At 43.6% G+C, this 72,089-nt stretch overlaps 4 protein-coding genes and 1 long non-coding RNA gene across 5 annotated transcripts; 2 read left to right on the top strand and 3 right to left on the bottom strand.

Moving 5' to 3' along the window:
* Positions 1–4,218: 4,218 nt before the first annotated feature.
* Positions 4,219–6,390, bottom strand: LOC138349572 (uncharacterized). Its single transcript, XM_069336989.1, has 4 exons — positions 6,085–6,390; positions 5,253–5,348; positions 4,906–5,013; positions 4,219–4,602 (listed from the first exon to the last, which is right to left on the bottom strand). Exons 1-4 carry the CDS (start codon positions 6,354–6,356, stop codon positions 4,533–4,535), a joined length of 546 nt encoding a protein of 181 aa, XP_069193090.1. The 5' UTR covers positions 6,357–6,390; the 3' UTR covers positions 4,219–4,532.
* Positions 6,391–14,629: 8,239 nt separating this feature from the next.
* On the bottom strand, positions 14,630–16,370 carry LOC138371946 (uncharacterized). Its single transcript, XM_069336988.1, has 4 exons — positions 16,060–16,370; positions 15,697–15,792; positions 15,343–15,450; positions 14,630–15,012 (listed from the first exon to the last, which is right to left on the bottom strand). The coding sequence occupies exons 1-4, from the start codon at positions 16,329–16,331 to the stop codon at positions 14,943–14,945; spliced, it is 546 nt and encodes a 181-aa protein (XP_069193089.1). The 5' UTR covers positions 16,332–16,370; the 3' UTR covers positions 14,630–14,942.
* A 199-nt stretch (positions 16,371–16,569) lies between these two features.
* Positions 16,570–17,586, bottom strand: LOC138372122 (voltage-dependent calcium channel type A subunit alpha-1-like). Its single transcript, XM_069337435.1, has one exon. The coding sequence runs from the start codon at positions 17,584–17,586 to the stop codon at positions 16,570–16,572; it is 1,017 nt and encodes a 338-aa protein (XP_069193536.1).
* Positions 17,587–25,011: 7,425 nt separating this feature from the next.
* Positions 25,012–26,692, top strand: LOC138371945 (uncharacterized). The gene is made up of 4 exons (XM_069336986.1): positions 25,012–25,324; positions 25,557–25,652; positions 25,897–26,004; positions 26,306–26,692. The coding sequence occupies exons 1-4, from the start codon at positions 25,053–25,055 to the stop codon at positions 26,373–26,375; spliced, it is 546 nt and encodes a 181-aa protein (XP_069193087.1). The 5' UTR covers positions 25,012–25,052; the 3' UTR covers positions 26,376–26,692.
* An 18,749-nt stretch (positions 26,693–45,441) lies between these two features.
* Positions 45,442–66,256, top strand: LOC138371944 (uncharacterized). The gene is made up of 2 exons (XR_011230582.1): positions 45,442–45,522; positions 66,179–66,256. It is a non-coding gene; the product is annotated as an uncharacterized lncRNA (long non-coding RNA).
* Positions 66,257–72,089: the final 5,833 nt, after the last annotated feature.

Here is a 72,089-nt window from a genome sequence, read left to right as displayed (position 1 = left end):
TAGGTGGCAGTTTGCTAAGGCGGACTGGACCCTATTTTCCCTCAGTGCTACTCTCTCTGACCTCTCCCTTCTGCCCCTCTCTCGCGCTCTCCTCCTTTTTCATGACACTGTCTTCGACGCTGCCCTCCGCTCTATTCCTCGCTCTTCCTCTCGGGGTCCACGGAAGTGCATTCCCTGTGGAATGCGGACTGTGCTCGGGCTGTCCGCTGTAAGCGTGCAGCCTGGAAGAAGCACCGCCGTAGGCAGGACGACCGATTCTTTTCTTTTCTTTCGGAAAGCGAGTGCGGTGGCCCGTAGGGCCATCCGTACGGCTAAACGTGAATGTTGGGCATCTTATGTCTCGACAATTACGTCCGAAACCCCTCTGGCCCAGATCTGGAAGCGTATCCGCAAGATAGCGGGTAAGTTCGTTCCCGATGTTTCACCGGTCCTTCACCTCCATGATACTCTTGTGGCGGACCCGTTGCAGGTCGCTTCCGAACTGGGTTCCCACTTTTCTTCTGTTAGCTCTGGTCTTCATCTTCCCCAATCTTTCCTTCTTCGTAAACCTGTCCTTGAGTCTCGTCCTTTAGATTTCTGCACTCATCTTCAGCTTCCCTATAATGATCCCTTCTCTCTCTGAACTTCGTTCTGCCCTGGCCCTCTGCGGTTCTACGGCGGCGGGCTCCGATGGTATTCATTATGAGATGCTTCGCCATCTCCCTCCGAGCACGTCTCAGTATTTACTGAGTCTGTATAATCGGATCTGGGAGTCGTCGTCAGTCCCTGAGGACTGGCTCGATGCCGTTGTCCTCCCTGTTCGCAAACCGGGGTCTCTGGGTACTTCCCCTAAGGACTTTCGCCCTATTGCTCTCACAAGTTGTGTCTGCAAACTCTTTGAACGTATGGTTAACGTTCGTCTGATGTGGTTCCTGGAACACCATCACCTCCTCTCCCCTTCTCAATTTGGTTTCCGCAAGTGCCGCAGCACGACAGATGTCCTGGTGAACTTGGAGGTCTATGTACGTACTGCTTTTGCTGCGAAGACCTCCGTTGTTGCCGTCCTTTTTGACCTAGAAAAGGCTTACGACACCACTTGGCGTTATCATATCCTATCTCAACTTCATTCTTTTGGCCTTCGTGGTCATCTCCCTCTCTTTCTCCGCAGCTTCCTCTCTCGTCGTTCCTTTCGGGTGCGCCTTGGTACCGCTCCTCTCTCCCTCTTTTCAGCAATACGAAGGTGTGCCCCAGGGTAGTGTTCTGAGCACTACTCTTTTTCTGGTTGCCCTCAATGGTCTTCTTTCCTCTCTTCCTTCTGGTGTCTTCTCCGCTCTCTATGTCGATGATCTTACCCTTTGTTGTCAGGGTGATGATTCGCCTCTCCTTCAACGCCGGCTTCAACTTGCGATTGATGCCGTGTCGTCTTGGGCCACAGGTCATGGCTTCAAGTTCTCTACTTCTAAGACTTGTGCCATGACTTTTACGCGGAAACGGGTTGTTCTTCGTCCCTCTTTGTCACTTTATGGTCATCCCCTTGAATACAAAGATTCCGCGAAGCTTTTGGGGTTATTCCTTGACACTCGTTTGTCTTGGTCTCCCCATATCTCTTACCTCCGTGTTGAGTGCTCGAAGTCCCTTACCCTCCTTCGGGTCTTGTCCCATACTTCTTGGGGGGCAGATAGGCGCACTCTCCTTGCTTTACATTCCTCTCTCGTCCTGTCTAAGCTCGATTATGGTTGCCCTGCTTACTCGTCTGCTTCTCCTTCTACTCTTCGCCGTCTTGATGCTTTGCACCATACTGGGTTGCGCCTCAGTTCTGGTGCCTTTCGTTCGACTCCCGTCCTTAGCTTGTATGTTGACACTGGCTTCCTGTCTCTCCAGGACCGCCGTGATCGCTACTGTCTTCGCTATCTTGCGCGGTCCTTGCAACATCCTTCCTCTCGTCTCTGTCGTGCTTTAACTTTTACCCCTCCTGCGGTTCCTGTTCCTCTTCACCACCTCCCTCTTTCTGTCCGGTTATCTCGCCTGCAGGATTCTCTTTCCGTTCGTATTTCTGATGTTTCTCCTCGTGTTGTTCCTTCTTTGCCCCCGTGGAGGGTCCCTCTTCCGCGGTTTTGTACATCCTTGACTCGTATCACTAAAGCTTTTACCCCTCCTACAGTTCTAAAACGCCTTTTCCTCGAGCACTTTTCTTCTCACTCCCGCTCCGTTTCTGTCTTCACCGATGGGTCTAAGTCAGCGGACGGTGTTGGCTACTCTGTTGTTTTTCCTGATCGCACTTATATGTGTCGCTTGCCTCCGGAGACTAGCATCTTTACAGCGGAACTTTATGCTATTCTCTATGCTCTTCGTCTCCTGCTTTCTCGTTGTCAGTCTTCCTTTGTGGTTGTTGTTGACTCTCGTAGTGCCCTCATGGCTCTCGGGTGCTTTAATCCAGTTCATCCGGTAGTTGTCGAGATCCAGCATTGGCTGTTTCTCGTTCACAGTAAATTTAAGTCGGTTGAGTTTTGTTGGGTTCCCAGCCATATTGGCGTGTCTTTAAATGAGCGTGCGGATGCTGCCGCTAAGGAAGCTGTCCGCTCTTGTCCCATCTCTCGTAAAGGCATTCCGTATTCCGACTTTTACCCGGTTATCCATTCCTCAGTCCTTACCCGTTGGCAGGCTTCTTGGTTGTCTGTTACTGGTAACAAGCTACGTACTCTTAAATGTTGTTTCCTCGTGGCCGTCCTCCTTCCAGTGTAACCGGCGGTGGGAAACAGCTCTAGCGAGGTTGCGTATTGGCCATACTCGCTTAACCCATGGTCACTTGATGGAGCGCCGCCCTGCTCCTTATTGTCCTAGTTGCATTGTCCCTCTTACGGTCGTGCATGTCCTTCTTGAATGTCCTGACTTCCAGGACGAGCGTGTGTCTTGCTTTCCGACCGCCCCTCGCGGTCACCTGTCCCTCGATAGAATTCTTGGTGACTCGGATACTTTTGATATCGTTCGCCTTATGCGTTTTTGTTCTCGTATTGGCATCCTTGGTGATATTTAGCGCCCTCTGATTATTTTGCGTATTTGATGGTGCTACATAGCCTTCCCGGTTTGGTGCCTTCTTTTGATAATTACTTACTTCTGTGTTGGCATCGTTATATTCCGGTCTTGTCCTTAATAATTATTGATATATTCATTAATGTGTGTATCAACCATCATCGACAATCCAGCGGGTTGACCGCTGGATGTAATGAACTTGAGTCGAGGACGGGTTGTTTACAGAGTTGTAATTCGAACAGAGGTTGTCAACGAAGCACTGTTCGAGAAATATTCGAAAGTCCTCACTTGTGTGAGTCGTGTGTAAGACATTTTTCTATTAATAAACAGGGGGTTTGGCGACTGGATTAACAAGCTTTTGGCCTTTGTTGATGAGGGCAGGCTGTGATGAGGGCAGGCTGTGATGAGGGCAGGCTGTGATGAGGGCAGGCTGTGATGAGGGCAGGCTGTGATGAGGGCAGGCTGTGATGAGGGCAGGCTGTGATGAGGGCAGGCTGTGATGAGGGCAGGCTGTGATGAGGGCAGGCTGTGATGAGGGCAGGCTGTGATGAGGGCAGGCTGTGATGAGGGCAGGCTGTGATGAGGGCAGGCTGTGATGAGGGCAGGCTGTGATGAGGGCAGGCTGTGATGAGGGCAGGCTGTGATGTGGGCAGGCTGTGATGTGGGCAGGCTGTGATGTGGGCAGGCTGTGATGTGGGCAGGCTGTGATGTGGGCAGGCTGTGATGTGGGCAGGCTGTGATGATTCAGGCAAGCATCTCGGCACTATAGTGTGTAAAGATTAATGTAAATGTATACAGGAATCCATCGTTGACTTGCTTTATTAATTGTGTATTGTGTATAGACGCTGCGAAGTCCGGAGTACACTTAAGATATCAACGAATTAAAGTTGGTATTAAGTTATATTAAGTTATAATGTATTATAGTTATATCAACGGTGTTGAGCTTAAGGCCTACCAACGGTGGGAGGGTTACTAAGGTAAATTCATTAATATACCGAACAACCAAGAAGTATACTTTATAACCGAGAGTAATTCAGGTTTGCATCTGTTTAGTGTCGTCATAAAGTGTAAGTTTGAGCATTATTATAAATAGTTTACCTCCGTAGTCATCAGCAAATGTTTCTCTAAAAAGATTTAATCAAAACATGTTGTGGTCTTTTGCTAATTATAATAAATATTAAAGTTATTTGTGAGAAATAAATAAGAAGCTTTTGCCTTCATTGATAAACTTTATTCAACAGAAATATAATACATGTAAATATCAATATCTAAAGCATAATAAAATTGAAGTTCATAATGGCTTAGTATAACAAATCAAAATTAATTTTGTACAGTAGGATTCAACTTGTATTAAAACTTCATCGCTAACTAACCTAACCAGTTGTGGCTCCGGACAAAGACGCTCTATAAGAGGCGTTGACAGGACTAGTTAGACACGGGTCTCTGGAGGCCCTCTAGTAATACTGGAGAGGAACGCTGGCATCTTAAGAACACTCAACTTTCACTTCTTCACAAGACGTTATTTACAAGTTCTCTGTGGCTCTCCTCTTCCGGTCGAACGTGTGACTGAAACCAAGTCCAAAACTGTTGGACCTGTTGGAAATAGTTTTGCTTTAACATTTAAATGAGAAATAATAATTAATGAAGGTTCTTCACGAGACAAACTCTGAGCTGCGATGAAAATATCAAATATAATCTTACGAGGAAATGCAGACTTTATAACACTTATAAACTGTATATGAATACATGACAGAATCTATAGTAATGACACTGGCGGATGTTGTAATGGGGCATTTGCACATGTTTACAGTGAAGGGTGTAGCAGGTGTTTAGACTGAAGGGTGTAACAGGTGTTAACAGCGAAGTGTGACGAGAACAGCTGGAAGAGAGGCCTACCTGCCGCCTCCACCCCGGGAGTGTTGAACACCGGCGGTGAAGGAGGTCTGTTTGTTGGGCTTATACACGTAACTCAAACTGGCTCCCACGTTCCTCTCGCTCCCAAGTCTGCGTCATGGTATACAAATTACATTATCTGTGCTACTGTATAATTTATTGTACTGAATCTTTGTTTATATGATCTATATATAGATAAATATTTATAAAAAATATACTGTACTAAATTAACGAAGATGAATTTGTCCATTTTACTGTTTATATATTTCAACTTTGAGTTAAAATACTGAGCCAAAGTGTACCAACAGTTTACAATAACAATGATAAACAGTGGAATATGGTTGTCTTACCCGGGAACTTTGGTGCGGTCAACACTGAGGCCGCCTTGGATTGTGTGTGTGTCGAAGGTGTGACCCAAGTTGATGCTAGCGCTGTCTCGCCGAGCCCTGCAACATATCATAAGTTATAGTCCCCTGACCCTTGAAATACACTGAACACACCCCATGTTCCGTGGAACATGAGATATAGTTCGTGGAACACATCCCATGTTCCACGACCCCTTCAACATACAGAACAATTCCCTTACATATCTTGTCCCTTATACTAGTAGGAGGTACCCAGTTGCATCATTTAAGTATAGGGTGCTCGTGGAATGCAAATCTGCTATAAGAACATTCATTTTGCATATCAATATCTGATTTTTTATAATTATGTACACATAATGTAACTGTATGGACTCCAAGGCCACTATTTCATTTACGCAGATTTCAGTGGGTTCCCCATCTGAGCCCTGATCCCGTAAAGGGGAGCAATAGGGCCAACCCTGACCCCTCTGTGTTGGCCAATCCCTTCCACTTAACCATGTAACTGAGTTACTTGGTAACTGGTAGGGTTACATGGTAACTGATAGGGGTTACATGGTAACTGGTAGGGTTACATGGTAACTGATAGGGGTTACATGGTAACTGGTAGGGTTACATAGTAAGCTACCAGGTGAGTTTAGCACCAAGTGACTGGCCTCCAACCTAGGACAGACTGTCAAAAAGAAATCTTTTATTGATGTAGATATAAAAGACTTCTCTCCAAAACCCTTATTGTTTCTATATAAGCAGTGAGCCGGTGTGTGATCTCCAATTCGTTACACAAGTATAATATATTAAGCTGTGAGGAGAGTCCACTTACCCACCACCCAGGCGTTCAGTGTTGGCGGATCCGGATACTGTGGTCTGTCGCTTTCTTCGTTCATGACTCAAACCATCTTCACCAGAGTTTAGGGACGGTTCTCGTCCCTCGTCTTGCACCAAATATGAATCAAGCTCCTCGTCCGACGTGTAAATTGGCGCCAGATTGGTATCTTGTGTTGGTGTGTTGGTGAGCTGCAGTGACGAGCCCGGGAGGGGGCTGCCTGTCACTACTGCTAGGAGCAGGGCGCTCACTGTGAGTGTTGTCTGCATGTTATACTCTTGCTGAGGACAGTGGTGATGGACTCTCGGCTCCAGCAGGTTATATACTCCTGGACAAATTGTGGGAAATACCCTCAACCAACAACAGCAAAATGATTTGTTGTCATTGTCTGATCGTGTCCTTGACTGTGAAACGTAACAATCTGTCCTGCTTGGAGTTCCCGTCACTATTTTCCCAGAATTATTGAAACGTTCCCTCTGCTGAAGGAAAAAAAATATTTTAAGATTTTTTGGAAGGCAATCATAGACTTGTATATATTTATTCATTTCATAGTATATTATCATTATACATGTTTATGTAAAATGTTAAGTTAAAGAGTGTATGGAAGCATTACAACTTAGACTACGATAATGCGTATATTTCTGGATATTTTGAGAGGCAATCATCAGCTTATATCTCTCTATTCATGTCGAAGTACATTGCAAGTAATATGTTTGTAGACAATTTTGAATATAAATAAGGGGAGAAGGAAGTAATTAAGGAATCTACATGACAGCATTTTAACTTAGACTAATAATGGCGAAGGAAACAGGCTGGCAATAGTAAGTTATTTAACAAATAATACAATTCAAGTCAAATAACTCCTCAGATCCAGATGAAGTATTTGACAGTATTAGGGTATTTGAAGTATTAGGGTTCTCTAAAAATGGAAAAAAAAGACCCGAGAGAGCCCTTGTCTTGCATATTCATTAGACTCGGGCAAGTTATCAGAGTTGTGGAAGGATGTAAGGGTGATTCATTCTCGATTTTTGACAAGGATGAGAGATCAATTTCATCTAATTTGTCGTCCAATTAACTTAATGTTTATTCTGAAGAAATTTGCTTGAAGCGATAACTGCAAAAGCCAATTGTTTACATCTTGAGAAACAAAGATCATTGGAGGATTCACAACACGGCTTTCCAAAGAGTCGTTCATGTTTAACCAACTATGACTCGTCTCTCGTAGATTTCAAGCACTTGAGATGGAAAGATATGTGATTACTACCATCTCCACCCACTATTACCACCCACGGGACCAGAGAGCCAGAGCTCAACCCCCGCAAACACACCTAGATGAGTACGTATACAGAGACAGACAGAGAGAACCAACACACACACACACACACACACACACACACACACACACACACACACACACACACACACACACACACACACACACACACACACACAGAACCAACACACACACACACACACACACACACACACACACACACACACACACACACACAGAACCAACACACACACACACACACACACACACATAAACACAGTACTAACACACACACACACACACTATACCTACACACATACACACAACACACACACACACACACACACACACACAGAACCAACACACACACAGAACCAACACACACACAGAACCAACACAGAACCAACACACACACACAACACACAACACACCACACACACACACACACACACACACACACACACACACACACACACACACACACACACACACACACACACACACAGAACAAAAACACACACACACACACACACACCTTTTGTTCAGCAAAGGAGCTGAACAAAAGGGCATGGAGGAACTTCCGTAATAACAGAACACCAGAAAGTAGAGTGAGATACCAGAGAACCAGGAACGAGTACGTCAGTGTGAGAAGAGCAGTTGCGAAAAGGTATGAAAATGATATAGCCAATAAAGCCAAGACCGAACCAAAGCTACTACACAGTCACATCAGGAGGAAGACAACAGTGAAGGAAACAGGTGATGAAACTTAGGGTGGGCGAGGACAGGTACACAGAGAATGACAGAGGTGTGTGAAGAACTCAACAAAAGGTTCCAGGAGGTCTTTACAATAGAACAGGGAGATGTTGCGGCGCTAGGAGAGGTGGCAGCAAACCAGGTGACCTTGGATAGGTTCGAAATTACAAGAGATGTGGTCAAGATGCTCCTATTGGAGCTGGATGTGAGAAAAGCTGTTGGGCCGGATGGAATCTCGCCATGGGTATTGAAAGAGTGTGCAGGAGCACTTTGCCTACCACTCTCCATAGTGTATAGTAGGTCACTGGAAACGGGGGACCTACCAGAAATGTGGAAGACTGCTAATGTAGTACCAATATACAAAAAGGGTGACAGACAAGAGGCACTGAACTACAGGCCAGTGTCCTTGTATACTATGCAAGGTGAGGGAGAAGATTGTGAGAAAAAACCTAGTAACACATCTGGAGAGAAGAGACTTCGTGACAGCCCATCAACATGGGTTCAGGGAGGGTAAATCTTGCCTTACAGGATTGATAGAATTCTACGATCAGGTGACAAAGATTAAACAAGAAAGAGAAGGGTGGGCGGACTGCATTTTTTTGGACTGTCGGAAAGCCTTTGACACAGTACCCCATAAAAGGTTGATGCATAAGCTGGAGAAACAGGCAGGAGTAACTGGTAGGGCGCTCCAGTGGATAAGGGAGTACCTAAACAATAGGAAGCAGAGAGTTACAGTGAGGGGTGAGACCTCAGACTGGCGTGAAGTCACCAGTGGAGTCCCACAGGGCTCTGTACTTGGACCTATCCTGTTTCTGATATACGTAAATGATCTCCCAGAGGGTATAGACTCATTCCTCTCAATGTTTGCTGACGACGCCAAAATTATGAGAAGGATTAAGACAGAGGAGGACAGCTTGAGGCTTCAAGAAGACCTGGACAAGCTGCAGGAATGGTCGAACAAATGGCTGTTAGAGTTTAATCCAAGCAAATGTAATGTAATGAAGATAGGGGTAGGAAGCAGGAGACCAGATACAAGGTATCACTTGGGAGATGAAATACTTCAAGAGTCCGAGAGAGAGAGAAAGACCTGGGGGTTGATAACACGCCAGACCTGTCCCCTGAAGCTCATATCAAGAGGATAACAGCAGCAGCATATGCCAGGTTGGCTAACATAAGAACGGCCTTTAGAAAATTGTGTAAGGAATCTTTCAGAACATTATATACCACATATGTCAGGCCAATCCTGGAGTATGCGGCACCAGCATGGAGTCCATATCTAGTCAAGCATAAGACTAAAATGGAAAAGGTTCAAAGGTTTGCCACCAGACTAGTACCCGAGCTGAGAGGTATGAGCTACGAGGAGAGACTACGGGAATTAAACCTCACTTCGTTGGAAGACAGAAGACTTAGGGGGGACATGATCACCACATTCAAAATCCTCAAGGGAATCGACAGGGTTGATAAAGACAGGCTGTTTAACACAAGGGCACACACACTAGGGGACACAGGTGGAAACTGAGTGCCCAAATGAGCCACAGAGATATTAGAAAGAACTTTTTTAGTGTCAAAGTGGTTGACAAATGGAATGCATTAGGAAGGGATGTGGTGGAGGCTGACTCCATACACAGTTTCAAGTGTAGATATGATAGAGCCCAATAGGCTCAGGAACCTGTACACCTGTTGATTGACAGTTGAGAGGCGGGACCAAAGAGCCAGAGCTCAACCCCCGCAAGCACAACTAGGTGAGTACAACTAGGTGAGTACACACACACACACACACGCAGAACCAAAACACACACACACACTATACCTACACAGACCCTACACACACACACACACACACACACACACACACACACACACACTATACCTACACAGACCCTACACACACACACTATACCTACACAGACCCTACACACACACACTATACCTACACAGACCCTACACACACACTATACCTACACAGACCCTACACACACACACACACACTATACCTACACAGACCCTACACACACACACACACACACACACTATACCTACACAGACCCTACACACACACACACTATACCTACACAGACCCTACACACACACTATACCTACACAGACCCTACACACACACTATACCTACACAGACCCTACACACACACACACACACACACACACACACACACACACACACACACACACACACACACACACACACTATACCTACACAGACCCTACACACACACACTATACCTACACACACACACTATACCTACACAGACCCTACACACACACTATACCTACACAGACCCTACACACACACACACACACACACACACACACACACACACACACACACACACACACACACACACACACACACACACACACACACACACACACACGCACACACACACTATACCTACACAGACCCTACACACACACACACACACACTATACCTACACAGACCCTACACACACACACACACACACTATACCTACACAGACCCTACACACACACACTATACCTACACAGACCCCTACACACACACACACACACTATACCTACACAGACCCTACACACACACACTATACCTACACAGACCCTACACACACACACTATACCTACACAGACCCTACACACACACTATACCTGCACAGACCCTACACACACACACACAGAGAACCAAAACACATACACACACTATACCTACACAGACCCTACACACACACACACTATACCTACACAGACCCTACACACACACACACACACACACACACACACACACACTATACCTACACAGACCCTACACACACACACACACTATACCTACACAGACCCTACACACACACACACACTATACCTTCACAGACCCTACACACACACACACGCACTATACCTACACAGACCCTACACACACACTATACCTACACACACACACACACTATTCCTACACAGACCCTACACACACACACACACACACACACACACACACACACACACACACACACACACACACACACACACACACACACACGCACTATACCTACACAGACCCTACACACACTATACCTACACAGACCCTACACACACACACACACACACTATACCTACACAGACCCTACACACACACACACTATACCTACACAGACCCTACACACACACTATACCTACACAGACCCTACACAGACACTATACCTACACAGACCCTACACACACACACACACACTATACCTACACAGACCCTACACACACACTATACCTTACACAGACCCTACACACACACTATACCTACACAGACCCTACACACACACTATACCTACACAGACCCTACACACACACACTATACCTACACAGATCCTACACACACACGCACTATACCTACACAGACCCTACACACACACACTATACCTACACAGACCCTACACACACACACACTATACCTACACAGACCCTACACACACACACACTATACCTACACAGACCCTACACACACACACACACACACTACCTACACAGACCCTACACACACACACACTATACCTACACAGACCCTACACACACACACTATACCTACACAGACCCTACACACACACACTATACCTACACAGACCCCTACACACACACACTATACCTACACAGACCCCACACACACACACACACACTATACCTACACAGACCCTACACACACACACACACACTATACCTACACAGACCCTACACACACACACACACACTATACCTACACAGACCCTACACACACACACACACACTATACCTACACAGACCCTACACACACACACACTATACCTACACAGACCCTACACACACACACTATACCTACACAGACCCTACACACACACACTATACCTACACAGACCCTACACACACACACTATACCTACACAGACCCTACACACACACACTGCCGACACACTCACACAAGTGTACATAAATGAGTTCCAATACTCACCAACACTTGCAATATCTGCTGTTGCGTGTCACGTCAAACATTACTTCCGATACACTCAGTAACTATTTGATTGTTCCTTGTTGCACACTTCAGCTTACTGTGGCATCATTATCCATAGATCTTCTTGATAAATATGTAAATAATTGCTACTAAGTGATTGTATGCACTTTATGCTTTACCCCAGAAACTGTTGTGTTGTCACTGTCATGTCACTGTCATGTCACAGTGACTACATCTCTGCGTCTATGACAGAACTTGTCCTGAAGGTGCAGCTGGCTTGTCATTCTCAGTGCCAGTGTGAACACGTTCTCCTCAACCAACTGCTTAAGCGTTCACTTCCCTGCGCGTTCTCGGTGTGAAGATGTCAGGAAAATATGTATACGATGAACATGAATATTTCTTGAGAGCGAGTAATCCCTCCAGGCATTGGTTCGTTAAATTTGTTTTATCAAGAATTGAAGATGAATAATTTACATTTACAATCTCGGGTCTGGTGAGAATGTGAAGATGGTGCATGTCCTCGTGAATGTGGAGATGCTGCATGTCCTCGTGAATGTGGAGATGCTGCATGTCCTCTGTTGTGTGAGTTGCTTCAGACAGTAACTTGGTGTGGGACTGTCAGCTTCAGACAGTAACTTGGTGTGGGACTGTCAGCTTGAGACAGTGATCTGGCGAGAGACTGTCAGCTTGAGACAGTGACCTGGTGTTAGACTGTCAGCTTGAGACAGTGATCTGGCGAGAGACTGTCAGTTTGACTCACTGACCTTGAAGACCTAGCCAAGTGTGACTCAGTTATCAGGCAATATATTACAAGATTTTTGTTTCCCACTTTGGCTTCCTGGGCTGTTATTAGGGAAGACGTTGACCTACATGAGGGACCTTGACCTACATGAGGGACCTTGACCTACATGGGGGACCTTGACCTACATGGGGGACCTTGACCTACATGGGGGACCTTGACCTACATGGGGGATCCTGACCTACATGGGGGACCTTGACCTACATTGGGGACCTTGACCTACATGGGGGACCTTGACCTACATGGGGGACCTTGACCTACATGGGGGACCTTGACCTAAATGGGAGACCTTGACCTACATGGGGGACCTTGACCTACATGGGGGACCTTGACCTACATGGGGGACCTTGACCTACATGGGGGATCCTGACCTACATGGGGGACCTTGACCTACATGGGGGACCTTGACCTACATGAGGGACCTTGACCTACATGGGAGACCTTGACCTACATGGGGGATCCTGACCTACATGGGGGACCTTGACCTACATGGGGGACCTTGACCTATATGGGGGACCTTGACCTACATGGGAGACCTTGACCTAAATGGGAGACCTTGACCTACATGGGGGACCTTGACCTACATGGGGGACCTTGACCTACATGGGGGACCTTGACCTAAATGGGAGACCTTGACCTACATGGGGGACCTTGACCTACATGGGGGACCTTGACCTACATGGGAGACCTTGACCTACATGGGGGATCCTGACCTACATGGGGGACCTTGACCTACATGGGGGACCTTGACCTATATGGGGGACCTTGACCTACATGGGGGACCTTGACCTACATGGGGGACCTTGACCTACATGGGAGACCTTGACACGGGTCAATGCTATTTCGAGGGACCGAGACGTCGTCGTGTCTTCATCTTGTGGTGTATGGTCTGGTCATCATATCTTCAGCCACGTTATTGTGACTCACAGTCTGCTATTTCTACTTTCCTGATAATTTATTGTGTTAATGTTTAAGTATTGTTAGGTTTGTTTCTCTGAATACTTTAAAAGGTGGTAAAATGTTTTAATGGGTTGTTGTGTTAATGTTTGAGAATGTTTTATTAATATAAATATCAGCATATTCACGGCTGTGTGAATACTGTATAAATAATATCTACGACACACGAAGCGAGACAAGTGATTTTACCCAACCACTTGAGCTGGACGGTAGAGCGATGGACTGGCTTCATGCAGGTCGGCGTTCAATCCTGGACAGTCCACAAGTGGTTGGGCACCATTCCTTCCTTCCCGTCCCATCCCAAATCCTTATCCTGACCCCTTCCCAGTGCTATATAGTCGTAATGGTTTGGCGCTTTCTCCTCATAGTTCATTAATTCATTCATTGATAGATGATTGAGGTGTGTGTGTGTGTGTGTGTGTGTGTGTGTGTGTGTGTGTGTGTGTGTGTGTGTGTGTGTGTGTGTGTGTGTGTGTGTGTGTGTGTGCGCTCCGTGCTCCGTGCTCCAGCATCTGCGTCACGTCACATTGGCTCTTGACGTTTCCGATATTCCTGCTGGTAATTTGCTCCTTCGTCGAAGCGTCAAGATGCTCATCCATCAAGACGGTACACGAGTAAGGAACAGCAACAACAAGAGGGGAAGATATGGCAGTACTTGTAACATGCTTGTAACATACTTGTAACATGCTTGTAACATGGCTTGTAACGTCACCCTCACCAGACTTTGGTCAGCATGTGAGCATAACAAAGTAACACAAGAGACCAACATACTAAAGATTATCCAGATAATAATAAAAAGCCGTTCTATTTATTGTTAAATTTATTTAAATACGTCTATAATATTGTTCAATGATAACATAATGGGCCCTATTGAACTAATGTTCATAATGAAATGATGAAAGAAATAACAATGTATTGTAGAATTCGAACCTCTAGACTAAGAATTCCTTGTGACTCCACACTCCCAGTTGCTTCCAGGCCAAGGTAGGCCTATTAGTATGAGGCGTTGACAGGACTAGTTAGACGCGGGTCTCTGGAGGCCCTCTAGTAACACTGGAGAGGAACGCTGGCATCTTAAGAACACACTCAACTTTCACTTCTTCACAAGACGTTATTTACAAGTTCTCTGTGGCTCTCCTCTTCCGGCCGAACGTGTGACTGAAACCAAGTCCAAAACTGTTGGACCTGATGGAAATAAAGTTTTGTTGTAACATATAAATGAGAAATAATAATTAATGAAGGTTCCTCGCAAGACAAACTCTGAGCTGCGATGAAAATATCAAATATAATCTTACGAGGAAACGCAGACTTTATAACACTTATAAACTGTATATGAATACATGACAGAATCTATAGTAATGACACTGGCGGATGTTGTAATGGATCATTTGCTCATGTTTATAGAAAAGCGTGTAGCAGGTGTTTAGACTGAAGCGTGTAGCAGGTGTTTAGACTGAAGGGTGTAACAGGTGTTAACAGCGAAGTGTGACGAGAACAGCTGGAAGAGAAGCCTACCTGCCGCCTCCACCCCGGGAGTGTTGAACACCGGCGGTGATGGAGGTCTGTTTGTTGGGCTTGAACTCGTAACCCAAATTGGCTCCCACGTTCCTCTCGCTCCCAAGGCTGCATCATGGTATACAGATTACTACATTATCTGTGCTACTGTATAATTTATTGTACTGAATCTTTGTTTATATGATCTATATATAGATAAATATTTATCAACAAAACAAAAACTGTACTAAATTAACAAAGCTTTACTTGTCCATTTTACTGTTTATATATTTCAACTTTGAGTTAAAATACTGAGCCAAAGTGTACCAACAGTTTACAATAACAATGATAAACAGTGGAATATGGTTGTATTACCCGGGAACTTTGGTGCGGTCAACACTGAGGCCGCCTTGGATTGTGTGTTTGTTGAAGGTGTGACCCAAGTTGATGCTAGCGCTGTCTCGCCGAGCCCTGCAACACATGCAACACTTCATATGTTATAGTTTCCCAGACCCTTTCAACACACTACATGTCATAGTCCCTAGACCTTTACAATACAGTCAACACACTACATATTATAGTCCCCCGAGCCTTGCAACTCATAGAACACTACACATGTTAGTCCTATTACACCTCTCTGCCTTTCTTATAACATTTACAGAACTCTTCCTCCAATGATTTTATTAGCAATTCGTTACACAAGTATAATATATTAAGCTGTGAGGAGAGTCCACTTACCCACCACCCAGGCGTTCAGTGTTGGCGGATCCGGATACTGTGGTCTGTCGCTTTCTTCGTTCATGATTCAAACCATCTTCACCAGAGTTTAGGGACGGTTCTCGTCCCTCGTCTTGCACCAAATATGGATCAAGCTCCTCGTCCGACGTGTAAATTGGCGCCAGATTGGTATCTTGTGTTGGTGTGTTGGTGAGCTGCAGTGACGAGCCCGGGAGGGGGCTGCCTGTCACCACTGCTAGGAGCAGGGCGCTCACTGTGAGTGTTGTCTGCATGTTAGACTCTTGCTGAGGACAGTGGTGACGGACTCTCGGCTCCAGCAGGTTATATAGATCAGGATAACCAATGGGAATCTCCCGCACCCACCGACAGCGTAAATAACCATTTCAGAATTACGGGAACTTGCCGTTGATCTCACACAATGATTCATCGGGCACTCCGGAACCAGTTTTCCGAGAACTCTGAGTTCATGCCGCTAGTAAAATATATTTACACAATAATTGGATCCCTTGCTTATGCGTCAGCATTTTTTCTTTTTCTTTTTTGTAGATAAGAATATATTTGATCCTTTTTTATTTTATTTTGAACATTTTCATGGCTCGTTGAGATTCCTGCTCTAGACTGATGATATTCTGAAGGCGGGAGAAGGGCGGAGTGCTGGAGGATGATGACGGTGAAGGTGAGTGCTGGAGGATGATGACGGTGAAGGTGAGTGCTGGAGGATGATGACGGTGAAGGTGAAGGCGAGTGCTGGAGGATGATGACGGTGAAGGTGAGTGCTGGAGGATGATGACGGTGAAGGTGAGTACTGGAGGATGATGACGGTGAAGGTGAGTGCTGGAGGATGATGACGGTGAAGGTGAGTGCTGGAGGATGATGACGGTGAAGGTGAAGGTGAGTGCTGGAGGATGATGACGGTGAAGGTGAAGGTGAGTGCTGGAGGATGATGACGGTGAAGGTGAAGCTGAGTGCTGGAGGATGATGACGGTGAAGGTGAGTGCTGGAGGATGATGACGGTGAAGGTGAAGCTGAGTGCTGGAGGATGATGACGGTGAAGGTGAGTGCTGGAGGATGATGACGGTGAAGGTGAGTGTTGGAGGATGATGACGGTGAAGGTGAGTGCTGGAGGATGATGACGGTGAAGGTGAAGGTGAGAGCTGGAGGATGATGACGGTGAAGGTGAAGCTGAGGGCTGGAGGATGATGACGGTGAAGGTGAGTGCTGGAGGATGATGACGGTGAAGGTGAAGCTGAGTGCTGGAGGATGATGACGGTGAAGGTGAGTGCTGGAGGATGATGACGGTGAAGGTGAGTGCTGGAGGATGATGACGGTGAAGGTGAGTACTTGAGGATGATGACGGTGAAGGTGAAGGTGAGTGCTGAAGGATGATGACGGTGAAGGTGAAGGTGAGTGCTGGAGGATGATGACGGTGAAGGTGAAGGTGAGTGCTGGAGGATGATGACGGTGAAGGTGAGTGCTGGAGGATGATGATGTAACGGGGGGTGGGGGGGATAGCTCTATCTTGTCCATTATTCCACCCCCCCAGTTAACTAACGAGGCCGGGGGAAACAGCTCTCTCTAGTCCGTTATTCCGTCCTCAGTTAGCTAACTATTCTAGAGCACCCTCCAGAGTTCCTAAGGCAACCTCTCTCGTTCAACACCTTGTAACCTAGGTATTCGACTACCTAGGTGCTAAGACTACAAGGCGCCGTCACTTGATCAGTTACCCGAAACTCTAGAAAGAACTCTAGAATACAGAATCATTGCCACAAACGTATACGAGAAAACGAAAGGAAAGAAATGAATAGTGAAGTAATTAGTGAGGGTTTGGGGTGAGAGGTAGAGAGGTGGGAGGAGCGAGGAGGGTCATTAGCTGAAAGTGAGAGTTTAGAGAGGGGGTGGAGGGAGAGGTGTAGATAGGTAGAAGTAGAAGAGTAGATAGTAGAAGTAGAAGAGTAGATAGTAGAAGACGAAATGCTGCCACCATCCATTCTAAACCATTACATACAAGACAAGGAATGGAACTTGTCTGTATCACAAAATTCTCAAAAGATGTTATCATGAGTTCATTATTAGTATGTTCCCTCTGTATCATGTATCAACTCCAAACATGTATTCATTAATATCATGAAACCAGTAACCACAGAGGCTTTCTCACCTCAACTCAAAATCTCTAGGGAACAAAGTTAAACACAATTTAAATAATAAATTCATAATTATATTTCACATGAAGTATCATAATTTAGCAATTCAATTAAAATGTTCCAGTTTAATATGCAAAGTGAGTCATCATCCAAGAATTCGAGAACCCTACAACTTGACTGCCCCTGATCATCACACAACATATGTAAACACGACCAAGTCACCTTAATGTTCACTCACCGAGGACTGAGTCTAAGTTGAATAGAGAGGGGGGGGGGGGGGTCTGTAGCTTGACAGAGACTGTCTCGCCCCTGCCGGCCGACAGCCTCCCTGGTAGGGACGTCGTCTCTGCTCTCGTCTGCTGTTCTGTCTCTTAATGCTGTATGCTCGATAGTTCTTCGAGTATTTATTGGGGAACCTAGTAGCTAACTCCGCCCACAAGTAGATAGCCTCCGGCACTACCAAGCCACTCCTTAAACGTCGGCATGTTTGAAGGCTACCCGGCTCCAATTATACGCTTAGCGGAGGCAAGGTGAAATTATCATGATCTGACCTCAGGTCACTTGGGGTCATTAACGGTTAGAGGTGTGAGATCTCAGGCAGACAACTGGCGCCTCTCAGATCCTTGTCTGTGACTCGTGTACTCTATATATATTTTAAATAAACTAACCCAAACACTTTTACAGTGTTACATCTCCCCTTCTCCCCGAAAATAAAGTTTTTGCAACACTGCTAAAGCAAGCTAGCTGTGTGCGACAACTTTATTAACGAAAAGAATACATCCTAGCTAAACAAATATACATCATCCTACTCTAAAAAATGAAATATGTAGACAGACGTCCATTGTCTCTGGCTGGGCGACGTCACTGCTTGGTCTTGTAGATAATCCTGTACCACATTTCTTCAACACAACTGCCTCCGTCGCATCTCCGTCGTTAACGCACAACAACCCTTGGTCAACCAGAAAGCCGTTACTTCTTGAACTGTGCACAGGACCGTGGAATTCGGTTGTCCCAGCTGATCTGTAATTGGCCCTACGTCAGTCACCATGAGAGACGTATATTGGGGTTCTTCACAGCTATAGGGACTACAAGTTTCGAGACCTTCGTATAGTTGCCAACAGTAGAAATCCCATCCTACTCTTCTTCCTCCCTGTTGCTCCAGCACGCCTCCTTCAGAGAGCTACTTCTGACAGCCACATCAAGTCTGCATGACACAGGAAGAATCACTCAACAGAGCTACCTGCTTGCAGGAGGGGCGACCAGTTAAGGCAAACGATCCTGTCTTGCAATTACGCTCCATGCAATGATGCTGATACCAGCAAGGGACACGAGGCATCGTGTCTCACTCAGCTTGTCTTATCTTCTTCTTCTTCTTTCTTCTTTCTTTCTTCTTCTCTCTTCCTTCTTCTCTCTTCTTTCTTCTCTCTTCTTTCTTCTCTCTTCCTCCTCCCATGGGTCTTTGACAAGCGACCTGGGGTCCATTGGGGTCCGTCCGTCCTGGGGTCCATCCTGGGTAGACCGATGTTGGTGGGACAGACTGGAGTCGTTGTTGCTCCTCTTCCATCTTTACTGGGTCGTCTGGGGTCGTCTGCAGAACGACCTGGGGTCCACTGGGGGTCCGTAAGTCTTGGGGTCCACTGGGGTCCGACCGTCCTGGGGTCCACTGGGTAGACCAATGTTGACCGACCGAGAGGGCTGCATCTTGGGGTCCCCTGGGGTGGTGATGGTGGTGGAGCCATGACCTCCAGGTAGTGGGCTGGTCGTGGTGGTGGTGATAAACGCCCGTGAGTGTGGTACACAGCAGCCGTCTCCCTCTTTTGTATGTGCGTCTCTCCTCTCTTCTGGCTCCCACCTGTGGGTGAACAGAAAGGCGACAATATCGTGCTCCCAAGATATGTTATGTGACCCTGTAGTTTGTATAGGGTTACACAGTCCAGTCATACCGCTCTCCTTCTGGCAACAACTACACTTAAATTTTTAAAATAATCCAATTAACTCTGAATGATATTGACTTGGTGGAACATAAAACAGTAACAGAGTAAAGTTAGAGAAGAGAGAATAAGGTCGTCACTCCTTTTAACTTGTCACAAAAAAAATCAACACTAATAGACAAAACACTAGCCTAAACTTAACTGTACCGTTCTTAATCTTAAGTACTTAATTAACCATTACTCCCACCCTTAACCTACAGCCACCTACGTGACCCAGAGTGTCTCCCTAGCTTCTCCGCCGGTCAACAACCCCAAACTGTTGCCACCCCTGTGACCAGACTATCTAACGTCGAGCGTCCCCAACGTGAAGTCTACTGACATACTAAGGCTCCCCCTAGCATGCTGTACAAGACCAGTACACCTCGGGTTATTGCGTTCAAATGGAGTAAAACAGTCGATCGCAATAATCTGAGCAGAACCACTAACTAAATTCTACTTAAGAACTACACCTGCCACTCCCCAACTGACCTGGAGACCAGCGGTGGCTGGGTGTCCTCCTGGGACATGCGAGGTCACCTGTCACACTCAGCTGACCTGCACTACCAACACCGCTAAGTTCCCAAATCGCCAAATCTTATCACTAACATAAATCACTACACACGCAAGTTCTGGTGAACATTCCCTGAACTACACAAAACTCACAAAATCACTAAACACAACACCAGAGAATCACTATCTCCTAACCTGAAAAAAAAAAGTTCGCTAACTCGCGAATATTAAACACCTGTCAATCTCCCTGATAGCGCCTGAGCGGCAAAAAGACACGTGGGACTGAACAATGTTCAAAAGAACACCAATACCTTAAACATTGTTCAACACCGCTGCCATCATTGTAACGGGGGGTGGGGGGGATAGCTCTATCTTGTCCATTATTCCACCCCCCCAGTTAACTAACGAGGCCGGGGGAAACAGCTCTCTCTAGTCCGTTATTCCGTCCTCAGTTAGCTAACTATTCTAGAGCACCCTCCAGAGTTCCTAAGGCAACCTCTCTCGTTCAACACCTTGTAACCTAGGTATTCGACTACCTAGGTGCTAAGACTACAAGGCGCCGTCACTTGATCAGTTACCCGAAACTCTAGAAAGAACTCTAGAATACAGAATCATTGCCACAAACGTATACGAGAAAACGAAAGGAAAGAAATGAATAGTGAAGTAATTAGTGAGGGTTTGGGGTGAGAGGTAGAGAGGTGGGAGGAGCGAGGAGGGTCATTAGCTGAAAGTGAGAGTTTAGAGAGGGGGTGGAGGGAGAGGTGTAGATAGGTAGAAGTAGAAGAGTAGATAGTAGAAGTAGAAGAGTAGATAGTAGAAGACGAAATGCTGCCACCATCCATTCTAAACCATTACATACAAGACAAGGAATGGAACTTGTCTGTATCACAAAATTCTCAAAAGATGTTATCATGAGTTCATTATTAGTATGTTCCCTCTGTATCATGTATCAACTCCAAACATGTATTCATTAATATCATGAAACCAGTAACCACAGAGGCTTTCTCACCTCAACTCAAAATCTCTAGGGAACAAAGTTAAACACAATTTAAATAATAAATTCATAATTATATTTCACATGAAGTATCATAATTTAGCAATTCAATTAAAATGTTCCAGTTTAATATGCAAAGTGAGTCATCATCCAAGAATTCGAGAACCCTACAACTTGACTGCCCCTGATCATCACACAACATATGTAAACACGACCAAGTCACCTTAATGTTCACTCACCGAGGACTGAGTCTAAGTTGAATAGAGAGGGGGGGGGGGGGGTCTGTAGCTTGACAGAGACTGTCTCGCCCCTGCCGGCCGACAGCCTCCCTGGTAGGGACGTCGTCTCTGCTCTCGTCTGCTGTTCTGTCTCTTAATGCTGTATGCTCGATAGTTCTCCGAGTATTTATTGGGGAACCTAGTAGCTAACTCCGCCCACAAGTAGATAGCCTCCGGCACTACCAAGCCACTCCTTAAACGTCGGCATGTTTGAAGGCTACCCGGCTCCAATTATACGCTTAGCGGAGGCAAGGTGAAATTATCATGATCTGACCTCAGGTCACTTGGGGTCATTAACGGTTAGAGGTGTGAGATCTCAGGCAGACAACTGGCGCCTCTCAGATCCTTGTCTGTGACTCGTGTACTCTATATATATTTTAAATAAACTAACCCAAACACTTTTACAGTGTTACAATGACGGTGAAGGTGAGTGCTGAAGGATGATGACGGTGAAGGTTATCTTGAGGTTATCTTGAGATGATTTCGGGGCTTTAGTGTCCCCGCGGCCCGGTCCTCGACCAGGCCTCCACCCCCAGGAAGCAGCCCGTGACAGCTGACTAACACCCAGGTACCTATTTACTGCTAGGTAACAGGGGCATTCAGGGTGAAAGAAACTTTGCCCATTTGTTTCTGCCTCGTGCGGGAATCGAACCCGCGCCACAGAATTACGAGTCCTGCACGCTATCCACCAGGCTACGAGGCCCCTAAGGTGAAGGTGAGTGCTGAAGGATGATGACGGTGAAGGTGAAGGTGAGTGCTGGAGGATGATGAAGGTGAAGGTGAGTGCTGGAGGATGATGACGGTGAAGGTGAGTGCTGGAGGATGATGACGGTGAAGGCGAGTGCTGGAGGATGATGACGGTGAAGGTTAAGATGAGTGCTGGAGGATGACGGGGCAAGGTGAGTGTACCGACCTCTTTGTATTGGTTCTGGAAGCATGTTTTGCGTGTTGCCGAGTGAGGGTTCTCGGCGCACGCTTTCCTGGTGTGTGTGTGACGTGTGTGAGGTCCTGTGTTATTGTGCATCCCATACTCTTCCTCTCCTTCCCTCTCTCCCACCCTCTCCATCTTTCTCCCCTCTCCATATTTCATACTTCTCGTCCCTTTCCATCTCTCTCTCTCTCTCTCTCTCTCTCTCTCTCTCTCTCTCTCTCTCTCTCTCTCTCTCTCTCTCTCTCTCTCTCTCTCTCTCTCTCTCTCTCTCTCTCTCTCTCTCTTTTTCCCTATTTAAATATCCTCCATTCTCCTTCTCACTCTTCAAACATACCCCTCTCTCTTCTCTTATCTTTCCTTCTCTCTCTCTCTATCTCTACCTGCCTCTATCTGTCTGTCTCTCTTTGTGTGTTGTTGTAAGTCCGTCTCTGCTTTTCAATTTGTCTTCTTCTTGCTCTCTCGTTGCCCTGGGCGACCCGGTCTCTGCACTTGTCGCTCTTTGGTCTTTTGTAATCCTAATTAGTTTATCGCCCAGTTCTCAGGAACTTCAGTCCACCTTTACCCCGCGACCAAGGGTTGCCAAGCCAATCGGAACAAAACTGTAGCAATGTGCAAGACCTCTGTATCAAGTGACTTGCTGGGTTACCCTGAAAGCAGCTTCGCCAGCTCTATCAATTGCTCTGTATTGAAGGTATAGGTACTGACCAGTGTGAAGGCACGTGTGTAGTCCCACATCACTAGCTTACCATCCTTCCAGGGGAAGCATGGCGACCCCGTCCGAACACTTCTGAGTGCCGCTGGAGCTGTATAGGTGCTGTTATCTTTGTGCCGGGCAGCGGACTGTGGCGAGGCTCCTCTTGATGACGCCATAGATTTCTTAAGGTCTTGCCCCCTATGATTTACAGCATATGACTGTGATGGCTGTATTGATCTGCCTAATTCTTTTCCATAGCTACACCTGTGTATGGTGAGGACAGGGACGGCAAGACGAAGGGCTACACCAATACGATGAGTGTCGTGATTAAGGAGATTTCCCAGAGTTGAGTTGAGTACGGCAGATTATAAATTCCCTGCATAGGGTGTGCATTTTCCACTAGGAGGCGGTCTTTGTTCTCGCAAATGCATTTTCGAGCATTATTTACGTAAACTTTTCCCTTATGGGACTCTCCTAGTGAGCTTGTCTGTGATCTTTTGGCGCTGGTGGTCGGGGCGAGGGGTGGGTGTGCCAGCTAGTGTGTATCCCACTAACTGGCTCCTTCGGTAACCTCTACATCGTGAGCTCCTTCCGGGTCCCTCATGTGCTCTGTCAGGATCTTCACTACTAATTAGCAGGCAGCGATGTACGAGGATAAGAATGCTGGTAGTGCTACCTCTGTTGCATTGCGCATGCTTACTGCACATGTATAAGTCTGACTGTTGTGTTGCTTGATCCCACTCTTGTCTAAGACTAGGTTGAATGCCTTCCTGAATATATTTACTCACACGAGTCGAGGAAATATAAGGACATGCTCGTACCCTGTGCAAGTAGTACGAGCATGTCCAACAAGAGGAATGCTCTGAAAGAAGGTTTGGAAGCCACCACGAGCCACAACTTTAAAGCCAGTTTCGGCAAAGAATTCAAACGTCAGAATAGTTAGAATATTAACGCAACATGTAAACCACGGCTTGTACGGAAGGGGGGGGGGGAGCGGGGCATTAAGAGCTAAACATCTGTCCCTCGAAGACACGTATAGGTATGAACTGTTAGGTGAGGTAATAACAGTATATATGGAGTCAGTCTCTGGATGACCATACTGCCTCAGCATTATCGTAGTCTAGGTTATAATGCTTCCATACAGACTCCTTAATTTAACATTTTACTCAAACATGTATAATGATAATATACTATGAAATGTATAAATAGATACAAGTCGATGATTGCCTTCCAAAAAATCTAAAAATATTTGTTTTTACTTCAGCAGAGGGAACGTTTCAATAACACTGGGAAAATAGTGACGGGAACTCCAAGCAGGACAGATTGTTGCGTCTCACAGTCAAGGACACGATCAGACAATGACAACAAATCATTTTGCTGTTGTTGGTTGAAGGTATTTCCCACAATTTGTCCAATTTGTATATAACCTCCTGGAGCCGAGAGTCCGTCACCACTGTCCTCAGCAAGAGTCTAACATGCAGACAACACTCACAGTGAGCGCCCTGCTCCTAGCAGTGGTGACAGGCAGCCCCCTCCAGGGCTCGTCGCTGCAGCTCACCAACACACCAACACAAGATACCAATCTGGCGCCAATTTACACGTCGGACGAGGAGCTTGATCCATATTTGGTGCATGACGAGGGACGAGAACCGTCCCTAAACTCTGGTGAAGATAGTTTGAGTCATGAACGAAGAAAGCGACAGACCACAGTATCCGGATCCGCCAACACTGAACACCTGGGTGGTGGGTAAGTGGACTCTCCTCACAGCATAATATATTATACTTGTGTAACGAATTGCTAATAAAAACCTTAGAGGAAGAGTTGTGTAAATGTTATAAAAAAGGCAGAGAGGTGTAATAAGACTAACATGTGTAGTGTTCTATGTGTTGCAAGGCTCAGGGGACTATAATATGTAGTGTGTTCTCTGTATTGCACGGGTCTGGGGACTGTGATATATGAAGTGTTGCATGTGTTGCAGGGCTCGGCGAGACAGCGCTAGCATCAACTTGGGTCACACCTTCGACAAACACACAATCCAAGGCGGCCTCAGTGTTGACCGCACCAAAGTTCCCGGGTAAGACAACCATATTCCACTGTTTATCATTGTTATTGTAAACTGTTGGTACACTTTGGCTCAGTATTTTAACTCAAAGTTGAAATATATAAACAGAAAATGTACAAATTAAGATTCGTTAATATAGCACAGTTTTTATATTTTGATAAATATTCATCTATATATAGATCATATAAACAAATATTTAGTACAATAAATTATACAGTAGCACAGATAATGTAGTAATCTGTATACCATGATGCAGCCTTGGGAGCGAGAGGAACGTGGGAGCCAATTTGGGTTACGAGTTCAAGCCCAACAAACAGACCTCCATCACCGCCGGTTTTCAACACTCCCGGGGTGGAGGCGGCAGGTAGGCCTCTCTTCCAGCTGTTCTCGTCACACTTCGCTGTTAACACCTGTTACACCCTTCAGTCTAAACACCTGCTACACCCTTCACTGTAAACATGTGCAATTTGCCCCAGTACAACATCCGTCAGTGTCATTACTATAGATCCTGTCATGTATTGATATACAGTTTGTAAGTGGCATATAGTCTTCCTTTCCACGTAAGATTATATTTGATGTTTTCTGCTAAAAGTTTGTCTCGTGAAGAACCTTCATTAATTAATATTTCTCTCTTAAATGTTACAACAAAACTTTATTTCCAACAGGTCCAACAGTTTTGGACTTGGTTTCAGTCACACGTTCGGCCGGAAGAGGAGAGCCACAGAGAACTTGTAAATAACGTCTTATGAAGAAGTGAAAGTTGAGTGTGTTCTTGAGATGCCAGCGTTCCTCTCCAGTATTACTAGAGGGCCTCCAGAGACCCACGTCTAACTAGTCCTGTCACTGCCTCTCATAGGCCTACTTAGGCCTGGAAGCAATTGGTACTGTGGGTGAGAGGGAATTCCTCGTCCAGGGATTCGAATCCTACTCTGCATTAATAATTTTGGATATGTTGTATTAAGGCATTACGAACTTTAGTTTGATTATGACTTTAGTATTGATATTGTCTCTTATTTTATTTTTCTTCAATAAATGAATAATTGAATTCAAAAGTGTCTATTTTTGTTTCAAAAAAGAGCACTAAGTTAGTCTTTCTTCATAATTAGCAAAAATAAAATTTTGTGTATTTTTTATTTAAAATACTTACAAAAATACAAATATTTTGGGTAACAAATAACTTTTGTGAAAAAATTACAGATTACTACGAGGTAAACCATCTGTAATAATGCTCAAACTTACACTTTATACTGACACTAAACTGATGCAAACCTGAATTATGCTCAGGGGTAAAGTATACTTTCTCGGTAAACTATCGTATCGGGCTTAATAACAAAAAAGGCACACTTGTAGTTAGTTTTTTATTTACATTTTGCAATCCTTCAGATAGAATAGAGCAGCAGCCGTATAGTGTTGTGTATACCTAAGCCTGTTAATAATAAAAAAGAGTCAATCAACTTCCCGACCCTTCACCATCTTCTCTAACTTATTTATTTATTTATTTGTATATATACAAGAAAGTACATTGGTATGGTGAGGATACACAATGCTCTCTAGAGTGGAGTACTGCTGCACAATGACAGCCCCTTTCAAAGCTGGAGAAATTGCTGACCTGGAGAGCGTGCAGAGATCCTTTACTGCTAGAATCCACTCAGTAAAACATCTAAACTATTGGTACCGACTAAAGAGCCTAAATCTGTACTCCCTTGAGCGCAGGCGGGAGAGATACATAATAATTTACACGTGGAAAATATTAGAGGGGCTGGTCCCAAACCTGCACACAGAAATAACATCACATGAGACCAGAAGACATGGCAGGATGTGCAGAATACCCCCGTTGAAAAGCGGAGGTGCGACAGGTACTCTGAGAGAACTCTATCAACATCAGAGGCCCGAGACTGTTCAACACGCTTCCGCTACACATAAGGGGCATAACTGGCCGACCCCTCAGTGTTCAAGAGAGAACTATCAACATCAGAGGCCCGAGACTGTTCAACACGCTTCCGCTACACATAAGGGGCATAACTGGCCGACCCCTCAGTGTTCAAGAGAGAACTATCAACATCACAGGCCCGAGACTGTTCAACACGCTTCCGCTACACATAAGGGACATAACTGGCCGACCCCTCAGTGTTCAAGAGAGAACTATCAACATCAGAGGCCCGAGACTGTTCAACACGCTTCCGCTACACATAAGGGATATAACTGGCCGACCCCTCAGTGTTCAAGAGAGAACTATCAACATCAGAGGCCCGAGACTGTTCAACACGCTTCCGCTACACATAAGGGGCATAACTGGCCGACCCCTCACAGTGTTGAAGAGAGAACTGGATAAGCACCTCCAAAGGATACCTGATCAACCAGGCTGTGATTCATACGTCAGGCTGCAAGCAGCCGCGTCCAACAGTCTGGTTGATCAGTCCAGCAACCAGGAGGCCTGGTCGACGACCGGGCCGCGGGGACACTAAGCCCTGGAAGCACCTCAAGGTAACCTCAAGGTATACATAGCATAGTAATTACAATCTTGTAAAGCCACTAACTAGTACGTGCAGCGTTTCGGCTCAGTATTTTAACTCAAAGTTGAAATATATAAACAGTAAAATGCGCAAATAAGGCTTCGTTAATTTAGTAGTTTTTATTTTGTTGATAAATATTTATGTATGCTATGTAACTTTACTACCTTCCCTACCCTACACCACTTTCTCTCCCCTACACAACCTTTTTATCCTTCACCATTTTCCCTACCTTGCACCATCTTCCCTATTATTTGATCATAATGCTATTTCCCACAAAGGGGCCGGCCTTGGGGCTCGACCATTTTGTGTATACATGATATACACACTCACTTCACACATTCTCTTGTGCTAGTTACTCTTACAAAACCTTTTTCATAAATTCTAATCATGTTTTGAAACTCTTGTTTAGATAGACATAATGGAACCCGCAGGGGTATCACACCAGAAGTATTTCTCGATATTTCTCTGATATTTCTCGAGTCTGACTAAATCTAAACAAACGCGCCATACACAAAAACACCCAATATATATGGAACTCCCTCCTTAATTAATGAATTAAAAAATTGTCTAACATATAGTATACTTCATTCGATGCAACTGGTGTACAGGAGACCTTAACTGCTCGACCATCACGACCGTACAAAAGATGATGGTAGCCCAGGCTATTTGCCCATCATCCCGACAGCGCAGCTCTGCTGGTAGTCTTGGGCATAGTATTTTATCAAATCACCTCATTTTTGGGGGCCACGTGAGCAAAACAAATGCGAACAAGCCTGAATGGTCCCAAGGCATATATGCAACTGAAAACTCAGTATGGGTTCGAGTCACTTCTGGGGTGTGGAGTTTTCAGTTGCATATATGCCTGGGGACCATTCAGGCTTGTTCGCAAATATATATATATATATATATATATATATATATATATATATATATATATATATATATATAAATGTATATATATATATATATATATATATATATATATATATATATATATATATATATATATATATATATATATATGTCGTACCTAGTAGCCAGAACGCACTTCTCAGCCAACTATACCTTGAGGTTACCTTGAGGTGCTTCCGGGGCTTAGCGTCCCCGCGGCCCGGTCGTCGACCAGGCCTCCTGGTTGCTGGACTGATCAACCAGGATATAATCATATTTTCTCTAATTTTTTTCTTATGAAATGATAAAGCTACCCATTTCATTATGTATGAGGTCAATTTTTTTTTTATTGGAGTTAAAATTAACGTAGGTATATGACCGAACCTAACCAACCATACCTAACCTAACCTAACCTATCTTTATAGGTTAGGTTAGGTTAGGTAGCCGAAAAAGTTAGGTTAGGTTAGGTTAGGTTAGGTAGTCGAAAAAACATTAATTCATGAAAACTTGGCTTATTAGGCAAATCGGGCCTTGCATAGTAGGCTGAGAAGTGCGTTCTGGCTACTAGGTTACGACATATATATATATATATATATATATATATATATATATATATATATATATATATATATATATATATATATATATATATGTCGTACCTAGTAGCCAGAACTCACTTCTGAGCCTACTATGCAAGGCCTGATTTGCCTAATAAGCCTAGTTTTCATGAATTAATGTTTTTTCGACAACCTAACCTACCTAACCTAACCTAACCTAACGTTTTCGGCTACCTAACCTAACCTAACCTATAAAGATAAGTTAGGTTAGGTTAGGTAGGGTTGGTTAGGTTCGGTCATATATCTACGTTAATTTTAGCTGAAATAAAAATAAATTGACCTCATACATAATGAAATGGGTAGCTTTATCATTTCATAAGAAAAAAATTAGAGAAAATATATTAATTCAGTAAAACTTGGCTTATTAGGCAAATCGGGCCTCGCATAGTAGGCTGAGAAGTGCATTCTGGCTACTAGGTACGACATATATATATATATATATATATATATATATATATATATATATATATATATATATATATATATATATATATATATATATATGTCGTAACCTAGTAGCCAGAACGCACTTCTCAGCCTACTATGCAAGGCCCGATTTGCCTAATAAGCCAAGTTTTCATGAATTAATGTTTTTTCGACTACCTAACCTAACCTAACCTAACCTAACTTTTTCGGCTACCTAACCTAACCTAACCTATAAAGATAGGTTAGGTTAGGTTAGGTATGGTTGGTTAGGTTCGGTCATATACCTACGTTAATTTTAACTCCAATAAAAAAAAATTGACCTCATACATAATGAAATGGGCAGCTTTATCATTTCATAAGAAAAAAAATAGAGAAAATATGATTATATCCTGGTTGATCAGTCCAGCAACCAGGAGGCCTGGTCGACGACCGGGCCGCGGGGACGCTAAGCCCCGGAAGCACCTCAAGGTAACCTCAAGGTATAGTTGGCTGAGAAGTGCGTTCTGGCTACTAGGTACGACATATATATATATATATATATATATATATATATATATATATATATATATATATATATATATATATACATATATATATATATATATATATATATATATATATATATATATATATATATATATATATATATATATATATATATATATATATATATATATATATGTCGTACCTAATAGCCAGAACGCACTTCTCAGCCTACTATGCAAGGCTAGATTTGCCTAATAAGCCAAGTTTTCATGAATTTATATATTTTCTCTAATTTTTTTCTTATGAAATGATAAAGCTATCCATTTCATTATGTATGAGGTCAATTTTTTTTTATTGGAGTTAAAATTAACGTAGATATATGACCGAACCTAACCAACCCTACCTAACCTAACCTAACCTATCTTTATAGGTTAGATTAGGTTAGGTAGCCGAAAAAGTTAGGTTAGGTTAGGTTAGGTAGGTTAGGTAGTCGAAAAACAATTAATTCATGAAAACTTGGCTTATTAGGCAAATCGAGCCTTGCATAGTAGGCTGACAAGTGCGTTCTGGCTACTAGGTACGACATATATATATATATATATATATATATATATATATATATATATATATGTCGTACCTATATATATATATATGTCGTACCTAGTAGCCAGAACGCACTTCTCAGCCTACTATGCAAGGCCCGATTTGCCTAATAAGCCAAGTTTTCATGAATTAATGTTTTTTCGACTACCTAACCTAACTTTTTCGGCTACCTAACCTAACCTAACCAACCTAACCTATAAAGATAGGTTAGGTTAGGTTAGGTATGGTTGGTTAGGTTCGGTCATATATCTACGTTAATTTTAACTCCAATAAAAAAAAATGACCTCATACATAATGAAATGGGTAGCTTTATCATTTCATAAGAAAAAAATTAGAGAAAATATATTAATTCAGGAAAACTTGGCTTAGTAGGCAAATCAGGTCTTGCATAGTAGGCCAAAAAGTGCATTCTGGCTACTAGGTACGATATATATATATGGAACGATATATATATATATATATATATATATATATATATATATATATATATATATATATATATATATATATATATATATATATATATATATATTGTTGGGGTTTCACCTCTCTTCTCTCTAGTCTGGGGTGAGCAACAGTTACGCTCAAGGTAATTCACCGTAGCCCTGCGGGTCTTCCCTCGATCCTCACGGCGCCACTGCACGCCAGGAGAGTCTCCCAGTCAATCTTAACGGCCTCTTATTAAGAAAGAGTGAGAACACGACTCGTTCACCTCGACTGTCGTGTGCCCTCCCCAACAATAGGGCTCTACGGTTATCCACAAGATCGCCAACTGGTGTTTAAGGTGGCCAGTAACACCCTCAGTGGACTGGTGTATTCAGTGGTAGCCTTGGCAAGGTCACACTCAAAGATCAGGAATCAGGCAGGTACTTATTGTTATCACTCTATGCTTACAGGTATAATATAGCCACAAGATCAATGGAGGGAATGATAAAAACACTAAGATAGTTTTTGTACTTTACTTAAAATGTATGAAAGATGTCACAAAGCCAAACAATAATCAATTAAATCAACTGATCCTGACGCGGCTGGTAATTCCCACGGATATTATGCGACCGCTAGAGGGCAACACTCTCCCCTCCTCATCAAGTGTCAAGAACAGCTGATCGCAATGGACTCTCCGCGCGAAATTTGTTTGTTTGCTAGATTCACGCGCGCGGTTTCTTTAAATTCTCCAATATTACTAGAAACTCGCACACTCTATATTGGCACAAATAAACCGAATTACTTAGTTACACTGTACTCAGGCTCAAACAGTCTTTTCTACAATCAATTCTACAATGATTCGCTGTAATGGTCTTACACTGTTATTTATCCAACAATATATAATGAAATATTAACACGGGAGTTTTCAGTACTTTCTCTCGTGGGCGATAACGCAATGATTCACTGTACTCACAAATGATTATTCACTGAATGAACATAGACATATATATGGTATATAAATCAATCATCAATACATGGAAAATAAATAGTTTCTGGGCACATAGCCTAACCTCCAAATACCGGCATAATATTATATATAATTTACCACTATATGTTCATATCAAAATCTATAGAAAGATATACACAACACAGTAAATTTATCACTGGTTCCTGGTGTCTGTACACACCAATAATCAACATGAATATTACAAGTACTCTTGATAGTACTGTCTAGCACACTGGTGCTTTACCGTGACATAGGTGAGACTTGCTCACGACATATAAAATCTTCGGGCTAGATAATATAGCCAAATAACACAGCTAACTAAAGGGGAATGGGGAGGGAACTAGAACCACCTACTTCACCCTATCCTCCGATGAGAGTCGAGATGTAGCTCCTGGTCCTCATGTAGGGAACGCCCCCACACTACACGTCGTCGTGTCCTACCAGAGCCTCTCGTCGTCCCACCGTTTAGCGCGTCGTCTCCGTGCCTCCTCACTGCAGGTCCGTCCTCCTCCTTGACTTCTTGAAGGTTGGAGTCGGTCTCCTGGCCGTCGTCTTCTCCCAGCAACGGCTGTCGCCTACGTCTCAGCTACAGTCGTTCGGTATCCCCAAATAGTCCTCTCTTCCTCAGCTACCCAGTGGCTCTGTCAGCCACTACGCTGTCACGAACTGGTGAATTGCCACCGACGTCAACATACGTCACTGCACGGCTTCACTGCTACTGGCACAGTACCTGACTGGAGCACTTGTTGCTCAAATAACCGTCAATTCCCTCTTCTGGTTCAACACATGAACTAGGGAAGACTTCTCAGAGTACTGGCGGACTTCAGGTGACGCGTAAATCCACGGTAGTGGGAAACAGCTGTCCGACAGACAGGACCACTCGTCGCACGTCCGACCTCTATGACGTGTCGTGTCTGACTGCTCGCGCCAGCCCGGCGCGCTGGCCGGACCCCCTTCCTTCGTGACGTCACTTTTGCCACGGGAGGTTTTCATTGGCTCCCGGTGCCACACTGCTGTCGGTGACCAATCCGGTGCCACTGACGTCACACGGTTTTGGCGGGAGATCAGGGAAGCCAGTGCCATCTTGGCTCCCTAAAGGGCCTATACCACAGGCCAAAATATCACTATTTCACAAATTTCTCGGCTCTCCGAGAACACTTCACTCTCTCCCATGTATCAAATTGTAGCCTGCAACGTAGAGAACGCTTGGGAAAAGCAGACATGACTCTTACTGCAGGCGTGGGAGAATTATAAGGGGGGGAACTCCGTCACATACCCCTCCCCTTAAAATAAGAGTCATGTCTCGTTAGTGGATGCGGGATAGGGCATCCGCTACTACGTCGTCCTTCCCTTTGATGTGCTTGATCCTTGTCAGACTCTCAGTGCGGGTGAGACTGGTGCCGTCCGCCCTGGACCACTTACTTTCTTCCTCCGGGAGTTCTCGGTCCCTCAGTACACTCAGACCCGTCTTCCGCTGGGTTTCTCGGGAATCCGTTCCGTCCTGCTTGGCGGCTCTTCCTTCCACAGTGAAGAAAGGTCTCAGGCGGTCTGCGCGACACACCTGTTTCTTTCGGGGTCCATCCGGCTTCCCAATCTCGTACGACACTGGACCCAACCGTCGCAGCACTCGGTATGGTCTCTTGAACCGCGACCTGGTCACTCAACCTTTACCTGGCAGCACAACCAATACTTTGGATCCGGCCTGAAAATCCCTCTGCGCAGCTCTCCTGTCGTACCACTCCGACATCTTACGTTGCGCCTTCTTCAGGAGTTTCCTAGCCAGTTTCTTCGCTCTAGTGAGACGTTCTTTGAACTTCTGGACATATTTATTCACCGTTCCCACGGTTGCTCCTGGCGTCCATCGTTCCTTCATCATAGATAGCACGGCATATATAATATAGATAAATGGAAAGTAAGCCTTTTCAGGACCCACACGTCCTCCTTCGGCCTTACTAACCAATTCGGGGAACTCCTGCTGTAACTCTCCGAGACGAGTGCGGCTTACCCCTGGAGAACTGGTGAGTGTCACCTGCAACTCACCATTCGGGCTACTCTCGCCCTCCACTCGTTCTCTGGGTCCTACGCAGAGGTGATCTGTTCCCAGGCTGTCAGTCGACTCCTCAGCCCCATCAGATCCACAACCTCCTGGTTCTTCGCGTTGTCTCGGTGTCACAGTACAAACTGGGATCGCCACCGGTGCGATTCCCTTCTCGTCCCCACAGGCGTTCAAATCTTCGCCTGTCTCCTCGTGTTGTTCTGGGCACTCTTCGCCTTTCACGAGATGCGGGAGGACATATCCTCCACACGCGTCATTCCCCAAGATGACCTGCGCCTCCATCTTGGGCATTGATGTACAGACTCCCACCTCTAGGGTCTGGCAGCCATATTCGGAATTTAAAGTTACCTGGTGTAGGGGCATCCTCACTGGGCCTCCCACAGTGGTCACACTTGCCACCCCCACACTGGTGCTCTTGTAACCCTCGGGGAACAGGGTTTCACTTACCAGGGTAAAGTCAGCCCCGGTGTCTCTTAGCATCTTCACTGGGATGGGGTCTGCGACCCCCATCCTTACGGTTCCTTGACACATGAACGGGTGAACTTTCTTCTCCCCATTCAGCACGGGTTCATCCCGCACTCCCTCGGCCCTCTGGTCCTCGAACATCACTAAAGCAACGTGTCCCCGCTGCTTAGGGCGTCTGCATTCCCGCGCGACGTGTCCGGGTATTCCGCAGTTGTAGCAGCGGCCCCTCGGCGGAGACCATCCGCCACCGCTCGCCTTAGCACTGCCTCCAGAGACCGTCACACCCTGTGTCTTTCCCGCCTCACTTGTCGTTTCTTTCCCTGCAGTAACAGTTCCCGAGCTCTCAGCTTGGTTCTCCCCTATCGGCTCTACAACACCTTTTGTTCCTCGGGTGTTCCAACTTGAGAAATGGGATTTGGGAGAACTCGTTCCTGTCCTCCATCCATCCGTCCTTCTATAACTCCTATCGTTTCCGACGTATGCGGGTGGTCGGTTCTGTCCCTCTCGGCGTGGGCGTAGGGCTTCTTCTAACATGTCGGCCCGGTCGGCTGCGGCCCTCAGGTCCTTTATGTCCGCCTCCTTTACCCTCATCCTGATCTCAGGAGAGAGCACGGACATAAACTTTTCCATGGCCATTAGTTCCTTGACCTCTTCGACCGACCTTGCTTCTTCAGAGTCCAGCCACTTAAGGAGCTTTCTTTCAATGTCCCTCGCCGTCTCCGCATACGATTTTCCTGGCAACCGGGTACATTCTCTAAACCTCTTTCTGTAACACTCTGGCGTGAGCTTAAAGGAACGGAGCACAGCTCGTTTTACCGCATCGTAGTTAGTGCATTCTTGGAAGTCGAGCATAGTGAAGGCTTGGCGAGCTTCCCCTGTGAGCCTCCCTTGGACCAACTCCGCCCACTCCGCCCTCGGCCACCTCTTCATAGCAGCAACTCTCTCAAAGTGATCGAAGAAACTTTCGGCTTCACTAGGCACAAAGACCGGCAGGTCTCGTTCCCTCACTCGTCGGTCTTCCTGTGGCGGGGCAGGGGCACCTAGTCCCAGTTCAGCTCGCTTCAGCTCCACCTCCTGGTTGGCTTCTATTTCCATTTGTCTCAGCCTAACTTCTTGCTCTCGTTCTTCCCTGCGTAGCTGTGCTTCTCGCTCTTGCTCTTCCCGGCGCAGCTGTGCTTCTCGCTCCTCACGCTTCGTCTGTGCTTCTCGCTCCTGTTCTTCCCGGCGCAGCTGTGCTTCTCGCTCTTGCTCTTCCCGGCGCAGCTGTGCTTCTCGTTCTTGCTCTTCCCGGCGCAGCTGTGCTTCTCGCTCCTCACGCTGCATCTGTGCTTCTCGCTCCTCACGCTTCATCTGTGCTTCTCGCTCCTCACGCTTCATTTGTGCTTCTTCTCTCCTCAGCTGCGCTTCTGCTTCTCGCTCTTCTTTGCGCTGCTGTGCCTCTTCTCTCCTCAGCTGCGCTTCTGCTTCTCGCTCTTCTTTGCGCTGCTGTGCTTCTAGCTGCAGCTTCATTATTTCCAGCTTTATGCTGTGCCTGCTGCCGCTGGATCCCCTGCTGCTTCCACCAATACTCAAGTGTTCACCCTCACTGGCAGGTGTTTGGGGCCGTTCCTCCCCCAAAGCTTCGTCTCGAGCCTTGAGCTGAGCCATTATCTCTAGTCTTCTTTCACCAACTCGGGCAGATTTCAGCTTTATTCCAAAATGATCCGCTATAGCCTGTAACTGTGCCTTGGTGCACTCTTCCAGCACCTGTTCGTCTCTAGAGTCAATAAACCTCGCTATTTTATCATCCTCCATCTTGTGCTACGAGTGTTAACCTGCACCTGATCTCTAACACCACTGCCAAGTACCACTGCAACCTTTACTTCGATCGAAATCCTGGCAAGGTCGCCAATGTTGGGGTTTCACCTCTCTTCTCTCTAGTCTGGGGTGAGCAACAGTTACGCTCAAGGTAACTCACCGTAGCCCTGCGGGTCTTCCCTCGATCCTCACGGCGCCACTGCACGCCAGGAGAGTCTCCCAGTCAATCTTAACGGCCTCTTATTAAGAAAGAGTGAGAACACGACTCGTTCACCTCGACTGTCGTGTGCCCTCCCCAACAATAGGGCTCTACGGTTATCCACAAGATCGCCAACTGGTGTTTAAGGTGGCCAGTAACACCCTCAGTGGACTGGTGTATTCAGTGGTAGCCTTGGCAAGGTCACACTCAAAGATCAGGAATCAGGCAGGTACTTATTGTTATCACTCTATGCTTACAGGTATAATATAGCCACAAGATCAATGGAGGGAATGATAAAAACACTAAGATAGTTTTTGTACTTTACTTAAAATGTATGAAAGATGTCACAAAGCCAAACAATAATCAATTAAATCAACTGATCCTGACGCGGCTGGTAATTCCCACGGATATTATGCGACCGCTAGAGGGCAACACTCTCCCCTCCTCATCAAGTTTCAAGAACAGCTGATCGCAATGGACTCTCCGCGCGAAATTTGTTTGTTTGCTAGATTCACGCGCGCGGTTTCTTTAAATTCTCCAATATTACTAGAAACTCGCACACTCTATATTGGCACAAATAAACCGAATTACTTAGTTACACTGTACTCAGGCTCAAACAGTCTTTTCTACAATCAATTCTACAATGATTCACTGTAATGGTCTTACACTGTTATTTATCCAACAATATATAATGAAATATTAACACGGGAGTTTTCAGTACTTTCTCTCGTGGGCGATAACGCAATGATTCACTGTACTCACAAATGATTATTCACTGAATGAACATAGACATATATATGGTATATAAATCAATCATCAATACATGGAAAATAAATAGTTTCTGGGCACATAGCCTAACCTCCAAATACCGGCATAATATTATATATAATTTACCACTATATGTTCATATCAAAATCTATAGAAAGATATACACAACACAGTAAATTTATCACTGGTTCCTGGTGTCTGTACACACCAATAATCAACATGAATATTACAAGTACTCTTGATAGTACTGTCTAGCACACTGGTGCTTTACCGTGACATAGGTGAGACTTGCTCACGACATATAAAATCTTCGGGCTAGATAATATAGCCAAATAACACAGCTAACTAAAGGGGAATGGGGAGGGAACTAGAACCACCTACTTCACCCTATCCTCCGATGAGAGTCGAGATGTAGCTCCTGGTCCTCGTGTAGGGAACGCCCCCACACTACACGTCGTCGTGTCCTACCAGAGCCTCTCGTCGTCCCACCGTTTAGCGCGTCGTCTCCGTGCCTCCTCACTGCAGGTCCGTCCTCCTCCTTGACTTCTTGAAGGTTGGAGTCGGTCTCCTGGCCGTCGTCTTCTCCCAGCAACGGCTGTCGCCTACGTCTCAGCTACAGTCGTTCGGTATCCCCAAATAGTCCTCTCTTCCTCAGCTACCCAGTGGCTCTGTCAGCCACTACGCTGTCACGAACTGGTGAATTGCCACCGACGTCAACATACGTCACTGCACGGCTTCACTGCTACTGGCACAGTACCTGACTGGAGCACTTGTTGCTCAAATAACCGTCAATTCCCTCTTCTGGTTCAACACATGAACTAGGGAAGACTTCTCAGAGTACTGGCGGACTTCAGGTGACGCGTAAATCCACGGTAGTGGGAAACAGCTGTCCGACAGACAGGACCACTCGTCGCACGTCCGACCTCTATGACGTGTCGTGTCTGACTGCTCGCGCCAGCCCGGCGCGCTGGCAGGACCCCCTTCCTTCGTGACGTCACTTTTGCCACGGGAGGTTTTCATTGGCTCCCGGTGCCACACTGCTGTCGGTGACCAATCCGGTGCCACTGACGTCACACGGTTTTGGCGGGAGATCAGGGAAGCCAGCGCCATCTTGGCTCCCTAAAGGGCCTATACCACAGGCCAAAATATCACTATTTCACAAATTTCTCGGCTCTCCGAGAACACTTCACTCTCTCCCATGTATCAAATTGTAGCCTGCAACGTAGAGAACGGTTGGGAAAAGCAGACATGACTCTTACTGCAGGCGTGGGAGAATTATAAGGGGGGGAACTCCGTCACAATATATATATATATATATATATATATATATATATATATATATATATATATATATATATATATATATTGTCATATATATATATATATATATATATATGTATATATGTATATATGTATATATATATATATATATATATATATATATATATATATATATATATAATATATATATATATATATATATATGTATATATATATATATATATATATATATATATATATATATATATATATATATATATATATATATATATATATATATATATATATATATATATATATATATATATATATATATATCAATAGGAAGGGAGTACCACCTCTAGCTGGAAGAAGGGGGACCCATAGCCTCGGAGGAAACCACGCATAACGCATTAGAGGGAATGTTTAGATCCCCTCCAATACAGTTTCTGTGTGCTTTTCTCCTACCACCCCCTTCCTTGAATATTTTTTGTGCTTTATTATGCATTTGATGGTTACAAGATATACATGGGTTGATACAAAAATAATAATGCAAAAAGGTGCTTAAAGGTTATGGATCTCTTGAAGAACACAACACAATATATATATATATATATATATATATATATATATATATATATATATATATATATATATATATATATATATATATATATATATATATATATATATATATATATATATATATATATATATATGACAATGTCAGACCACGGACCATATATATATATATATATATTAGTATATTTTGGTAGCAGTCTTTCCTGTAGACATATATTATTAAATATGACCGAAAAAGTAAGATTAATAATTCTAACACGAATTTTCTCAATCTTTCGTACATTACGCTTCACTGTTGGAGGTAAATCAAAAATCACTTCTCCAAAATTCATTTTTATTTCTAGTCTGACGCGACACGGGCGCGTTTCGTAAAACTTATTACATTTTCAAAGACTTCACAAATACACAACTGATTAGAACTTACGTCTCTCTGATATTATATCTACATTTGAGTGAGGTGGGAAGGGTGATGTGGCATTAACACAAGACAGAACAGGAGGGGATATTAATAGGGTATTAAAAGTATCAACACAAGACAGAACAGAAACAATGGGTATTGAATAGAAGTGTTTGTAGAAAGCCTATTGGTCCATATTTCTTGATGCTTCTATATTGGAGCGGAGTCTTGAGGTGGGTAGAATATAGTTGTGCAATAATTGGGTGTTGATTGCTGGTGTTGACTTCTTGATGTGTAGTGCCTCGCAAACGTCAAGCCGCCTGCTATCGCTGTATCTATCGATGATTTCTGTGTTGTTTACTAGGATTTCTCTGGCGATGGTTTGGTTATGGGAAGAGATTATATGTTCCTTAATGGAGCCCTGTTGCTTATGCATCGTTAAACGCCTAGAAAGAGATTTTGTTGTCTTGCCTATATACTGGGTTTTTTGGAGCTTACAGTCCCCAAGTGGGCATTTGAAGGCATAGACGACGTTAGTCTCTTTTAAAGCGTTCTGTTTTGTGTCTGGAGAGTTTCTCATGAGTAGGCTGGCCGTTTTTCTGGTTTTATAGTAAATCGTCAGTTGTATCCTCTGATTTTTGTCTGTAGGGATAACGTTTCTATTAACAATATCTTTCAGGACCCTTTCCTCCGTTTTATGAGCTGTGGAAAAGAAGTTCCTGTAAAATAGTCTAATAGGGGGTATAGGTGTTGTGTTAGTTGTCTCTTCAGAGGTTGCATGGCTTTTCACTTTCCTTCTTATGATGTCTTCGATGAAACCATTGGAGAAGCCGTTATTGACTAGGACCTGCCTTACCCTACAGAGTTCTTCGTCGACTTGCTTCCATTCTGAGCTGTGGCTGAGAGCACGGTCGACGTATGCGTTAACAACACTCCTCTTGTACCTGTCGGGGCAGTCGCTGTTGGCATTTAGGCACATTCCTATGTTTGTTTCCTTAGTGTAGACTGCAGTGTGGAAACCTCCGCCCTTTTCCATGACTGTTACATCTAGAAAAGGCAGCTTCCCATCCTTTTCCGTCTCGTAAGTGAAACGCAGCACGGAACTCTGCTCAAATGCCTCCTTCAGCTCCTGCAGATGTCTGACATCAGGTACCTGTGTAAAAATGTCGTCAACATACCTGCAGTATATGGCCGGTTTCAAGTTCATGTCGACTAAGACTTTTTGCTCGATGGTACCCATGTAGAAGTTTGCAAACAGGACACCTAGGGGAGAACCCATGGCGACCCCATCTACTTGCTTATACATGTGCCCATCCGGGCTCAAGAAGGGTGCCTCTTTAGTACAAGTTTGGAGTAGTTTCCTCAGAATACTTTCTGGCATGTCAAGAGGAGTACAGGCTGGATCACGATACACTCTGTCGGCTATCATTCCGATTGTCTCGTCCACAGGTACGTTGGTAAACAGCGATTCTACGTTTTGTAATAAGTTTTACGAAACGCGCCCGTGTCGCGTCAGACTAGAGATAAAAATGAATTTTGGAGAAGTGATTTTTGATTTACCTCCAACAGTGAAGCGTAATGTACGAAAGATTGAGAAAATTCGTGTTAGAATTATTAATCTTACTTTTTCGGTCATATTTAATAATATATATATATATATATATATATATATATATATATATATATATATATATATATATATATATATATATATATATATATATATATATATATATATATATAAATATATATATATAAATAATATATATATATATATATATATATATATATATATATATATATATATATATATATATATATATATATATATATATATATATATATGTATATATGTATATATATATATATAAATATATAAAATATAAATGCCCTATATAAAATATAGGGCATAAATACAATGTAAAAAAGTCAATTTTTTCTTCAATGTATCTAAGAGCTCTTCGAGTTGTGAGTCCAGAATTCTTAGATGAAGAATTTAAGAATATTGATTCGATTGGTCTTAAGCTTTGTTACCCACTGAATTTTTTGGAAGTTTGTCGTAACAAAGCTCGTACGTACTGTATAATAATGTATGCAGTGAAAGGATTCGCCCAAAGAATGTGTTATGTTTACCATATTTCTCTGGGTTTGAGAATATTGTCAAGGCCTTGAAACTTTTTAATATAGATGTAATGTTTAGCTACGAAAACACTGTTGGTAAGCTATTAGTAAGGAACAGCCCTCGTAGTGATAATTGCGTCATTTATAAAATACCTTGTAAGGAATGTAATAAGTTCTATGTCGGGCAAACATCTAAAGATTTAAAATGTAGAATATCGCAACATAAGTACTCTGTAAGACATGGCCAATTGTCTAATGCTTTGTTTGTGCATTTGTCAGAAAAAGCTCACCAAATTGATTGGGAGAGTGCTTCTTCAATAACAAATTGTAAAAGCACCTATAACAGAAACATAATTGAATCTGCTTTGATACAGATGACCAAAGAAAGTAATTTGAATATTAGCAGTGGTCTATATAACTTAGATCCATTTCTAATAGATCAGCTAAAGGGCGATTTAAGTAGAATCATTGAAAAACATTTGTCTCACTAATTTATTGTATATATTTACTTCTTTATGTTATAATTACCTATATATTATGCTTGTATGTCTGCTGTATCAGATGGGTGATTGGGCTACATCGGATGGGCCAATTGGGTGCATCTGATGGGCCAATGGGCCGTCTGCGTTGTCCAAGTATTGTACCTCACCTTACTTCACCACTCCTTCCTGCCTATTTATACCCATCACTCGATCTGTAAAATGACCTTCTGAAGATGTATTTAATATACGAAAGTACTTAAGGAAATTTCCTGTTTCATTTTTCCTCCGTGGTCTGACATTGTCACATTCTTAATCACGTGTTTATTTTCGTGATATACACACACACACACACACATATATATATATATATATATATATATATATATATATATATATATATATATATATATATATATATATATATATATATATATATATATATATATATATATATATATAACTGAAAACTCACACCCCAGAAGTGACTCGAACCCATACTCCCACAACTGGTATGTACAGGGACGCCTTAATCCGCTTGACCATCACGACCGGACAAAAGGAAGTGATAGCCGAGGCTATATGAACCACTTCCCCGCCGGCACTCGGATGGTAATCTTGGGCATAGCATTTTATCAAATCACCTCATTCTTTGGGGCACACGTGAGGAACACAAATGCAAACAAGCCTGAATGGTCCCCAGGACTATATACAACTGAAAACTCACACCCCAGAAGTGACTCGAACCCATACTCCCACAACTGGTATGTACAGGGACGCCTTAATCCGCTTGACCATCACGACCGGACAAAAGGAAGTGATAGCCGAGGCTATATGAACCACTTCCCCGCCGGCACTCGGATGGTAATCTTGGGCATAGCATTTTATCAAATCACCTCATTCTTTGGGGCACACGTGAGGAACACAAATGCAAACAAGCCTGAATGGTCCCCAGGACTATATACAACTGAAAACTCACACCCCAGAAGTGACTCGAACCCATACTCCCACAACTGGTATGTACAGGGACGCCTTAATCCGCTTGACCATCACGACCGGACAAAAGGAAGTGATAGCCGAGGCTATATGAACCACTTCCCCGCCGGCACTCGGATGGTAATCTTGGGCATAGCATTTTATCAAATCACCTCATTCTTTGGGGCACACGTGAGGAACACAAATGCAAACAAGCCTGAATGGTCCCCAGGACTATATACAACTGAAAACTCACACCCCAGAAGTGACTCGAACCCATACTCCCACAACTGGTATGTACAGGGACGCCTTAATCCGCTTGACCATCACGACCGGACAAAAGGAAGTGATAGCCGAGGCTATATGAACCACTTCCCCGCCGGCACTCGGATGGTAATCTTGGGCATAGCATTTTATCAAATCACCTCATTCTTTGGGGCACACGTGAGGAACACAAATGCAAACAAGCCTGAATGGTCCCCAGGACTATATACAACTGAAAACTCACACCCCAGAAGTGACTCGAACCCATACTCCCACAACTGGTATGTACAGGGACGCCTTAATCCGCTTGACCATCACGACCGGACAAAAGGAAGTGATAGCCGAGGCTATATGAACCACTTCCCCGCCGGCACTCGGATGGTAATCTTGGGCATAGCATTTTATCGGATTAAGGCGTCCCTGTACATACCAGTTGTGGGAGTATGGGTTCGAGTCACTTCTGGGGTGTGAGTTTTCAGTTGTATATAGTCCTGGGGACCATTCAGGCTTGTTTGCATTTGTGTTCCTCACGTGTGCCCCAAAGAATGAGGTGATTTGATAAAATGCTATGCCCAAGATTACCATCCGAGTGCCGGCGGGGAAGTGGTTCATATAGCCTCGGCTATCACTTCCTTTTGTCCGGTCGTGATGGTCAAGCGGATAATGTCCGCTTGATTAATGTCCCCGCGGCCCGGTCCTCGACCAGACCTCCACCCCTAGGAAGCAGCCCGTGACAGCTGACTAACGCCCCGGTACCTATTTTACTGCTAGGTAACAGGGGCATAGAGTGAAAGAAACTCTGCCCATTGTTTCTCGCCGGCGCCCGGGATCAAACCCGGGACCACAGGATCACAAGTCCAGTACGTGTGCTGTCCGCTCGGCCGACCGGCTCCCAGCGGAGAGTACACCGGTGGTGTACTTTAGCGTACTAGAGTTTTAGAGTTAGCCACGGCTATGTTATGCATTTGTTAAGTCTTACTTATATAGTGTCTCTTTCCCCCTGATCAGAAAAATAGCCTCCTGGTTCCTCGAAGCTAATTAACTGTTTAATAATTGTAAATAAAGTCGCTAAAGATTCAGAAAAGATGGACAGGTTTGAAAGTGCTTGCGTAACTGCTTCGTGAATCTGGCCCCAGTTTGTTATTTTCAATGATATTTAACGCAGGAAAAAAATTGTACAACCTCGATAAATAACACCCACGAACGGATTTTTTTGTAAGCCAAATCTAATTACTTTAACAATATGAGGACAAATATTACAGTTTCACACTTTTCTAAACAAAATATTTTCTTTGCGAGTACTCGAAGGTGCACTTGTAATAATTATTACGAGAATATAGAGAAATGTAGTTATATTGTAGTTATATATATATATATATATATGTATTGAATTTTGAATTTGAATAAATATTAGAGAAATGCTTCCTTCATTAAGAGGCTCGTTGGGTTGTTATCCCTCGGCCGTGAACGAGGCGCGCCTCGGCGCCCCAGCAGACGCCTCCTGGCCGCGGTCCGAGCAACACGCTGCCCGTTGGAGCTCCCTGACTGCCGGTAGGTACCTCTGTACCTACTAGTTTGACTTTGATTTTTTTTTTTTTAATACTTCACTGTGTTTAGGGGGTTAGGTCTAAATGTATAAGACCTAAGGTTGTTGTGGTATCAGATTTAGCTACTGAACGGGCTATGGTGAGCCCGTGACACCTAAGGTTAGGTCCAGTGTATATATGTATGTCATTCATTCCCCACAACAAGGTGCCTGTTTACTGGTAGATGAACAGGCCAATTAAGTGATATGAATACACAGCCGATGATTTCGGGGCTTAGTGTCCCCGCGGCCCGGTCCTCGACCAGGCCTCCACCCACCAGGAAGTAGCCCGTAGCAGCTGTCTAACTCCCAAGTAACTATTTACTGCTAGGTAACAGGGGCGTCAGGGTGAAAGAAACATTTTGGCCATTTGTCTCTGCCTACACCGGGGATCGAACCTGGAACCTCAGGACTATGAATCTGAAGTGCTGTCCACGCAGCTGTCAGCCGCCCCTACCTGGTCGGGATTCGAACCCAAAATTCCAGACTGAAAGTCTAGGACGAACCCGGCTGTACTGCCGGGACTCAAAAATGTTTTTAATAAGCTACATAGATATCGGTCTCAAATTAGGACAAATGGTGGGGGATGCAGTTAGGTTTCATAACCCTGCTAATTTGTCCTCTAGATAGTAGTAGCTCTCTGGTAAATTCAGGTGCCGCACACAAGGTCCTGTCCATGCATGTTGCATGTATGGACATTGATACATGGTGTATTCCACATTTAGGCTTTGAGAAATCTCCCAGATGTGTGTGTATCCCAGGTGTATTCTGGTCACTATAACATGACATTGCTGAGTTCTTGTTCAATTAGTTCCATATATATTGACAATTGACAGATTAAAGTAGTGTTACGTAATGAAACCCCATATCAATTTCTACTAGTGGTTTTCTACAGGGCTGTCTATGCTAGCATATCGGTGTCATCCCTTGAGGTAACACTATGTATAACAGGCAGGACAGAGTAAATATAAAGTGATTAAACCACATAACACTTAATGAAGCCCGACCAAAAGGCCTGAAAGACATAATGGTAAATCCTAGCTGAATTAAACGGAAATTAATCAGGCGTGCAGAAAATACCTAGACTGGGGAAAAACCTGATATGACAATGGGTGATAAATTTAACCCCAGGGTGTGAGGCCGTGCCGCCAAGGAAAGGAGATAAGGATTTCCTGACTTGAAGGTAGGGCTTACTAGCACGTAGACTGGCTGTAAAGGCAAAGTATTAGCTGCAAACAGCGGAACACTTGGGGACTGGCGCTGCACCCCCCCCCTCCCCTTTTTGCAGCGGGAGTAGAAACAGGAGGGGCAACTGGCGTAATGCATGACAGGGAAAGCAGACCCTTGCAGGAAAGGGAGGCGGGCTAGAGTTTAGTGCAGCGGACCGGGGCAGGAACAGTGAGGGCAGGTCCGCGCTTCTCCCGGCTATTTACAGTATATGCCACCCAGTACCCCCCACACTGCAACTACGGATTGCGCAGTGCACTTTTTTTTTTTTCCCCCCTCAGAAATATCGCTGCTTTTTGTGCAAAAAGCAGTGGTCATTTCATTAGCAGCTAAAACATTCATTGTATATCACTATTTTCTGGGTCGTACTACTGTACTGTTCAGTGCCAGGAGTGCACTCTGCGAGTCACAGTAAGTAAGTCCACTACCATTCTTAAGTTTTTTTTCTACCACAGATGTGGCCACACATTTACAATGCTAACCAGCATATATACAATTTCTTCTGTTCTCCATGGACAGGGTTAGAGATGTGTTAAACATGTAGTTCAGGTGAACAATCGACCACAGATGATTCAGTGCTTTTTAAAATGCTAAGCTAACCTCAACCACAGATGATTTGGTGCTTTTAAAATGCTAAGCTAACCTACATACGTAAATACATAGATACAGATTTACGTATGCCCTACATAGGGCTCGATGTGTCTTTTATATAGTGTCATTAATGTGCATTTACAAAGGTGAAATGTAATTCAGCTTCCATATATACTATATACACACATACATACACACACATACGTACATATACACACATGCATTCACATTTCTTTTACTGACAGGGTGAGATAGCTGATACTCTAGTGTGCAATTAGGCATTTAATCACTTAAGGTGATTAAGGTGCTTTTACAAGCTCAGGTTATATAGTTACATCACATACATTGTATAATTGATACATTACATGGTTAATCTTGGGTACAAGTCCAATATATCGGTGTTCCAGTACTCGTATAGTAATTACACAGTTGAGCATACCTTAGCCCAGGAGGGCGAAAGTTGGTCAATATGGGACATTTTACAATATAATGTTCAAGAGTGCATGTTTTCTTTCACAAAGTTGACACATTGTGTACAGTACTCGACAATTGGGTTTTGAGAAAGCTGCCAGATACGTTTATATCCCAGGCGTATTCTGGCCACTATAAAATCACATTGCCGGGTTCCTGTTCTATTAATCCCATATAAAAATGTAGTGGGTGGTGGAAATACCACATCGAATGAGGGCACGAGTTTTCTGTATGGAGATAAGGGCACATTCCTCGGCCCTAATAGCAAAATCATCGAGCAGACCTTGCATTCTAGGCGCGGAGGCAGCCTGTAAACATACACTATATCGGCATAACAGATGATCGTGTCTTTATTAGTAGTTTATGCATTAGAACCTTAAACTACAAGGGACTGAGGATCCCTCTTGTGGCATTCTCGGTTCAAAGTGTTTGCTCTCTGTGCCATTAAACAGCTTTAATATGCTGTTTGATGACAAAAAGCCCTCCATTGATTTCAGTAATTTTCCTTGTATTCCAAGCTCAGTAAGCTGTTCTAGTATGATTTTTGTTTGTATCAGAAGCTGCTGCTAGGTCGATGAAGACTGCTTGAAACTAGCTCATCTGCACCCCATACCCATCTTGTGGATAGTAGTAGAAAGGGTTAGAGGCACATAATGGGCTTAGGGACTAAAATTTAAATTCAAAATTCAAAAAATTCATTTTTATTCGGGTAAGAGTACATATAGGCAAAGAATTACAAACATAATTACACACAGAAATCACAATGTGATGCATGAACAAATCCACAAGGGCCGTGACGAGGATTCGAACCTACGTCAGAGATCATCCCAGACACTGCCTTAATTGACTGAGCTACGACATTGCATTGCTCTTAAACAAGTCACTTGAATGCCAAACCTTTTTAGATATTCTAAAGTGAGAGTAACCCCTGTCCACAAATGTGGTCATCTCTCTGATGTTAACTACAAACCTATATCAATCTTGTCAAATATTTGAAAAACTAATCTACAAGCAGCTTTACTCTTATCTAGCCAAACACAATATACTTGGCTCTTGTCAATATGGCTTCAGACCAAAAAAACTCACTCACTATGCACTTATTAGTATGATTAACTTGATACATTCAGCTCTTGATAAAAATGAGTTCTGTTGGGTTATTTGTGGACCTGCATAAGGCTTTTGACACTGTCAACCACCAAAACCTTCTTAAATTACATCATTATGGAGTCAGAGGACACTCCCCTGCAATACCTTAAATCTTACCTTACTGACAGGCTCCAGTATGTTTGTGAATAATAATTCAATTTCTCCCACCCTACCCATCAACATTGGTGTTCCTCAGGGCAGCATACTTGGCCCTCTCCTCTCCTCTCATCTACATTAATGACCTTCCAAATGCCTCCCAACACCTCAAACTAATTCTATTTGCTGACGACACAACCTTCATTTACTCCAGTCCTGACTCTCCCCCCCCCCCCTTTTGCTCTAAATGTCGGTGAATACCGAGCTAAATAGTGTCTTTGGCTAACTGCCAACAAACTCACCCTCAACATTGACAAAACTTTCTATTTTTTTGGCAATAAATTCTCAAATCCCATAAATCTCAGGATAAACAATACCCAAATTTGTAACAAAGATGGCAAATTCCTTGGCATTCTCATTGACCACAAGCTGAATTTCCAGGGACACATTCCAAATATATCAGTTTTAAAAACTGTTATTCTTTCTAAGATCAGATATTATGTACCTCACCTTGCCCGGGTGATGCTCTATTACTCCCTCGTCTATCCTTATCTCAACTATGGTATTTGTGCTTGGGGTTCTACTACCCAAAATGATTTAAATCATCTTACTCACCACAAAGCGGCTAATTAGGACTATATCCAACTCTGGCCCCAGACATCACTTGGTACCCCTACTCAAATCTCTGAATGTTAGATATTAAGTCACTGCACATCCTCTGTGTAAAATGCTGAACTGGAATGTCAATCCTGACTTTAAAAGCTTCCTAGAAGGTTGTAACAGAACCCATGAGCACCACACCAGAAACAAATACCTATTTGATATTCAAAGAGTACGACTTAATCAAACTAGAAATGCTCTACAAATCAAGGGACCCAGAAGGTGGAATGACCTTGCCAATTATGTTACTGTACCTCTCCCAACCTGTTTTAAGATAAAAACTAAGCACTACCTAATTTAACTCCCTGTAACCTACTCGACCCCTAAATGTCAACCCATGTCTATTTTAAACAATACTGTTTGTTGACCAAATTGTATATTTGCCATTTTAATGCCATGTTCCCCCTTTATTTTTATTATTTAGCAATATCCTGGCAAGGTATTGCTAACCGGTTTGCCCAGACTGAGTGTGTCTAAAGCTGAATCCCTGCGATGTGTACAATCATGGGGGCCTAGTAGGGGACCATCAGAATAGAGGGAGGACAATGACCGAGGGGGGGGGGGGGGCAGACCCCCACCAGGCAAAACAAAGGAAAAAATGGTACTGTCATAATTAACCACTAAACTGCAGAGCCCCCTTTAAGGCGCACAATCGCAGAGTACCATATGGCATTTTTAGTTAAAGGGAATGATTAAAAATTCCTGTGGCTACATGGGGTTCACATCCTGTGGCTCGGGACTCCAGTAAATGGATGCCATCTGGAAAAAGGACCATTGCTGGCAGGCCGCACATGGATTTCTTCCCAGAAAAACTTTAGATTCTGAGCACCCATCAGCTGAAATCATTGCAGTTTTGTGAGGAAGAATACATAAATACTCAGACCCAGGCAATATCTTCTTTGGAAGGAAATAATTTAGATTTCGTCTACAATTGGAGAAACAATGTTGATTACCTGCTGTCCAGCTGACTGGTATTCTGTGCAACCCAGTATGCAGGCAACCCAAACTCTCGTACCGCACTCTCGATGTCCATGATTTTTTATACTGTATCAATGACCAGGTCACTTAGTCCTGCCCTGAAGGGCGAGATGATTTCCTGCGGGCATTGCCACAAGGGAGCACCATAGGTGTACTGAGCCTTTTCAGGGAAAGGTAGACCAAATGGCTTGTTGGGTGTCCCTGATTCCACCTGGGGGAATCATTCTACGACCTCCGTTGGAGGGGAATGAATTTCTTCAGGCCTACGAGTATCTCGGGCATTAGGTAGGGCAGTGAATCGGCCCTCACTATGCCGAGACATGGGGAAGTCTCAGAAAGAGGCAATGGAGGCAGCTTTCAGACGGAGGGACAGTGGACCGAGGTGCAGCAGGCACCGAAGAAAACTGCTATCGAGGCTTCACCACGTGCTTCTACCAGCAAGACGGCAGAAATAACGGACCTAGAGCACAGTACCAGTCACACACCAGCCAGTGTCAATGTACCTCACAACAGCCCAGTCACAGGACAACAGTATGAGACAGGAGAGAACAGTCAGTCTTACACCAGACAGTCAGACTCTGGACATTTTCCAAAATTCAAGACGTGCAGTCAGACCACTTTCCTACAACATTAGTAGTAACGGCAATGGAAAGGGAACCAGAACTTAAACTTTCATCATAGTCAACCTGAAAGGAGAATTAATAATGCCACAAGACCAACAGACTGCAAATTCCTTAGAAAAAGTCCTGCAAGGGAAACCTGTATGTTTGGAAAAGCTGGACCCTTCACAAAGACGCGCAAGTCGTGCTTTTGGGTTCCAATAATGTCTCGTCCCTATACATGTCATACACATTTCCCAATAGTTCATTTGTCTTATAATATTCTAGACTGTTTTTCTACATTTAACACTTTCTCTTTTCTTGCATTGAATTTGCTTTTTTTAACCATTATATCCCCTTTGTTTACATTGGTTTTTAGATTATTTTCCTGTTGAGATGGTGCTCTGTACATCTGAAAGGGGTCGGTTCCAGACTGTTTTTCAACATTTAACACTTATTTCTCCCTACACAAGGGTCTCTAGCCCTAATCCTTGTACAGAGCCATCTGGACATTGTGTTCGTAGCAGCTAGCTACAAAATACTCCATCTGCCAACCACCAAGTGCACCATGGGGCCAGATGGCGGGTTTCTGTTCAACCTGCTGCTGTCCGTCAAGTGTCGGGAACCTACCACCCGGGGGTGTCGACCCCGCACTCTTCTTCCCTTTCACACAATCTCAATTGTGTGGAGGGGAAGACTTTCCCTCATCACAATAAATCCACACCCCTTCTTCCCCTCCATTTTTTTTCTACCAAGTGATAGGGGTAGGCAGACCAGTAAAATGGTAGAAAAAGGCAAACCAAAAAAAACACTAGAGAAAGGGGTAGTGAAGAATAAGGAGAGGTAAACATGTTCCTGAAAATTGCATACATCAGAATAGATGGAATGAGATCATAGCTACTGGAGTTATGTGATGTAATACAGCTGCAGACACCAGACATTGTTGCACTCATGGAGACAAAACTTGATATTGTAAATAGTCATATTCCCAACTGGCTAGTCTGTTTGGAGATGGGACAGAAAAATTAGGAAAGGCGGTGGCATTGCTGTGCTGGTGAAAGAACTCCTGAAGGTAAATGAAATGATTGCCAATCCATGAGAAGTTGACATAATAGCACTAGAGATCTGCAATCAGGATAATAAACTATCATAAATGCATATAGTTCACCGCCATGCAACACATGGTCAAAGGAGCTGGATAATAAACGAGAGGGGCTTATAACAATAAGATTATAGCGAGAGCTGATAGATATCATGACTGTTGGTAGACGGTGACTTCAACTTGAAATCCATAGACTGGGAGGCATATGAAGCTAGAACAGGATTTTTGGACTTGTAGATGCATGAACCTCATCATGGAAACTTTAATGTATCAACATGTTAAACAAGCTACACGGATGAGGGAAGGGGATGTTCCCTCTATGCTAGATTTGATACCAGGAAAGAGATTATGATTTGACATTCAGTACCTCCCTTGGGGAAAAGTGACCATGTCTTTTTAAGAATAAAGTATGCAATGTTATAATCTGGAAGAAAAGGAGGTTGAAGGAGTTGAAAAACCTGATTTCAGGAGAAGTCATTATGGGGGATCTTGGACATTTCTTTAAGGAATTTAACTGGAAAGACTTGCTGTTAGGACATGAAGTAAATGAGATGCATGTCATATTTTGTGAAATATATGATAAAGGCACAAAAACAATCTATACCTAAACAGAGATGCAGAACTAGGAAAAAAGATTGGTTCAACAGAAATTGTAAAAGGGCCAGAGACCAAAAGAGACAAAAATGGAATCGATATAGGAAGAGGCCAAACCCCCAAACATACCAGCGATACAAAGATGCGAGAAGCTACACGGCAGTGAGGAGAGGGGCAGAAAATTTTTGAAAAAGGGATCGTGGACAAATTTAAAACAACCAGGTCTATTCTATAAATTTATAAAAAACAAATTGCAGGTTAGATAATATTCAGAGGTTGAAAATGGGGAATAGATTAACGGAAAATGAAAAGGAAATGTGGAAAACATTAAACGAAAAGTTCCAAAGTGTGTACAAAATAAAATCTCCAGAGAACCAGACACAATGAGAATTCCAGAGAACATAGAGCACATAGAGGTGTCTAGAGACAAAGTGGAAAAAATGCTCAAGGAGCCAAGAACAAAGCAGTTGGTCCAGATGGAGTTTCACCATGGGTCCCGAGAGAATGTGCACCTGAGCTCGGCATTCCACTTAAACTGATTTTTCAGGCATCCCTGTGTAAGAGTTGTAACTGATATGGGGAAAATGGTTAACATTGTCCCAATCTACAAAAATGGCAGCAGGGAAGAGCCCCTTCAATTATAGACCTGTACCATTTACAAGTGTAAGTCAAAATATTGGAAAAAATAATTAAAACTAAATGGGTAGAACACCTGGAGGAAAAGATATATCACAGACAGTATGGTTTTAGATCTGGAAGATCCTGTGTAATGAAATTACTCAGTTTTTATGATCGAGCCACAGATATTTTACAGGAAAGAGATGGTTGGCATGACTGCATCTATCTGGACCTAAAAAAGGCCTTTGACAGTTCCACATAAGAGGTTGTTCTGGAAACTGGAACATATTGGAGGGGTGACAGGTAAGCTTCTAACATGGATGAAAAATTTTCGGACTGATAGAAAAATGAGGGCAGTAATCGGAGGCAATGTATCGGATTGGAGGAATGTCAAGTGGAGTACCACAGGGTTCAGTTCTTGCACTGGCAATGTTCATTGTCTACATAAATGATCTACCAGATGGAATACAGAATTATATGAACACGTTTGCTGATAAGATAATAGGAAAGATAAGAAACCTAAAAGATTGTCATGCCCTTCAAGAAGACTGGACAAAATAAGTGTATGGAGCACCACTTGGCAAATGGAATTTAATGTGAATAAATGCCATGTTATGTAATGTGGAATAAGAGCATAGACCCCCCACAACCTATAAATTATGTGAGGAACCTTTAAAGAATTCTGGCAGAGGGATCTAGGGGTGGTTCTAGATAGAAAACTGTCACCTGAGAACCACGTTAAGAACATTGTGTGAGGAGCCTATGCTACACTTTCTAACTTCAGAATTGCTTTTAAATACATGTATGGCGAAATACTAAAAAAATTGTTCAACTTTTGTTAGACCAAAGCTGGAATATGCAGTTGTATGGTGCCCATATCTAAAGCACATAAACTGGAAAAGGTGCAAAAACATACTAGTAAGTGGCTCCCAGAACTGAAGGGGCAAGAGCTATGAGGAGAGGTTAAAGGCATTAAATGTCAAAACTAGAAGATAGAAGGAAAAAGAGATGTTCACTACATAGAAAATAGTAACAGGAATTGATAAAATTGATAGGGAAGAATTCGTGAGACCCAGAACTCCAAGAACAAGGTCATAGATTTAAACTAATGAAACAAATCTGCTGGAGAAATACAAGAAAATTCTCTTTTGCAAACAGAGGTAAATGGTTGGAACAAGTTAGGTGAGGTGGTGGTGGAGGCCAAAACTGTCAGTAATTTCAAAGCGTTATGAGTGCTGGGAAGACGGGACACCACGAGCATAGCTCTCATCCTGTAACTACTTGGGTAATTACATTGGTAATTACGCCCGCATAGCTGTTCAAGCAACAACTGAGGGACCCGGGAGCCCTCTAGAAACAAAGGCGGGACTGCAGCCACAGCAACAATTCCAGAGGAAGCGACAAGGAAGCAGTCAGTCCAAACCCAGGATGGAACCAGATGGGATTTTCCCAAAGCACCAGGAACCCGAACTCGGTGAACGGTAAAGATCCACCCCTGCGGCGAGCAGACTGACTGGCTGGGAGCGCACACCAACCAGTCGTCGGGGTGGGCCAAAACCTAATACATGAAGATGGGCCACCACAAAGAGCAATATGCTGATAATGCAAATTGCCATAGACCAGCCAAAGGAAAGACAAGGAAGACGAGAAACAGGACGTCCCACCACGACCATAACCAGTCCCTGAACCCCAGAAGAAGCAGGTTTATGCCAACACACGGCCCATTGGTCAGACACACCACTCGACAACCTGGCCCTAAAAGAAACCAGACTTGGGACAGTTAAGTTATCCATATGGAAGCCAGCGGTACAGACTGGAGAAAACCAGAATGAACCAAAGAACCATACAGACCCATTGCGGGACTGAAACAAGAAAACCCGATAGTGAAGTGGAAGCAGCAGACCCCGCGAGCACTGAATACCCCAAAGTAGTTGGGTGGCTTGCCCAGCACTACCACAAGCAGGACGACATGACCAGACCTGCCCACAAATCATGGGATCAAGCGTGACAACCTGAATCAGCCACGCCCCCAGCACCCTGGCCATGGGGGCAACCCATGAACCAAACTGTAGAAAATGAGCTATCAGGGAGGAAAATTGGCACCCCTATAACTAATAGCTAGTGAATTACAGGATTAAATGTTAAATAATGGTAGCAAATGGCATGAGCATCTAAGGCCTGTGTGGATTTACTAGGAACTAAAGTACCCTGGATCCCCAAGTTGCCATGTACGGAGGCAGATGAAAATTTGTCATTAACTACTGCACAGCAGAGTGCCTTAAAGCACCCAATCAGGGATGCGCAGATTGTATATAGCTATACAATCTCCCTATACCTAAAAGCACCATTTGGTGCTTTTAGGTATAGGGAGATTCAAAACTCCCGTGGGTACACGGGACTCGCATCCTGTGCCGTAGGATTCCAGTAAATGGACCTCGTCTGGAAAAAATGGCAGAGATCCTCAGTACTGAGAGCGACCAAGGCTGGTGCATACAGGAGCAGCTGACAGCACCGCTGTGCAGCTAGGCACTACAGCACCCCTTAGTAATTGAGTAAAATAGGTACAGTAATTGAAATTAATTTGTATAGTGTCAAAGATCCTGATTGTGATAAAGTTTATATACAATGTTAATATATCAGCAAATACATTGCTAGTTATATTCACAGCATGAGGTATAGATAACACCCAGCCATTGTTTCCTACATTTATGCCTCGTGAAACGATCTCGTGTTCCTTCACAATATAATCCTGTTGAAATGGATTCATATTTAGGATTTTGTGACAGTGATAACAGCAGTTATTACACAGATCACACTAACGTGATGCATCAAATGAACAAATCCACAAGGGCCGTGAATAGGATTCGAACCTACGTCAGAGATCATCCCAGACGCTGCCTTTACCTATTGTAATAAAGTAAGGGCGAAGAAGAAAAATGGCCTAGTGACATAGCTCAAGTGCGTGGGGGAGTTATGTAAAACCCTGGTTTCTCTTGGAGAGGCTGCAAGATCCAGTAAGTTCAGTAGAACTTCAGTTTCAACTTTGACCATGTCGTAGCTCAGTCGATAAAGGCAGCGTCTGGGATGATCCTCGTCACAACCCTTGTGGATTTTTTTTCATGTCACCATATGAGCTCCATAATTTTGAGCATAGCAATGTTCCATACATTGAATTATATGAATTCCACCAATTACACCCTTTTGAATAATACAGCAAAAGACCAGAGAAGAAACGAATGAGACATTGAAATAATTATGAAAACTGTCGGAAACTGCCACCCCACAGAGTGGTGGGGTCCAGAGTCACCAAGTGCCTACTCACTCAGCGCCCATATATTGCTCCACTTCTCAACTAACTGTTTAAAGTGTGTAACTACACTTTGGTAATTACCAGTGTAAGGAACAGCCACCAAGGGCCTTTCCCAGTGAGGTGGCATGAATAAATGTTACTGCTCCCTGCAACTGTGTAACATGGGGTGGGGGGTAGTATTCGTTCTTTACTTTCTCTTCGTAACTTCGTTCTCTCTACCCGTATTCTACTTTAGATCTCTCTACCAAGGGACTCCAGACTTTTACTAGAGCCGACTCCACGCCACGTGGTCTTAAGACGATTGGCCGACTTAAGATTCTACAACCCGTATGGCGTGACATAGGCTTCTAGCAAAACCCTAGAGTCGCCTTTTCGCCGCCACCACCAGACCAGTAATACTGAGCAATGACCGAGGTCTGGATCGATCATGCCAATCAATAACTTTGGGGCTTGGTCCCCACTAGTAATATATGGGAGGTTTATCTTTTTACGTTAAGCGTGGAATTAATTTACAATCAAAGGGAATAATGAATTCTGATTAGGTGTTAGAATCTGCCCAACTCAGAATAAGCCACACTGCCCACGTGGTCCCGGACAAATTCACATAAATTACACAAAAATGGAAATAATGAAAATGCAAATTACTAATTAATTTATTTAAAATCTAAAACAAAATCTAAACTTCACTCCCTAACTTGAACACTCCCTGACCTGAACACTCCCTGACTTTAGCATATTGGCAATGAGTTGACCTATTCCCTATAACAACTCTGAGCAAACTTTATCTTTTTGGCAACCAGCTAGATGTTTGTGCTAATGTCTTAGGGAGAGGTGGAGTGGACACCTGTCCCGGGTTGCTCCTGATACCACACTGTCCTTCCCACATGCTTGTCTACCCAGACCTGAGCATTGTATGCTTCCGCCTAGTCTAAGTTACTTGCGAGGCTTAAGTTCAACAACTAACCTCTGTTGCACTGAATGATCCAGATTGGTTGAATTATTTTAACTGAAGTTAATTACACAAGCATCTTGGGGAAGAGCTATTCCCACTTACAAAATGACTATTTGACCTTTGAGAATTACTTAATGAGGAACCTGTGCTGACCTGTGACCGCCAGGTCGCCGAGGTCACTCCGCGCTACAGCCTAGTCCTGGCTCGTGACGTCACTGATGGTGACTGAACTCATTATCCTGACTATTAGGGTACTCTTGATATTATAATCAGTAATGTTATAGAATTTGAATGAAGACTAATTTCTCTAAATAAGTGAATACTATAAAATGATTCATTATACGAAACTGTGAACAAAGGCGCCAGTTATTTTCACCGCCAATCCCCCAGGGGATGCGATCTTGCTGGGTCAGGTCCCCACGTGGGTCCAGCTTCCCATTTTCCCATGTCGGATAAAACATTCTAGATCATTCCTACAACAGCTAGTTTGTTACAAACCCCCCCCCCCCTTCCTGCACAAGCAACTTAGTAAACCTTGTTTACTAAGTTGAACTCTAATACATCTATAGCTCCAGGGAGCCAAAGGGGCTCCCCACAGAAAACCAACATTGAATGTAATGAAACAAATACCAGCGTTTGTCCATTCTGTACCCCAAACCCTTTACCCTGCAAGTTTGGGTTAGACTAGCCCAAAGAATCTGGCCTTCAACCTCTGAACAAATAAACAGACATTCTTGTAGGTACAAATTTATAGTACAAGAATGTTTGTCAATTCAAGATGATTTATCTTGCCTTATCTTCAAGAAACACACTCAAATGTGAGTGTCTTGCTCCCGCTCTTCATCTCCTCATGGGTTGCTGACGCCATACCGGATACATCTTCCATTGTTTCGACACCCATGAGGTCGATGAAGAGCAATGAGCCTGAAATCAATGAAAAACAATATATATATATATAGACATGTTAGGTAAAACAGAACATATGGATGTGTCAGCCTCTGTTAAGCCTGCTTAAGATCCTAAAATAATGTGGCGATTATAAGAATTAACTCCAGTGCTGCTCTGCTTTTATTGTGACAAACTGGTGGTGTGCCATAAATGAAGTGTTCTTTAAAAAAAAAAGGGGGGGGGGGGGTGTTACCATTGTAACACGGGGGGGGGGTGTTACCATTGTAACACGGGGGGGGGGTGTTACCATTGTAACACGGGGGGGGGGTGTTACCATTGTAACACGGGGGGGTGTTACCATTGTAACACGGGGGGGGGTGTGTTACCATTGTAACACGGGGGGGGGGTGTTACCATTGTAACACGGGGAGGGTGTTACCATTGTAACACGGGGGGGGGGTGTTACCATTGTAACACGGGGGGGTTACCATTGTAATACGGGGGGGTTACCATTGTAACACGGGGGGGGGGGTTGTTCTCGTCCTTCACCCCCTTTCTCTCTGCCCGTATTTTAACTTTGTTTTCTGTACCAAGGGACCTTCGTCGGAGATCATTCCAGACGCTGCCTTTATCTATTGTAATGAAGTAATGCGAAGAGGGAAAACGGCCTATTGACATAGCTCGAGTGCATGGGGGAGTTGTGTAAAACCCTGGTTTGTGTCTCGGAGAGGCTGCAGGATCCATTAAGTTCAGTAGAACTTCGGTTTCAACTCTTCAACTCGTCTTGATTGGACGAAGTCATTCATGTGGTCATTCATTCATGTGGTGTTAACTTGTTATTTTTGCAATCTTTTTGAGAACTCTAATACATCTAGAGTTATTCTGGTAGATGTTTTTGCAGGTTTGATAAAACATCTTCATTGCTGGAGTTCTCTTCATCTCATGTAAATAATGGGTCAGTTTGCTGTTCCGATAAGATGTGCTGGAACCCTGAAAACAAATTAAAATTCTTTATCTTAAAAATATTCATTACATATATAGACAGCTAAGTACTTTACATACACCACTTGTTCAAATATTAATTTTGGATTTAAATAGTTAAAGATAAACTGCCCATCCAAAAAGTGTTAAATGTAATGAAATGTTATTTTCTGGGCGAGTACAGGAGGCTCTCTTGAGTTACCAGTCTAATATGTGAATCATTAAACGGGGGCAATATAGTCTGAGTTCATCCTACCAGTGACTGAGCCAGAACCTGGCCCCCCTCAGAGGCACAGGGAGCAATGGTCCTGGAAAACTCAATTTTAACATTTGTAGTGCTTTAACTCGTTGACAAAGCCTGGAAAGAAGTGACTCAAAGAATCCTGATCTCCGGTTGGAGAGAATAGTGGCCTGAATGGGTGCTAGAACTAGACTTTAGACTTTAAGGGGGTTTGAGCCTGCAAATTACAGTACTTTACAGTTAGTTACAGTACTGTTACAGTACTGACGGCTTTGGCCTCCTCCACCTTCTGACCTTGGAGAAGTTTTTGAGGAATTCAGGGGGAGATACATGAAATGAGGATTACAATTAACAACCTGCAAAGTGAGCCCACATCAGCAGTTTTTCCTGCCCGAAACGCTTTGCGTAATGGTGGCTTTAGGCATTGTATGTACTAGCTATATCTATAAATCCAACATTTTTGTATCTCGCCTTGTATGTATGTACTTTTCCTGAATAAATATTTGTATAAATCACAATAGCGTGATGCATCAATGAACAAATCCACAAGGGCCATAACGAGGATTCAAACCTGCATCAGAGAGCATCTCAGATGCTGCCTTAATCGACTGAGATACGACATGGTATAAGAATTGCAACCAGAGATTCAACTGAATTTACTTGGATCCTGCAGCCTCTCAGAGACACAAACCAGGATTTTACACAATTTCCCCCATGCACACGAGCTATGTCAATAGGCTGTTCTACCTCTTCGCCCTTACTTCATTACACTTCAGTAATTCAGTTGAATTTCTGGTTGCAATTCTTGTGTCGTAGCTCAGTCGATTAAGGCAGCGTCTGGGATGCTCTCGGACACAGGTTCGAATCCTCGTCACGGTCCTTGGGGATTTGTTCGTCATGCTTGTTTGTTTGTTTTTAGTGGGGGAGTTCTGCTTAGCAGTTTGGTTTTCGGTAGTAATGTTTCCCAGTTGGGATCTGTTTTTGGGATACCTACCTTTATGGGTGCCTAACCTGGTAGCTGGCAGACAGTGCTTCCAACCACTTGGAGGTTTCTATAGGCTATTGCTCTGAGGTGGGGGGGGGGGGGCAGAATCTGGCTTTTAGTCCCTGGTATGCTGAACTCCATAGACTGTCCCGGTCTAATGATTCACATATTAGCCTGATAGCTCCAGGGAGCCTCCGGGGACTTGCCCAGAAAATGGCGTTTCATGACATTCAATGCTGTTTTTTTATTAATATTAATTTATTAACCTAACACTAAAATTTCTGTACATGAGCTTAGCAAGGTAAGTTTTGATTACCAGCAAATGCTTCACTGGTTGATTGCCCTTTGCAAACATATGTAAGCATATGTCTTCAGATGTAATTCAGTAATGAAGTTAAAACTCCCAATACCCTGGATTTCTGTCAAATTTGGCAAAGTTAAGGAGACAAATACTTGATTTTGGCCAAAGAACTGGATTAATTGGGAGCAGATTAGTGATCTTTTACAGAACGAATGACACTTACCTTCATCTTGAATTATTTTCTTTGTTTATTGTATACTGCATTACTTCCTCATGTTGAAGTAATGCAGGAGACAATAACAGGAAAGGTTCCACTTTTTTCTGAAAATTGAAATGCATATTAATTTGGATGAAAACCATAAATGTGTATTTTGTGAATTTACATCAGGTCTTCTGCACTCTCCTGAGTGCTTTATCTACTAGGTCTGAGTATATAGCAAGATAACACAAGATAATTTTATTTAGGGAAAATACATACATACACAATGAGTTACAGAATGCTGGATTTCTATATAAAGCAAGTATATAATGTAATATGTCTAAAGCCACTAGAACGCACAGCGTTTTGGGCGTTGAGCACAAGGACCAGCGTTTTGGATAAGGACGAGACTTACAACTCGACAACTAATACTGTACTAGTATTACTCATCAATAATTTATCAAGCACCTTAACCCTTCAATTGGCCATCGCATATGATGCTTTGACCGACTTGCAGTAAATTGTGCATCGCATCATGTGATGCTTTGGAGTACTACGCAAGATTTAAACGGCCCACGGATACACGGGGTTCACCACACCTTCATCAGGGCTCTTTTAAACAGACGCCATTTTTTTTTTTAAATCGTGGGCCAAACTCCCGGGTGTTAGGGACCTCAGTATTTAGTGAGCAACCAAGCCTGACGCACGCAGCTTGAACTCACAGCACTGCTGTTCAGCTTGTGACCACAGCATCGCCTAAAAATGCCATAATATTCTTGTTCATGCTATTATGTAGCGATGATATTATTACAGAAGACCCCTGACTGTGATAAAACTGACCAGGGTTCTGATAATAGCAGGATTGTGGTGATATTTAGCGCTGTGCGCGATGGAGGGAGGAGTAATGCTGTGGGAGGGGAGGGTAGTTGCGTTATCTTCTGACTGTGTGTGGCCACCTTTTATTGAATGCACTCACCATACCAGCTTAGTGGTATGGTGAGTGCACAGTCAGCTGGCGGCTTCTTCCCTCACACATTCAAGGTCAGACGCACTAAAATTTCACCCCCAACAATACTGTTTGTGGTGTTAATACCCTATATACAGACATTATATATAAGTATCTACATGTTTTGTTCACCATAACTATTCAACTAAGCTGATATAATGCCCAAAGAGCATAGTGGCCACCCCTACAAGACAAATCATGCAGATGTTGCCACACCCATCACCAAAATTTCTTCCCCCACACTCCTTTTGCTGTTATTACACTATATATACACGTTATATATAAGTATCTACATTCGTGTTCACCATAACGAACCACTAAGTTGGTATGCTGAGTGGCAGTAGCAGCCAGTGGCAGCCCGCCACTGGCTGCCACTCCCTCCCTCACCTCACTCGCCACCATTCTCCTCCCACCATACTGTTTTTGCTTTTATATACCGATGTTATATATAAGTATCTGCATGTTTTGTTTACCATAGTGAACAACTAAGCTGGTATAGTGAGTCCAGACAGTAAAAGGTGGTCACACAGTCAGCAGACAATGCTACCTCCCTCCCCACCAAGATTACTCCTCCCACTACAGCGCTAATTATCACAACAATCCTGCTGTTATCAGAATCCTGGTCATATTTATCACAGTCAGGGGGTCTTCTGTAATAATAATATTGCTAAATAATAGCATGAACATGTATATTATGGCATTTTTAGGTGATGCTGTGGTCACAAGCTGAACAGCAGTGCGGTTCTAACGGGGTGGGGGAAATAGCTCTCTTGTTTATTATTCCATCCCCCAGTTAACTAACGAGGCTGGGGGAAACGGCTCTCTAGTCCGTTATCCCGTCCTCAGTTAGCTAACTATTCTAGAGCACTCCCAGAATTCCTAAGGCAGCCTCTCTCATTCAACACCTTGTAGCCTAGGTATTTGACTACCTAGGTGCTAAGACTACCAGGCGCCGTAACTTGATCCGCTACCCGAAACTCTAGAGAGAACTCTAGAATGCATTTCATTGCCAGAAACGTATAAGAGAACACGAAAGGAAAGAAATGAAGTGAAGTAATTAGTGAGGGTTTGGGGTGAGAGGTAGGGAGGAGCGAGGAGGGTCATTAGTTGAAAGTGAGAGTTTAGAGAGGGGTGGAGGGAGAGGTGTAGATAGGTAAAGTAGAATAGTAGATAGTAGAAGTAGGAGAGTAGATAGAAGACGAAATGCTGCCACCATCCATTCTAGATCATCACATACAAGACAAGGAATGGAACTTGCCTGTATCACAATATTCTCAAATGTTATCAAAAGGTCATTATTAGTATGGTTCATCTGTATCATGTACTCATTAGTATCATGAACCAGTAACCACAGAGGCTTTCTCACCTCAACTCAAACTCTAGGGGACACAAAGGCAATTTAAATAATAAATTCAATTATATTTCACATACTAAGTATCATAATTTAAGCAATGTTCAAGATCTATATATGTAAAGAGAGTCATCCTCCAAGAATCTGAGAACACTTACAACTGACTGCCCCTGATCATCACACAACACTTGTAAAACACGACAAAGTCACCTTAATGTTCAACTCGCCAAGTGTCTGCCTATAGCTGGATAGAGGGGGGGGGGGGATCTATAGTAGAGCAGAGACTGTCCCGCCCTGCCGGCCGACAGCCTCCCTGCTAGGGCCGTCTTCTCTGCTCTGCTGACTGCCGTTCTGTCTGTCTTGTTAATGCTCTCGAATCGATAGCTCTCAGAGTATAAATTGGGGAACCTAGTAGCTAACTCCGCCCACAAGTAGATAGCCTCCGGCTCTCTACCAAGCCACTCTTTAAACGTCGGCATGTTTGAAGGCTACCAGGCTCCAATTATAAGATTAGTAGAAGTAAGGTGAAATTCGCATGATCTGACCTTAGGTCACTTGGGGTCATTAACTCTTAGAGGTGTGAAACTCAGGCCGACCAAGCTGGCGCCTTCCCAAATCCTTGTATGTGACTCGTGTTTCTCTATGTATTTTAAATACAACTAAACCAAACACCTTACAGTGTTACACTGTGAGCTCATGCTGCGTGCGTCAGGCTTGGTGGCTCACTCAATACTGAGGCCCCTCACATCCGGGAATTTGGCCCACGATTTTGTTTAAAAACTGCATCTGTTTACAAGAGCCCTGATGAAGGTGTGGTGAACCCCGTGTATCTGTGGGCCGTTTTAAATCTTGCGTAGTACTCCAATACATCATATGATGGGATGCACAATTTATAGCAAGTCACTCAACCCATCATATGATGTGTTGTGCAACTTAAGGGTTAAAGGTTTGTTTATGAAAGTTAGCATAAAAATCACGAATATATCATTGAAGAATACAGACAAAAATAGAGAACAGAAGCAGAGATAATGGGAGCCGGTCGGCCGAGCGGACAGCATGCTGGACTTGTGATCCTGTGGTCCTGGGTTCGATCCCGGGCGCCAGCGAGAAACAATGGGCAGAGTTTTTTACCCTATGCCCCTGTTACCTAGCAGTAAAATAGGTACCTGGGTGTTAGTCAGCTGTCACGGGCTGCTTCCTGGGGGTTGAGGCCTGGTCGAGGACCAGGCCGCGGGGACAATAAAAGCCCTGAAATCATCTCAAGATAACCTCAAGATAACAAGGGAGAAACAAAGGCAAACAACAACACGGTAGACTAAGTAAGACCAGGATCAGTGAAATTGGGGTTACGGGGTATAGGCAAAGCAAGCAGAGACAATGGAGTCAAGGAAGCAGGAGGATGGATCGGGTCAACAAATAATGGATCAAGTCAGTAAGCTTTAAATAGGGCTGTTAGTTTGCAACAATATTCCACTCTAGAGACTACAATATGTTTATTAACTACATACCTCATATTTTTTTAATTTTTCCTTGAGATGTTGGTTCTCATCTATTTCTTTGTACTTGTTGATTAAGACTTTGACGTCATCTTTGCCCCACACCTTCCCTTCAATTGTTATTGAAGGTGTAAGTGTGAGGGCGTGTACGTGTTCCTCATCTGGTTGATGTGAAAATCTACTACTTACTAAAGAAAAGACCTACATCTTACTTGGAAGCAAATCATCGAATGCAATTCAGGTACAGATAGACAACATCAGTAATAAAAATGATGGAAAGTTTCTTGGCCTATTCCTAGACAAGAGACTAAACTTCAGCACCCACATACAACACACAACTAAGTCTCTAAAACGGTTGGTATACTCTCCAAAATCCGATATTATGTTCCTAACTCTGCTCTCCTCTCCCTATTATGCACTAATCTATCCCTATCTTACTTATGGTATCTATGCATGGGGGTCAACCACTGCAAAACACCTGAAGCCCATCATCACCTAGCAAAAAATCTGCTATCAAAATAATAAACTCTGCTTTCAGACAACACTTGGCTCCCTTGTTTAAATCCCTTAACATGCTAATAAATCCCTCTGTTCTTGAGGCTGTGGTCTTGTTTGAAGGCATATTTGCCACGTTTACAGTGCCTCTTTGAGGTTAGGTTCTGGCTTATGGTGCCTTATAGGCCAATAGAACCATTCAACTGACAACACCTAATAGTATGACGCATTAGAAATGGTAGCTTCAGCAAACCACTGGAACTTGCCTAGAAATTGGCGTTTCATTACATTCAATGCTAGATTTTTTAACTAATATATTTCTAAATTATATTACAGGAAAAAAGTATCGGCAAATGAAAGTTTCACCTTCAGCAAAATAGACTACAAACATCATCTTCAACAAGTGACTTCAATTGAAGGTCTACTTAAAATAAAAGAAAAAATTGTAAGTATTTAACTAAAATACTGTACCGTATTAGCTAGCTGATCCTGATTTCACTTGTAGAGTATATTATAGCAATTATATACAATGGGGCCTCGACTTACGATGCTAATCCGTTCCGAGAGACGGATCGTAACTCGAAATATCGTAAGTCGAAGTGATTTTTCCCATAAGAAATAAAGGAAACTGAATTAATCCATTCCCCACCCTCCAAAATAATAACATACAAATACCGGGCCCGGGGGAAGAGGGGTACACTGGGAAGGGGTTTGTTGAGGGTTGGGTGGAGGTCTGATACGGAAGAGCATGTGGTTGGTAGTGTTGATGATAGTATGGTGGTTGTTGTTGGTGTGGTATGTAGTGATGTGGTTGTGGCTGGTAGTGTGGTGGCAGTTGTGGTGGTTGTTGTGGGTGTGGTTGAGTGGTGGTGGTGGTTGTAGTGGTAGTTGTGCTTGTGGGTGGTGGTAGTTTGGTGGTGGTTGTGGGTAGTATGGTGCTTGTTGGTGATTGTGGTTGCTATGCTGATTGAGGATGGAGTTAGTACTGTTTTCGGTGAACCAGACTGCACCAATGCCAGGGGCCCCACAGTTGCATCATCCCCTGGAGTCTGTTGTTGGACGGGGGTAGATGTTCCATTGTTGGGGTCTACTTCCCCATCACTCCCAATGGCCACCCCCAATCATCGTGATACCGTGGACCGAGAGCCCTCAACGAAATCCTGCTATCGTCCAGGGCTGCTGCCCCTTTGGCCCCCGGATCCATTACTCCCGCCTGGGCACTCCCTGGGCTCCCGATGGGGTCACCTTGCCCCACTGTGGGGCCCGCTTGGGTTTTCTAAAGAGCTAACGCCAGCACCGCCCCCACAGTTGGGGGTTTATCGCGCCCCCCCCTCCCCTTCCCAGGTAGTGTTGTTTTCTACCATGCCTTTACTTCTGAGAAATGTGTACCTACAACCCGCACTTTCCTCGCTATTCCACACAAACTGACCCTACTGGGTGTAGTATGCAAGGAGCTATCACAAGCTATCGCCTTTGAAATTTTAACGCATTCTTAACTCGACACTTAAGCCCACTCTCGATAACCTCTCAAAGTATTCCCGAACCTTTTACGTTAAAATTCTCGAGCATCTATATCGGAACTATCCTTCATTCATACTTTTTCTTAACCGCGTTCCACAGCACCAGTGAGAACCATCAATCACTTCGCCTATTGACAGGTGGTGACAGATGTCGGCGTCAGAATCTCGCTCCACCAATGAATGAAATTCTTTTGTCTTGTATCCTCGTCTCATTCGTAAAAGTAATACGCAGACAGATAGAATACACAACCTGACTTGACTACCATTTATCACTGTGAAACAAGATACTGTACTGTATACAATGTCAAATAAAATACATGTGCAATTATAAACCAAATAAAAAGGTCACATTAATTATTAGATGGCCGAAAATACAAGAATGAACTTGATAGAATGAAATTATTACTACATTCCTTTAACACACACTATTGACTGTACTGCAATTGAAAAGAATTAAAGTGAGAATTTCTAGTCTCTAAATACGAGTCCGATATAAATCTTAATTGAATAATTACTGAGTTCTTGAAAATATTCTGAAATTATACAATTAATATTTCCGTGAAGTAACTACTCAGAATTTATTGTAAATAATTTAGTTTCTAAATATTCTAAGGGAATCTTGATGATTTCGGGGCTTTTAGTGTCCCCGCGGCCCGGTCCTCGACCAGGCCTCCACCCCCAGGAAGCAGCCCGTGACAGCTGACTAACACCCAGGTACCTATTTTACTGCTAGGTAACAGGGGCATAGGGTGAAAGAAACTCTGCCCATTGTTTCTCGCCGGCGCCCGGGATCGAACCCGGGACCACAGGATCACAAGTCCAGTGTGCTGTCCGCTCGGCCGACCGGCTCCCATATGTCCTAGTTATGGGACCGGCTCCCATATGTCATATGTTAAGGTCGCCATAATGTCCTCTCCTGAAGTCAGGTTTTTCAACTGCTTCAACCTACTTGTATTCTTCCAGATTATAATGCATTGCATACTTTATTCCCAAAAAGACATGGTCACTTTTACCCAAGGGAGGAAGGTACTGAATGTCAAATATTTCTTCCTCTTTCCTGGTAAATATCAAATCTAGCATGGAGGGAACGTCCCCTTTCCTCATCCTCGTAGCTTGTTTAACATGTTGATAAAAGAATGTTTCCAGGATGTCTACAAATCTACAGGTCCGAAAATCTTCTGTTTTAGCTTCATATGCTTCCCAGTCTATGGACTTAAAGTTGAAATCGCCAACCATAAACAGTCGTGATCTATCGTTATCCGCTCTCGCTATAATCTCTCTTATTGTGAGACCTTCCCATTTATTATCTAGCGCCTCCTTTGACCATGTGCTGCTTGGCGGTGGACTGTATGCATTTATGGTCGTTAGTTTATCATTCTCATGGCAGATCTCTAGTGCTATTATGTCAACTTCTTGTGGCTGTGGTCTTTAGTTTTAACCATGCAGTCTTTTGGTTTCCCTCTTTCTGGGTTCCTTCCCCAGTTGGTGGCAAGTATAAATAACTTTACATTGAAGTGTTCAAAGGCCATCACTCCTTTTGCCTCTGAGACCTGGTTCTGGCTTGTAGCCCTCTGTAGACCAATAGAACTTTGACTAATGGCACCGAGTAATATGGCACTGATCAGTGTATGATGGTTTCAGAGAGCCTCTGGGGCTCATCCAGAAACTGAAATTTCATTACATTCAACACTTTTTTTTTTAATCTAGATTTTGCATAAGAGAAAATATTTCGGATTCATCTGTTTCACTAATGGCCTTTTGCTCTCTCCATAGGACCACCAAGGAATATGTTCCACATCTGGTTGATGTGGAACATGAACATGTTCCACATCAACCAGATGAGGAACATGTACATGCCCTCACACTTGCACCTTCAATAACAATTGAAGGGAAAGTGTGGGACAAAGATGACGACAGTCTTAATCAATAAGTATAAAGAAATAGATGAGAATCAACATCTCAAGGAAAAATTAAACAAATGAGGTATGTAGTTAATAAACATATTGTAGTCTCTAGAGTGGAATATTGTTGCAAACTAACAGCCCTATTCAAAGCTTGCTGACTTGATCCATTATTTGTTGACCTGATCCATCCTCCTGCTTCCTTGACTCCATTGTCTTTGCTTGCTTTGCCTATACCCCATAACCCCAATTTCACTGATCCTGGTCTTACTTAGTCTACCGTGTTGTTCTTTGCCTTTGTTTCTCCCTTGTTATCTCTGCTTCTGTTCTCTTTATTTTTGTTTTGTCTGTCTATTCTTAAATGAGATATTCATGATTTTTAGGCTAACTTTCATAAACTCTAACCTTTAACCCTTAAGTTGCACAACACATCATATGATGGGTTGAGTGACTTGCTATAAATTGCGCATCCCATCATATGATGTATTGGAGTACTACGCAAGATTTAAACGGCCCGCGGATACACGGGGTTCACCACACCTTCATCAGGGCTCTTGTAAACAGAAGCCGTTTTATTTTTTTTAAATCGTGGGAAAATTCCCGGGTGTGAGGGGCCTCAGTATTGAGTGAGCTACCAAGCCTGACGCACGCAGCATGAGCTCACAGCACGGCTATTCAGCTTGTGACCACAGCATCACCTAAAAATGCCATAATATACATGTTCATGCTATTATTTAGCGATATTATTAGAGAAGACTCCTGACTGTAATAAAAATGACCATGATTCTTATAATAGCAGGAATGTTGTGATAATTAGTGCTGTAGTGGGAGGAGTAATCTTGGTGGGGAGGGAAGTAGGATTGTCTGCTGACTTTGTGACCACCTTTTACTGTCTGGACTTATTATACCAGCTTAGTTGTTCGCTATGGTAAACAAAACATGCAGATACTTATATATAACATCTGTATATAAAAGCAAAAACAGTATGGTGGGAGGAGAATGGTGGCGAGTGAGGTGAGGGAGGGAGGGAGTGGCAGCCAGTCACTGGCTGCTTCTGCCACTCGGCATTCTAACTTAGTGGTTCGTTATGGTGAACATGAATGTAGATACTGTAAATGTAATTAGAAGCAAGCAATGCATGTGCTCCTCTCACAATGTTCTTTGTGTTCTTCTGGCGACAGCTTACTATCCAAAACCACCCCTAGGTCTCGTTCTTTATTAGAGTTCTGTAATTTCTTTCCACATAATTTGTAAGTTGTGTGTGGTCTATTTTCTCTGATTCCACATTGCATAATATGGTATTTATTCACATAAATTCCATTTGCCACTTGATGCTCCAAGCACTTACTTTATCTAGATCAATTTGAAGAGCATTACAATCGTCTGTATCTCCTATCTTCACCAGTATCTTGGCATCATCCATAAACAAGTTAACATAATTCTGTATTCCTTCTGGTAGATCGTTTATGTAGACGATGAACATTACTGGTGTGAGAACTGAACCCTGTTACTCCACTAGTAACACTCCTCCAGGCAGATACATTGTCTCTGATTACTGCTCTCATCTGTCTTGTCAGTTAAAAAAAAAATTTCATCCATGTCAGAAGTCTCCCTGTCACCCCTCCATGTTTCAGTTTCCAGAACCGCCTTTTGTGTGAGATTCTATCAAAACCTGTTTTAGTACAGATAGACACAGTGTACCCAATCATCTTTCCTGTAGTATCTCTGTGGCTCTCATATAAAGTAAGATGATTTGTTACACAGGATCTTCCTGTTTAAAAACCTTATGTCTATTCATTATTATGTCATTACTCAAAGTGTTCAATCCATTTGGCTTTAAACTATTTTCTCTAGTTGGAGGGGTGTTGCCAATGGTAATGGGCCTGATTCCCCCATCCTTCTTCTTAGTGATTCATATTATGTTCAAAAAAAACAATAAACAAATAGTTTTGTTATTATACTATATACACATGTTATATACAAGTATTTGCATGTTTTCTTCACCATAACGAACCACTAAGTTGGTATTGTGAGTCAAAAAGCAGCAAAGATTGGCCACCATTCATCAGCCACTCCCTCACCTCGCTCACCAACATGCTCCTCCCACCATACTGTTTTTGCTTTTATTCACTATACACAGACATTATATAAAAGTATCTACATGTTTTGTTCACCATAACTGTACATCTAAGCTTGTATGGAGAGTTCAGGCAATAAGAGACATAGCTACTCACACAGTCAGCTGGTGGCTGCCACCCTCGCTGGTTCAAGGCCAGATACACTAATATTTCTCCTTCAACAATACTGTTTGTGGTGTTATTACACTATACACACACATTTATGTTTTATATCTACATGTTTTATTCACCATACCTGTACAAATAAGCTGGTATGGTGCCCAAAGACCATAGTGGCCACCAGTACACAACATGACATGTCATGTAAATGACACCCTTCCCTCACCAAAATGGCAGCTCCCAACCATACTCCTATTGTTGTTATTACACTATACACTCGTTATATACAAGTATCTACATTTGTGTTCACTATAGCGAACCACTAAGCTGGTATGGTAAGTTTAGTCAATAAAAGGTGGCCACACAGGTGGGGGGTCTGGTAGCTGAGCGGACAGCATGCAATACTTATAAATTCTGTGGCCCGGGTTTGATTCCTGGACCAAGCAGAAACAAATGGGCAAAGTTTTTCACCCTGATGCTCCTGTTACCTAGCAGTAAATAGGTACCTGGGAGTTAAATAGCTGCTATGGAGCTGCTTCCTGGGGGGAGGGGTTTGGAGGGAAAAAAAAAATTAGTTACAGCTGATTGA

Source organism: Procambarus clarkii, chromosome 37 (assembly GCF_040958095.1).
Source record: "Procambarus clarkii isolate CNS0578487 chromosome 37, FALCON_Pclarkii_2.0, whole genome shotgun sequence".
Lineage (NCBI taxonomy): Eukaryota > Metazoa > Arthropoda > Malacostraca > Decapoda > Cambaridae > Procambarus > Procambarus clarkii.
Note: the sequence above shows the minus strand (reverse complement) of the source record. Positions and strands in the feature narration are given on the sequence as shown.

Coding starts and splice junctions, on each gene's coding strand:
- LOC138349572 (XM_069336989.1), bottom strand. CDS start 6,356: ATGCAGACAACACTCACAGTGAGCGCCCTGCTCCTAGCAGTAGTGACA. Junction 5,014..5,252: donor GACCGCACCAAAGTTCCCGG/GTAAGACAACCA, acceptor ACCATGACGCAG/ACTTGGGAGCGAGAGGAACG. Junction 4,603..4,905: donor TCCCGGGGTGGAGGCGGCAG/GTAGGCCTCTCT, acceptor TATTTCCAACAG/GTCCAACAGTTTTGGACTTG.
- LOC138371946 (XM_069336988.1), bottom strand. CDS start 16,331: ATGCAGACAACACTCACAGTGAGCGCCCTGCTCCTAGCAGTGGTGACA. Junction 15,793..16,059: donor ACTGAACGCCTGGGTGGTGG/GTAAGTGGACTC, acceptor CATGTGTTGCAG/GGCTCGGCGAGACAGCGCTA. Junction 15,013..15,342: donor TCCCGGGGTGGAGGCGGCAG/GTAGGCTTCTCT, acceptor TATTTCCATCAG/GTCCAACAGTTTTGGACTTG.
- LOC138372122 (XM_069337435.1), bottom strand. CDS start 17,586: ATGGACAAGATAGAGCTATCCCCCCCACCCCCCGTTACATCATCATCC.
- LOC138371945 (XM_069336986.1), top strand. CDS start 25,053: ATGCAGACAACACTCACAGTGAGCGCCCTGCTCCTAGCAGTGGTGACA. Junction 25,325..25,556: donor ACTGAACACCTGGGTGGTGG/GTAAGTGGACTC, acceptor CATGTGTTGCAG/GGCTCGGCGAGACAGCGCTA. Junction 26,005..26,305: donor TCCCGGGGTGGAGGCGGCAG/GTAGGCCTCTCT, acceptor TATTTCCAACAG/GTCCAACAGTTTTGGACTTG.